This window comes from Canis lupus, chromosome 3 (genome assembly GCF_048164855.1).
Source record: "Canis lupus baileyi chromosome 3, mCanLup2.hap1, whole genome shotgun sequence".
Taxonomy (NCBI): Eukaryota; Metazoa; Chordata; class Mammalia; order Carnivora; family Canidae; genus Canis; species Canis lupus.
In genome coordinates this window covers 2,939,855-3,011,943 of record NC_132840.1, presented here as the reverse complement: position 1 = coordinate 3,011,943, position 72,089 = coordinate 2,939,855, and the positions used below count along the sequence as shown (strand labels likewise).

At 37.4% G+C, this 72,089-nt stretch overlaps 1 long non-coding RNA gene across 1 annotated transcript; it reads right to left on the bottom strand.

The window, feature by feature from the left end:
* Positions 1-41,423: 41,423 nt before the first annotated feature.
* On the bottom strand, positions 41,424-47,709 carry LOC140624401 (uncharacterized). Its single transcript, XR_012023879.1, has 2 exons — positions 47,574-47,709; positions 41,424-44,746 (listed from the first exon to the last, which is right to left on the bottom strand). It is a non-coding gene; the product is annotated as an uncharacterized lncRNA (long non-coding RNA).
* Positions 47,710-72,089: the final 24,380 nt, after the last annotated feature.

Sequence of the window (72,089 nt, the reverse complement as noted above, 5' to 3'; positions counted from 1 at the left end):
AAGACAGTTTGGCAGTTTCTTACAAAACTAATCATATTCTTACCCTATCATCCAGCAACCATGCTGGTATTTACCTAAAGGAATTGCAAACTTATATGCATACAAATACATGTACACAGATGCTTATAACAGCTTTATTCATAATAACCAAAACTTGGAAGTATCAAGATGTCCTCTAGTAGGTGAATGGATAAATAAAATATGTTACATCCAGGCAATGGACTACTACTATTCAGTGCTAAAATGAAATGAGCTATCAAGTCATGAAAAGACATGGAAGAAACTTAAATGCATATTGCTAAGTGAAAGAAGCCAATCTGGAAAGTCTACATGTTATATGATTCCAACTACATCACATTCTGGAAAAGGCAAAACTATGGAGACAGGAAAAAGATCAGTGGTTGCCAGGGTTTAGGGGGAAGGGGAATGGAAGGATGAATAAGTAGAGCACAGAGAACGTTCTCAGGGCAGTGAAAATAATCTGTATAATATTATAATGGTGGACACGTGTCATGGCATGTATGTCATGTTGTATATGTCCAAACCCATAGAATAGACATCATGAGGACTGAACCCTGGTAGAGTTTGGATGGATAATAACATGTTAAAAGTAGGTTTGTCAATGATAACAAAATTATAACTCTGGTGAGGGATGTTGATATCGGGGGAATCTGTGTGCATGTGGGGGCAGATTTCCAGTAAGATTGGAAATCCCTGTACCCTCTGCTCAGTTTTTGCTGTAAAGCTAAAACTGCTTTGAAAAACTCCTAAAACGCACAGACACACACACAAACCCACTACGTTTCTTTTTACCGTCAGTCACTCTCTTTGATATCTTTGGCCGTAAGTAGAAGCTCTCATCTTTTTGTTTTCTTACTCATCTTTTTCTTTGAAGGCAGTAATTCCAAGCTTTGGAAGGACAACAGGAATCCAAACTTGAATTCTTAGAAAGTAAAAAAAAAAAAAAAAAAAAATGCTGTCACAATTCTCTTGGAAGAAAGGAGACATAGAAGTTACTTCCTTTCTTCTTTTCTACTTTCTTTCCTTCCTTCCTCTTTCCTCTTTCTTACTTTCTCCTCACTCTCTCCTTTCCTCTCTCTCCTTTGGTTTCTTTTTATCTGTTCTGACTTGTTTTATAGTTCAGAAAAAAAAAAAAAAAACTTTAACATAATCTCTAAAAATCTAAAATGTACATGACTTACTGATAGGAGTAATGATGAGAACGGTGTCCACATCATGAGCTGTTGGAGCAAATGACCTATATGTCTCCCCAGTCCTGAGATTTTTGTCGTTGTTGTTAAATATTTATTTGTTTATTTATTTGGGTGAGGGGGAGTGAGAGAGAAGCAGACTCCTCCCCAAGTAGAGAGGCACATGCTTAATCGACTGAGCCACCCAACCACCCATCCTTTTTTTTTTTTTTTCCCCCAATTCTGGGATTTTAAAGATCTCCTGACTCCCAGCCCCGACTCTCTCCCCTGTAGCTTACTGCGTCTTTGTATGAGACAGGGAAGTTAAAATCTGTTCTAGGTCCTATTTGGACCCTTCAATAAAGCAGGTTGGACTAGAAAGAGAGACAACTGTGCAACTATTCCAAAAATGTGATGTCATATTCCTTAAATAGGAAGGAAACAGACATAGTATTCAGATGGAAATGATCAAATATAACCAAAAAAAAAAAAAAGTCTTTGGGTTTTTAAGTTTTGTGGCTGAAAGTCAAGCTGTGTCTCTAAAATGAAATGGCTTCAAATGTAGTGGACAACACCGTTAACTTAACCTCCTAAAATGAAAACCAGGGTCTTCTGATCAAGGGCATTATTCTTTTATTCAGAAAGTCACCATGGGAACAATCAGTAAGCAAAATAAAATGCTATCAGAAGTTTAGAACTGTGATTTGAGAAGCAATAAAGTCCTGTCAGTGCTGTGCTGATGAGGGAGATAAGACAGAAAAATCTTCTAAGCTAACTTAAATTATGACAGATAAGACAAGATACAGCTTGCATATAGAAATGATAAATATACTGGTCAGTGGCATTTGAAGATAGCAATTGATAATAATTTGGTTCCTGTAACAGTGAAACATAATTCATGTATGCTCAATTTATTCAAATCCTCTTGGCTAAGGAAGATGTAATTTGTAATATACTAGACTTAGTGTGAAACCTGACTTTTGAAGATTATTTTATATTATTTTCATATGTATTTAGGCAACAGTCTGTGTTGGATGACCTTACTTTGGGGGTCAAATGAGTGGCCTTCAATCTTGTGGTTAGAAATCCAATCTTCTCCTGGCTCTGTGGTTGACTGGATCTGAGGAGGTCATTTGACTCCAACAAAAGTCACCACATAGGGACCTATACAAGCCAAAATGCAAACGTGTCCAGTCAATTTTTATTCAAGTACCAGTCATTGAGCACCCATCCCATCCTTTATAACGTAGCATTCGATACTCTTCATATGCGGTGTCTTTGCCAATCATGTAAGTCTCACCTCAGGAAAAATATGTGCGAAGCGAGATTATCAAAGTTGGTTGGTGAGCATAAAATTTGCATGCAAAAATAGTTACGCAATGTTAATGTTAGAGAACATGATAACCTGAAGTTTTCATTCTCTAAACAGTCACAGTTTCACGGGGCAAACCAGTGACTGCGCTTGCAGCTCCTTCTATCATGTTCATTTGCCATCTCCCCAAGGCGGTCCTTTGTATATCTTTTAGTCTAATGGTGCAAGTCAGAGACATGTGAATAATGCCTTCAGTTTGACAGTTTTGCCATAACATCCAGTGATTAGGTTGTTCCTTTTTTTTTTTTTTTTTACTGAATTTTTCTAGATGAAAGATGGACTGAAAAATGATAGTCTGATAGTCCTGAGAAATTAATTTCTCCTCCATTCTGACAGGCTCTGTGCCTGGGTACTCGACTGGGTTTCTGCCTCTAACAGGAAGAATAGAGGCATTTGTATAACAATGTGGGCCTTTGAGATGCCTATTCCAGCTGCATTTCAGAGAAAGCTTGCCCCAGCTGTAGATTGAATGCCTCAATCAAAGCTACAGCTGGGGTCCTCTCAGGAAGAATGGAGTCTTTCTGGAAAAAGGAAGACCAGAAGGAAGGTGCTCCACAGGACCAACAAATAGTCTTACATTTTGTTAAAAGGGAGACCAAATAGCCAGGAACCTACCAAAAGGCACTGAAGAAAACTGGTATTAAGGTACAGTTCATTTTCACATGAATTATAGAAGCATTCTGTTAACACCCAAAGAAATAACAGAAATGCCTGTTGGCAATTTGCTTTGAAACAAAGGGGAATTCTCATTTTTCATAAATCTGTGTATTTATAGAAAAATAATCAGTAGGTTCATGCATTTTGATGAAATTATGGTCTCTTTGGTAGGTTTAATTCCAGGTGTATATATCTGTGTTTGCTTATGAGATAATAGAAATTAGATTCAAATCAGAACATAAAACAGGAATAAAACTTAGCCATATATGAAAAAAAATTAATGAAGAAAATATATGACAAAATATGGATTCAGAAATATACACCAAGTATTCATTTTCATTAAATGCAGGAATGATGGGACATCAAATACCTTCACCCGAAAACCTGAATTTAAATGCTTAGTAAAAACAAAATTTATTCTCAATTGTGATGAGCACAGAGAGTGAGTTCTCTTACTCTGCAAACATTTAAGCGTTAATTTCTGAATTGCTACTCTGAGAGAAGGGTCAGGTTCATGACGTCATAGATAAAGTAGCAAAAACTCTGAGTTGAGTGAACTAATTTTCTATTTGTAGCTATTAGAAAAGTGTTTCCCAAATTTTAATGTGCATGGGATTATATGAGAATCTTCTTTGTTTATCGGGCCTGAGGTAGGACCTGAGTTAGTACATGTCTGACAAGTACCCAGCTGAGGTTGGTGGCACTGATCCACAACCCGCACTCCGGATCGTGAGGAAGTAGAGGACTACATTCTCCTTTACATTATAATATAAAAATAGAATGATTCAACTTTTCAGAAATAAATCTGTAAAATATTAAGAAAAGATACATGTAAAGCTATCGACTTCAAATCATATGCTTAGAAGGAAAGTTATTTTTGAAGACATAAGCTGTATTGACATTGATCAAAGTCAAATTTGAAGTTAGTTTTTGATTTACAGTTATATTAGAATTTGTAGCTACTAAGGATTATTTTCTCTCCAAATTTAAAAAAAAAAAAAAAAGGTATCCACTGGTGTGTCAGTATATAATCAGCGTTCTTAAAATATCAAGCTAATTAAATTAGTGTCACTGAGGATTTTTATGTATTATTTATATACCCGAGGCTTTGTAAAGACTACATCCTTGTTGTATGGGTCATACCTAAATTTTTCAAAAGTAAAATCAAGTAAAACCTTCCCTTACAGTCCCTGGCAGTCAGTATCATCTCTATTCTGCTTCTCTAATTCTATATGCATGGTTTAACTAGTTCTCTAGTTCTCCCTAGCTTTCTATCTCCCTGAATTCTTTTTATATTACTTTTGACAAGACTTTCTCATTGACCAAACTCTACCCAGGCATCCCTGAACACTTTTTCATTTATGCCTGACTTTTTAACTTTGTGTGTTTCTCCCCATTGTTCAATTCTAGGCAAATGCCCCCCACCCCCACCACTTTGATATCTGATCAGGTTCCTTTACCTCCACCCCCCCCCCCCCCCCCCGCCCCAGGTAATGTCTGATCAACTTTAATAATCTTCCATCCACTAACTCCCAGCCTGTTTTTTTTTTCACTATAAATTCCCACTTGCCATGCTGCGTTCAGAGTTGTATCTAATTTCCCTCTCCCATCTCAAGACCCCATTGCAGTGGTCCCTGTATCTATTGCCATGTCCGCCTTGAATAAAGTCTTCCTTACCATTTTTAGCAAGTGTCACAAATAGATATTTTTTTCTTTAACATTCTTTCTTACTAGATAATAAACTCTTTATGGCAGACTATGTGGAGAGGTTAAGAAGGGGTCTGTTGTCCTAGGTTTGCATTCTGTATGTATCCTGGCGTTGTATCTAGTCTTGGAAATGTATGATCTTGCACAATACTTGGTGACCTGGATGCTGATACTGATGAAGTTTTGGAATATAGGTGAGGTTTGGGGGGGTGAGGTCCAGAGCTGACGACCAAGAAAGAATTCTTGAGATGTCTTTGGAGCAAAATGGTGGTTTTATGAAAGCAAGGGACAGGCCCCGTGGGCAGGAAGAGCTGCTGCCCCAGGCCTGTGAGCAGTGGCTGATTCTGGGAGTGATACCTGGGAGTTGGGAGGGGTTTGAGGATAGTATACTCCCTAAGGAATTTTGGAAGCAAGGTTTCCAGGTCCCTGAGGGGGCCAGCGATCGTTGGGAAAAAGTCATTCATTACTGTCTAATAAAACCTGAGTCAGGAGACCCTTCAGAAAAAAAAAAAAAAAAAAAAAAAAAAAAAAAGGAGACCCTTCAGATGTATATCCGAGGGCCTTGTTCTTGGGGGATGATTGCCAATGCGTACCTTGGAGGGTTTAGAGATAAAGGAATTTCTAAAGGAGTTTTTATATGTTAAAGTAGACTTACAGGCTCCTGGGGGTCGGGCAGAGACTGCCTTCTGCCCTTAGCAAAGTATAAGCATGGAGGTATTTGAGTCTGTAGAGGATTGTCCCTCTGCCTGTTTCAAGGACTTATCGATGTGCTTTGTCCTCAGCTGACCCTCTGTTCCCCCATCAATACTATACTTTTAGTGAATTCTGCAATTATTGGAAAGGGCACATAAGCTCAGATTTTCACCACACAAAGCCATATGCTCACTAATCAATGAGAAGATAGAATAGAGGAAAACAGTACAAATATTTCTTTACTGTTCCCCTCCAATGGTTTGCGATGCCAGTTTTACTTCCATTGGAGGCCAGAAATCTTTCCTGGCATATTTAGACCATTTACATTTAATTTAAATTTTGATATTTTAGGCTTAACTATGCTTCTTTTTTTATTTCTGTTTGTTCTCTTGTGTTTTTTTTTATTTATTTTTTCTTTTTCTTGCCTTTCTGTAGATCACTCAGAATTTTTTTAAATGTTTTTATTTTTCTATAGTGTTTATGAGTTTATCTCTTTGTATAGCCTTTTTAGTGATTACTGAAGATATCTGTGTGTATATACATATATATGTACACATGCATTTATACATTTTCCGTTTTATATATATACATATACATGTGTATAATTATATGTATATATAAAATAACATGCATAAACTTTATTTATATTTCTTAATTCTCTAGTGTTTGTAACATAATTATCTTGAATATTTTTTACTTACATTTCAAACTACATCAGACAGTATTATAACTCTTGTTTCAATCATGAGGCCTAATGTAGAAAACTCAAGAGGAGGATAATTTTGGTATATATAGAATGGTGGGTTGAAAGTTCTTTCAGCATTAGGGGATCCCTGGGTGGCTTAGCAGTTTGGCGCCTGCCTTTGGCCCGGGGCGTGATCCTGGGGACCCGGGGTCAAGTCCGGTGTTAGGCTCCCTGCATGGAGCCTGCTTCTCCCTCTGCCTGTATCTCTGCCTCTCTCTCTCTCTATCACGAATAAATAAATAAAATTTAAAAAAAAAAATTCTTTCAGCATTAAAGAAATGTGCCACTTTCTTCTGGTCTTTCTTTCTCTTTCTCTCTCTTTCTTTCTTTTTTTTTTTTTAAGATTTTATTATTTTATTTATTTATTTGAGAGAAAGCAAGGAGAGAGAGAGAGCATGAGCAGGGTTAGGGGCAGAGAGAGAAGCAGATTCCCCACTGATCAGGGAGCTAGATATGAGGGTTGATCCTGGGACTCCAGGATCATGACCTGAGCTGAAGGCAGTTGCTTCACCGACTGAGCCACCCAGGTGCCCCAGGCCTCCATTGTTTCTGATGATAAATCAGTTGTCATTCAAATTGTTTTCCCCTTTAGTATTTTTCTGCTTTCATATTTTTTCTTTTTCTTTAGTTTTCAAAAAACTGATGACAATACTCTTGGTGTGGAGTTTTGGAGGTGTATTCAGCTTAGGGTTTGTTTGGTGTCTTTTTTTTTTCCCCCGGTGTCTTGAATCTATGGATTTGTGTCCATCAGAAAATTTCAGAAGTTTCCAGACATTTTTTTTTTTTTTGAGTACTTTTTTAGCTTCATCCTATTTATTGTTTCTTTCTGGAACTCTTGAGAACATGAATGTCAGATCTCTTGTATTGTTAAAAGGCCTTAAGTCTCTGCAATTTTTTATTTTCTTTTTAATCTGATTTCTCTTTGTTCTTTCAGATTAGTTGTTGTGTCTTCCATTTCACCAAATCTTCCCCTGTCCCTTTAATTCTGATGTTGAGTTAATTCACTGTGCTTTGAAATTATTTTATTGTTTTTGTTTGTTTGTTTTTCAGTTATCGAATTTCCATTTAATTCTTCTATATGTTTTGTGTAGGTTTTTTGTTTTCTGAGATAGTCTATTTCTCTGGTGAGACATTGCATTTATTTATTTGTTTATTTATCTATCTATTTATTTATTTATTTATTTATTTATTAGCTTTTTGAGTGATGTAATTACTTATTGAAGTACTTCTATTGCTAGATAATTTTAGTTCTTATTGATGTTGACCTCTAAAGATTATCTTTTCATTTAGATTGAGACATTTTTGGTTCATTGGAATAATTAATAGTATTTTGGAATATTACGGAATAATTTGGAATTGGAATAATTTTGGAATAATTAATGATTTTCTATTGAAACACTTACTTCTGGGGCCTTAAATTATCAGACACTGAATCTCATTTAAACCTTTTCTTTTAGCTGGTTTTGTCTGATGCCACTATGGCATGGGAGGAGGATACAGACAGGTAGAAGTAGAAAACCAGGTTTCCTCCTTAGCCTCCTCTGTTGGTACCACAGAAGGGAAGTGATTCCATGTACTTATGTCAAATCACAGGAAAAAAAAAATAATTGACCATGCTTAAATCATATGTATAACACTGTGGTGGGGTAACTGGGAACTCCAAATAGACATATGGAATTTGTGAGACATGCACATGACAACATGGGTATTACATGGAAGGGAACCTGGGAGTACACACTATTCCCTCATGTCATCAAACTTTTAAAAAAATCCCTGAATGCCCCCAAAAATAAAAGTTTGCATGATAATAGATACAGGGTATGATTATTCCTCTTTTGTGTCCTGACCATTCTTATAATATCCAGCAGAAATCTTTCCAGTTTATCTTTCTCTAAAAGCAATGGATTGTTTTCTTTTGGCCCCATGAATCTCATTTATTGCATTTATCAGCTCTTGTATCCAAACATTTGGAAGAAATATTAAAAGAAAAGGAGTATATGAGTGGCTGTGTGTGTGTATGTGTGTCTCTGTGTGTGATTGTGTAAATGTGCACACACACATACACTCATGTGCAGGATACGCACAGTTAAGAAAGTTGATCTGGTGAGCATGTATTATGTCAAAAAAAATATATATATATATATATATTTTTTTTAATTTATGATAGTCACACACAGAGAGAGAGAGAGGCAGAGACACAGGCAGAGGGAGAAGCAGGCTCCATGCACCGGGAGCCCGATGTGGGTTTCCATCCCGGGTCTCCAGGATCGCGCCCTAGGCCAAAGGAAGGCGCTAAACCACTGCGCCACCCAGGGATCCCTATGTCAAATATATTTTAAGTGCTATGGCTAACTAGTTTTCTACATATCTTTCATGACATGTAGTTGAGAATTCAGTTGGCTTCTTATCTTTTAAACAAATCTAGCCCCTGTCTCTAAAATGCCCTATCTAGTCACTTTCCCAAATCCTTAGCCCTTTCAAAATTTAGAACAGATTATAGTTATCGCAATTAAATTTGATAATAAGCTAAATATACCTTATCATTTTGTCTACCTGAAAGTTTAGCAGCATGAACCTTTTATTTTATTTATTTGGTAATAACTTATTTCAATATTTTTATATAACTAGACTTTATTATAAGTAGTCTCCTCTAAAGTCAAATATTTTTAAAAAAATACTTTATTTACTTACTTGAGAGAGAGAACATAAGTGGGGAATGGGGGAAAGAAGCAGAGGGAGAGGGAAAAGGAAACTCTCCACTGAGCAGGGAGCCCAACTTGGGGTTCTAACCCAGGACCCCGAGATCATGACCTGAGTTGAAGGCAGACGCTTAATTGACTGAGCCACCCAGATGCCCCTAAAGTCAGCTACTTAAAGCCAATTCAGATTTAACTCACATTCCTAAAGGACCTTTCAGGACACTATGCTCAGTGCTTTCACATAGGAAAACATCATTGTCATGTCTCATAGCATCCTTAAAACTATGTCTATTACCTTCCTGTTTAGTTTCTTCTTTATTTATACCCCTTTCCAAACCATTAACAAAAACCATTGACTCTGTTTTGACACTTACTTATATCAAATGTTTTCTTCCCTCACTATAGCTAATGCCATAGTTGACTTAACTCAAATGCATATAAGATCTGGAGAGTTTTACTGCTTTGAGAGAGTTAGTGGACAGTCACAAAAGACCATTACTCTCTTGATCTTATCAAGGGGACAAATAGATAAATGAACACTCATACTTTTTACAAAGCTATCTAAAAAGAATGGATTCAAAGAACTCTTAATAAGATAAATTCCAGGGAGGGAAGGGCCATTCATAGAACTTTGCAGCAAGAAATGCTAAACTAAGGACTTTACTTGAAAGGAAACTGATACCAGGTATAAACTCAGTTTCCCCAAGAGAGAATGAAGAAGAGTGGACATTTTAAATATGTGGATAAATATAAAAGATTATGTCTTTTTCTTTTCTTATTTTGCCTTAAGAAAAATTACTTGATTTGTGTAAAAATAAATGCATTGTATTTTGGAGTTTATAACATATATAAAACAGATATATATGAGTAATGCTAGCATAAAGGATATAGGATATGTAATAATATCATCATAAGTTTCTTCATACACGAAATAATACAATTTAACTCACATTATACTATGATAACTTAGGGAGGTACATTTTGTAATTCCTACAGCAAAGTGCTAAAAACAATAACTGATAAATCTAAGAAAAGAAAACGTTTTTTGATGAAAAGTCAAAATTGGAGAGAAATTGGAAATTTTTTTAAAAATGTCAAATGTTGGCCATTATGTCAATGATTGAGACTTATGCATTTCTGCTGGGAATATAGAGTAGTACTATAACTTAGAAAACTGTTAGGGAATTTCTTGTGAAGTTAAACATACTGTTATGTGATGGCCTGGCATTCTGAATCCAAGAATTGAACAGGCTTGTCCAGAAAACTTATTCATAAATGTTCATAAAAGACTTAGCTCAAAATTAGAAAAACTCCAAATTCTCATGTGTAGGTTAATGAATTTTTTAAAAGTTGTGATATGTTTTATTTAAGGGACTACTATTCAACAATAAAAACAAACAAAACACACAGATAAATCTGAAAAGATCATCTTGAGCGTGAGAAGCTAGACACAAATGTATACATATAGTATGATTCCTGTGTATTTTAACAACAGAGTTAATCTAGGCTAATTTATGTCCATAAGGACCAGAAGAGTGACTGCCTCCTAGTGGGGGTGGCAGGAGAGTATGTGGGTCAATTGAAAAGGATATATGTGAAGGAATATTCTTGGATGATAGAAAAGTTATATATCTTTACCTCCTAATTTGAGGTTTAATTACATGGGTAAACATCTGTCAAAACTCATATCTAACTGTACTCTTAAGATTTATGTATTTTGGGCAGCCCAGGTGGCTCAGGGGTTGAGCATCTGCCTTCTTCCCAGGGCCTGATCCTGGAGACCTGGGATCGAGTCCCACGTCAGGCTCCCTGCATGGAGCCTGCTTCTTCCTCTGCCTGTGTCTCTGCATCTCTGTGTGTGTGTGTGTCATGAATTAAAAAAAAATGTTTTAAAAAAAGATTTATGAATTTTTGTTAGGTACAGATTATAATTATATAGAATATATAGAAATGAATATATATCTATGTATTTTTTTTAATTAAGTAGTTGAAAATAAGAAATGTTTCCCTGACTCTCAGTCCCATCTCAATTCATTCCCCACTTCAATCACCGTACTCTAGAATCACTCCTTCAGGACTTTTCTGCATGCTAGTCTTTCTTTTGGATACTCTTAGGGCAGCTGTTCACATGGCTGGCTCTTCCTCATTCTTCAACTTTCAGATTAATTTTCACTACTCCATAGAGTTCTTTTTTAATCACTAGAAAAAAAAATTAGCTTTATAGAATTTTATGTGAATTTTTCAATGATTCCATTACATTTTGAAAGTATATATGTACACATACATGTGCACATTTGTGCACATATTGTGTAATTTTTAATTTAGTCCTGCAGTGACCATTCCGTTTCGTTCTCCATCAAAAGAGCATGCTCCTTGTGCAGTGCCTGTCACTTCTGAAAGATTCAGGTAAGCCTTAATAGCTGAGAGGACTACACTCATGGACTTAGAATAACTTACTCTAAACTATAGGCAGTGGAAACCTACCCCCTAATATTTTAGATCTCCAGATGAGGATGTTGGGTGGAGACTTTTACTTAATTGGGAATTTTGGATAGCACAGGTCTGTGTATTCCTCTTACACTGAAGGTGTTGAAAGATAAATAAATTTGTATATCCACATAAAGACCTGTAGAGAAATATTCATAATAACTTTATTCACAATAACCCAAAACTGGAAGAAACAAACAAATAAACAAAAACAAAAACAACTAGAAGGCCATAAATAGGTAAGTGAATAAACCGTGAAATAGCCATACAGGGGAATGCTACTCAACAATAAAAAGCTAATGAGCTTTTTCTAAAATATTTTATTTTCAAGTATCTCTACACCCATGTGGGGCTCGAACGCACAACCCCTAGATCAGGAGTCACATGCTCTAACTGACTGAGCCAACCAGGTGTCTCAAAGCTAAGGAGCTTTTAACATAGTGAAGAATATGAATGGATCACAAATAATGTCATGGTAAACAAAATAAGTCAAATATGATAGAAAAGTAGTGCAAGTTACCATTTATATGAAACTTTAGAAAAGACCAATCTAGTTTTTTTTAAATTTATTTATTCATGAGAGACACAGAGAGAGAGGGGCAGAGACACAGATAGTGGGAGAAGCAGACTCCTCACAGGGAGCCCCATGTGGGACTTGATCCTTGGACCGGGATCAGGCCCTGAGGCAAAAGTAGATGCTCAACTGCTGAGCCACCCAGGAGTCCCAAGACTAATCTAATTTAAAATGAAAAGAAAAAAAAAAAAAAATCAGTGGTTGCTTGGGCCAGAGGTGACTAGTATTGATGTGGAAGGGGCACGAGGGACACTGATGTAGTGATGGTCATGTGCTATAGCATGATTTTGATAGTTACATATTGTATACTTTTGTCAAAACTCCTAAAACTCTTACTATACTTAAATTGAATGGACTTTATTATATGTAAATTATATCTTATTAAAGTTGATTTTTTAAAAAATGAGAAGATTGGACTCTATGATCTCTAGATAGCTTTCAACTCCATCATTTGGTTCTATTGCACACAGCAATAATGTGTGAGAAAGCACTTAAAGAGCTTAAAAAATTCTGAATACATATTAAGGATAATTATTAGCAATCATGGTGGTATTCATTCAGTAGTTTTGAAATGAATGCATTTATTAAAGGGAACAAAACATACTTTCCCAAAGTTCAAGCCTCTGTTTAACTTCGGACTGATTAAGAAGAAAGATATATTTATATGTGATGGTGTGTGAGAATTTGTGCATAATCTTGTTTGTTATGGCAGACCCTGGGAATCTAGGGTGTTGATAAAATGTACAACATTGGTGACTTTATGCAAATGTGAATGAATCAGAGTCATCTTTTGCAATTTCTCTTAACATTCAAATCGTTTTCCTAATTAGATAAGAAAAGTGTTTGACAAACTGTATTTGGGTTTTCATCAAATCCGCAATGTTTGAAGAACAGATCAAGAGGTTTGATGAAAATAAAAAGCAGCTGGATTTGCCCTTCCCTGCCACACACATGGAGTTTGTTGGGAATAGCTCATAAATCCTTACTGCTCACTGGTTCTGAGAACAGATGGCTCTTGGAGGCCATATTGATGGCCAAAAACTCATCGCATCTTCCACTCTTCATTTAGATGAATGGTGTAGTGGTATTTCTATCCCAAAAAGGTGCAAATTAAAATGGAAAGGCTTTTTTTTTTTTTTTTTAATTGAATCTTGATGAGAATCGGAGCAACTCAAAGACTCTAAGATTTCCAATTCCCCCTTTGGAGACACTTGATTTTAATCTCAAATTTTAAATTCTTAATCTGAAACTAGACATGTTGGCCCCCATCTGTCATCTGACCTTCCAAACATCTATCACCAACCATATCACAGATGCTAGAGAAAAAAAAAATGAGAGAGGAACTAGCTCTATTGAGTGCAAGATCATTTATATGCATTATTACATCTTTTTTTACATAAAGATGGAAATGCTTTGGCAATCGTGAGTGTATGCAGGCTTTAAGATAAGTTTCAGATTAATTTAAAACTAGTTCTGAAAATTTACTTTGCTTTAAAAATAACCAAGACAATCTGGCTAAAGAGAATGTAAATGGACTTTGGAATCTAAATGACCTAGGTTCAATTCATGATTCTACTCTTACTACTTTGTTTTTAACCATGGGGAAAGCCCTTACCATTTGAAACATCAATATTTTTATCTTTATAGTGGGGAGAATATTTCTTAGTGTCATAAAAATTTAATGAGCAGGTATATATGCAAATGCCTAAAAATGAACGTGGCGTAAAACTGACATCTATTAATTCTTTGTATCCTATTGTTTAAGAGCTTGGCACTAATCAAATTGGCCAGCAAAGTAACAAGTTATAATAGTAATAGGTGGTTTGAAATCCTAGTTAAGTTGGCTACTTTCACAATTGCACAGGGAAAAACGAGTATGATTTCAGAAGTTCTGTGAGACAAAAGTCTTGGTTGGGTTCAAGAGGCAGGTGAGTGGGTAATGCTAAAATGATAACTGGAGGTAAGGCTGTGAAGAACTCTGTGTATCACATTAAGATTTAGACTTTATGTATAATGAGATCAGTCTTATTAATCTTTACAGTGGCCTTATGAATTATATAGAGAAGATAGTACTCTCTTGGGCGGATGTTCTCAAAACCAAACATATACAGTCACTTATATCTCTTCTGTAATTTGAGGACAATAAAGATACAAACTCTACTACCATTAATTCCAGCTTTGGTGTGATCCAAATGTTTCTCTAAAATTCAGTGGTTAATACCATTAACTTTGAAGTTGGATACACAGGTTCAAAATTCAACATTTATGTAGTTTATAAACTTGAAGAAGTTGCTTATCTCTGTTAAGCTTTTTTATTTTTTTTAAAGATTTTATTTATTTATTCATGAGAGACACACAGAGAGAGAGAGAGGCAGAGACACAGGCAGAGGGAGAATCAGGCTCCATGCAGGGTGCCCGACGTGGGACTCGATTCCAGGTCTCCAGGATCAGGCCCTGTGCTGAAGGCGGCACTAAACCACTGAGCCACCTGGGCTGCCCCTGTTAAGCTTTTTTAAATCATTATTTTTGCATTTACCTGCTATCATTGATGTGAATTTCAACTGTTTATTAAAGCGTCTAGAACCAAGCAAACTCTTGTGGGTTTTTTTTTGTTTTGTTTTTGTTTTGTTTTTATTAACCGCTTTACAAAGTATCATTATCTTGAAAAGTGGTTTTTGAAAGCAGCCTTTGAGTCTGATGGCTTGAATTCAAATTTTAGGACTTAGACTTGGTTAAGTTAGCTCATCCAAGCCTTAGCTTTTTCCATTAAAAAAACAGGGAGGAGTAGCAGCAGTTTTCACTGGATCGTTGAGTTAATGAACTGAGCGATTTCATTTAAAATGCTTGTTTCCTGTGCCTAGAAACGAGTAAGTGTTCACTTCTCATGACGCCATCCTTCTCTCCCTCTAAAGAGTCACGTACTTTCTCTATTATGCAATGTTCTCTTAAAGGCCGTCTGTGAGCACATGTTGTTCCTAGGTCTGAAACCCTTTTGATTCCACGCTTTGCTTGTTTAATTCAATTCCTAATTCTTCAAATTTCAGTTTAAAAATAAATATATTACTAACAAATATTGTCTACAAACTTGCAGAAGAGATGCAGCTCTCAGTATTCCCCTGTCTCACGTCTCATCACTTGTTTGTAGCTTCCAGCGGGGCAAATATTTTATTCAAAGTTATCCTTCCTGTGTCCTCAATGCCTGGGCAATAGTGCCTGGTCCATGTAAACACAGTGCAATTTTATTGTTTGGGTATATAAATATAAAGAAAATAGCCCAAATCATCCCATCATACACTTTAAATATATTACAATTTTACCTCCGTAAAACTGAAAAAAGGAAAAATAGTGAAAAATAAGTACGTATTGATAAAGCAATTTGGAATTAAACATAATAGGCAGGCAAAAATGCAATCAGAAATAGATGTGAGACTTTGAAAGATTTAGTGGCCTGTGTCTTAGAGAAATTATCAGCTTCTCTAATACGTAGTTTATGTATGATTTCTAATACTAAAATTGAAGGCATTCTCCTCAATCAGCGGATATTGGTTGATTCATCCATCCACCCATGTACCCAGCTAACAAAACTTTGGTTTCCTATAAATGTGCCGGGGGCTGAAATGAACTTTAGAGCTACAGAGAAAGATGAGAAAAAGTCAATTTTGTTTTGTTTGGTTTGGTTTTGAAAGATGAGCTGAAATTTTAACCTACTTAATGATCGCAGGATACTAGAAGGCCCCAGACTCTTCCATGGAAATATTGTGGGTAGTAGAACCAATGAAAGAATTCCTCCATTCTTATTTGCTATTTTTTTAAAATTCTTGAGTATCGTCTTAAAACTATGATAATCTGATGCCTGTCTCTTCCATAAAATATCAATATTGTCTTAATATAGAATGTTTTCAATTAAATTCCCATCAACAAGCTGTTGTTCTCAGATAGTGAAACTGTTTTCAGGTAGTGTTCTCAGATAGACAGCTTTTTCTCCTGTTTCCTCAAGTTCTCTGACATGAGAGACAATGACCACATTCTGAGAAGAGAGTTTCTTGCTGCACCGTAACTGTCAAACTCTCAGCTCATGGTTTTGTGCACTTCTATATCCAGCTGTCTACTTCAGTAGATTGTTATTTAACTTTAATTTAGTTCAATTTGCCAAGCAGTTATTGGGTGCTTGTATTAAGCAGACACTATTTCGGGGGAAATAGTAAAATGAAAGAGACACAGGTTTTGCCTTAAGTGAATTTACAGCATAGTGGTGGAGATAAATATAGACACAAATAAATAAATGATCTGAGCTGATCTTTGCTGTTTGATAGAAATGTCAAATGTGTCCAACACAAGAACACTGGCATAGATGTTCTTTTTTTTTTTCTCATGGCTTATAAGCTTCCACAAATACCTAAAAGAGTAATAAACATATGATAGCAGACATACAAATTAATAAAGCAAACTGTTCATGTATGAGGAAGTTTTAAAGTCCAAAACTCTATCTTTCCAAATTATAATTTTTATTAATTTCTTTTATATCTTTTTGCTTTACACAACTTCCCTAGTATCGTATAGCACTTAAGAATTGGAAGGATTACTTATTCCTCACTGGTTTTCAAATATAGGTGCTTTTGAAAATAGAGGTCAAGGAAATTGCCTTTAATCTATTTCCAAATAATAAAGGACCCAAAATAAAAATTCTGATCTTAACGGAATATTTGTAGTGTCAGAAGCTGACTGCCTGACATGATGATTTTGTAACGCATTACAAAATATAGTATTTCATCCTTCTTTGCCATAAATGTTCTCTGTTATATCAATCATGAACTGCCATGTAACAGGCTTCCCTAAACATTTCTTCTCATGAGGCTTTGAGTTCAGCTGAAACAGCCAGGGGGCCCAACCTTTCCTAGTCTCACTTAAATGTCTGTGCATCTATTAAAGCTACACATGCATCTGGGGGCTGGCTAATTGCTATGCTTCCCACATCTGTCATTTTCTTTCCCAGGCCAGCAGGTCAGCCTTTGGTATCTTCTTCTTATGGTGGTGTCAATGTCCTCAGAGTACAAGCAAGAGCTAAAGTGGGGCCATTTCGAACCTTTGCTGTGTCACCTCTATTAACATCTCATTGGCCACAGCATATCACATGGCCAAGCCCAGAGCTAGATGGGGCTGCAGAGTATAAATCAAAGTGACTGCATATAGGAAGTAGTGAAAAATTGGAATATTTTTACAATCTGCCACACTTTTCTCCGGGTAAACTCACTGACAGACAATTTCAGGTGGCCACAGTCCTGAAATAGCAATTCAGTATAACTTACAATGGATAAAATTGAATAAAATAATAAAATGGAAACAGAATAATATAAATTATTTTAGATTTAGGAGAGTCTCACATTTTTAATACATCTCTCTTCTCATTCTATAGATAAGTCACCCACTGAAGTTGTAAACTTTGCTAAATATTGTAGAAGGATGGGCAAGTCTAAAACTAGAAATGTTTGATGATGAATCATGCATCCACTCATTCGTTCTTTCATTCAACTATAATTATCCACTTTTTTTCTCAACACCAGTGTTAGAACTTTTTAATTCCACTTTTATAATAAAGCACAAACAAACATAAGCAAAATCAAGCATCATCTTTCCAAATGTGACTAACTCATGCATTATTAAAAAAATATGACTTCTAAGATGCATTCAAAGAAAAACTGTATGTCTCCTGTACTTTAATATTTGGTCCTCAATGCTTTTGGTACTCATATAGACCTTGAAATTAGTCCCTTCGCTATGCTAACTGGCTTTCTGCCTCTTCTCCTTTTGCAGTTCCTCCCATACAAGCATTTATTGCTTCCCTTGTTTATTCCAGAAACTGTGCTATAGTGCTGGGGAATAAAGAGTGAATAAAAAAGGACCTATCCCCTCACCCCCTGCTGTTTGGAGTTTATGATCCAGTGGGTAGAAAAGATAACAATGAACAATTAATTGTAAATTGTAAATACTCTACACAGGAAAAAAAAGAGCATGGATGTAGAAAGGAAAGAACTACTTTGGAAGGGTACTCCTAGGAGGTAATAATTAATTTCACAAATAGGGGAAAAGAAAGAAAGGACGAGAATGTGGAGTGGAGTAGAAGGGCCACTCTAGGCCAAAGAAACATCAAGCATAAAGACTCTGTGCAAGGAAGGACATGATCTGTTTAAGTAACAGGAAGAAGACAAACGTGACTAGACTCTGATGACTAAGCAAAATACAGAGCTTATATGTGATACAAGATGACTTTTTCCTTAGGTTTATTTGTTTATTTTTAAGTACTCCCTACACCCAACATGGAGTTTGAGCTCACAGCCCTAAGATCAAGAGTTCCATATCCTTCCAATTGAGTCAGCCAGACACTCCATGACTCTTTTTATTTTTTAATTGAACTATAGTTGACATAAATGTTATGTTAGTTTCACCTGTACCGCATAATGATTTGACAATTATATACATTCCAGAAAGCTCGCCATGATAAGTGTAGTTACCATCTGTCACCTACATATATACAAAATTATTGCAATATTATTGAATATATCCCTTTGCTGTATTTTTCATCCCTGTGACTTATTTATTTTATAACTGGAAGTTTGTACCTCTTAAACCCCTTCACCTATTTTCCCTATTCTCCCACCCCATTTCCTCTGGCAAGCACAGTTTGTTCTACTGTATTGATATTTCTGTTTCTTTTGTCCATTTGTTTGTTTTGGTTTTAGATTCCACATATAAGTGAAACCATATGGTATTTGTCTTTTCATGTCTGATTTATTTCACTTAACATAATACCCTCTAGGCCTATCTGTGTTGTTGCAATTAACAAGATTTCATTTTTAATGGGTGAGTAATATTCCATTGTGTGTGTGTGCACCTGCATGCATGCATGGATCACATCGCATCTTTATTTATTCATCTATTGATGGATGCTTAGATTCTTCCATTTCTTGACTATTGTAAATAATGCTGCAATGAACATAGGGGAGCATGTATTTTTTAATATTAGTGTTTTTATATTCTTGAGGTGAATAGTACCTTAGTGAACATAGGGGTACATATGTTTTTTCATATTAGTATTTTTGTATTCTTGAGGTAAATACCCAGAAATGGAATTACTGGGTCATATGATATTTCTATCTTTAATCTTTTGAGGAAATTCTATACTCTTTTCTATAGTGGCTACACCTCTTTACATTCCTACCAGGAGTGCACAAGGGATCCCTTTTTTCCACATCCTCACTTGTTATATCTTGTCCTTTTTAAACTAGCCCTTCTGACTGGTGTGAGGTGATATCTTATTGTGGTTTTCATTTGCATTTCTCTGATAACTAGTGAAGTTGGACATCTTTTCATGTGTTTCGGTTATCTTTATATCTTATTTGGAAAAATGCCTATTCCCATGTTTAATTGAATTATTTGTTGTTTTGGTGTTGAGTTGTATAATTTTCTTATATATTCTGAATATTAACCCCTTAAAAGATATATCTTTTGCAAATATCATCTCCCATTCAGTAGACTGTCTTTTCATTTTATTGATGGTTTCCTTTGCTGTGCAAAACAAAATGAGTTTCGACAGAGAGACAGGGACCAATGCAAAACGTGTTCACTTATTTTTGTCCTAATTCCAGTGCTTCTGAGCTTGTTTTTGTTTTGTTCCAGTCAGGAATAAGAACCTATCTCACTTGCAGTCATTACTTAGGTTTATTTTACTACTCCTCTCTTCCCCCCCAAAAGTAAGCACTTGGCCGCACTCTACATTAGCATTTCTCTCCATGCTAAAGAGAAAATAGCTTAATTATCTATTTCCATGTAACAAATTATCCTAAAGCTTAGTGACTTACCCAACAATATTTATTTCCTCAGTTTCTACAGTTAGGAATTGTAAACTGTAGCATAGTTGGGCATAGCCAGGCCCACTGATTTAAGGTTCTCCCAGATTGCCGTCAAGGTGTGGATAGAGATGCAGTCATCTCAATGTTAACTGGGGAAAGATTTGCTTCCATGTTTGTCGACATGATCATTGGAAGGATTCAGAGACTGTTAAACTGAGAGTTTTGATTTTGTAGACTACTGGTTGGATATTATCATGGGCCTCTCCATAGAACAGCTCACAATATAACAGCATGCTACATCAGAGCTAGCAAGACAGAGTGGGTGAACCAGATGGGAGACAAAATCTTTTATAACTTAATTTTGGAAGTGACAGCCTATCACTTTAGATATATTCTGTTTATTAAAAGCAAGCCACTAGATTTTGCCCACATACAAAAGGAAAGGATTACATAAGAGCATGAATACCAGAAGGTAGGAATAACTGGGAACCATTTTAGAAGCTGTCTACCATAGAAAATTTTTCAAATGCTTCTAATATTAGATATCTGTCACAGTTTATTTAAAATAAACTAAAACAAGTTAAAAGTACTTTGAAATTACAGAGACCATTATGAGTAACATGAACCAGGATTTTATTTGTGTTGACCCATATATAGCCACTCCAGAAGGATAATGGAAAGTATATTTGCCATCTCTGGATATTCAGGTTTCAAGAGGCTTATATTATATGAAAAATAATCTACGGCACATAACAGGCTAAATTTTCCCTAGAGTTCTATATATCATAAAGTCACGCATTGATCGAACTAGAAAGAAACAGGATAATATTTAGGAAGAATGCTTGTATTCCATACATGAGAAAAACAAATGGATATATTCAGAGAGAATTTTAAAATTTGAGGCAGAATTAATCCTAGAACCCATCCATGTCTCTATAAATTCCATTGGCTTTTTCTTTCTGACATATTGTAACATTTTATTATGCTTTAAAGACCAAAATGGACACTGAAATCACAGAATTTATTTTATTTGATGCAAACCTATGAAAGACTAGGCAAATATATAATTTCAAGTTCTATGAATAAACAGACTATTTCATTTGCTAATGTTGTTTATTCTGATCTTCTTGATAGAAATTACCTTTAGTCAGAATATATTCACATTATTTATTCTAAGAAATGCATTGAAGTAAAATGAAAATTTGCAGACCCTTAAGCTGGAATAATGAACTAATTTGGCCTATGCATAGAAAAACTATGCCACAAATTCTCAAGGTTATTCTCATAGACTTCAACATTTTATTATTTAGACCGAAGATTTCTACATGAAGGACTACTGATAAATCTGTACCAAACCCAGGCATGTACACAGACACATGTGCATGCACATATGCAAACGTGTGTAGCAAAAATCACCACAATTCTAGATTGCTTTGTTCTAACAGAGATGTCATACTCAAATGGATAGTTTTCATTGCTTGGAAGAGATACTTGACATTCATTTCTCCAATGTTTAACGTGGTATTTGTATAGAGTGAAGACTAGGGAAGCCAGATTATGTAAAATGTGCTAAGGAAAGCATGGATTTGTTAGCACATCCATCCCAGTAACCACTTTCTGAAGCAACTTCACGTGATTTTTGGTGAATGATGGCCATATTATCCTTTAAAGCAGGTAGGGATCTCCTTATCATCATTGAGCAATGGATTCGGAGTGACAATTCAATATATGGTGTTATATTTTATTTAAAATTCACAAATGGCTTTGAAATTTTTACTTTACCCTCTCTACTAGTACCTGTCAGCTTCTATTACAGCTGATGTCTAAAGGACATATTGGATTTCTCAGTAAAAAAATAACAATGTGCTACAACTAGTTTTGATGAGGTCACCAGATATCAGACAAATATGTACTTTTTTTTTTTTTAGTTCTTAAGGTCAAATTCAAAAGGTCTGTCTTGCTGTTTGATATTAATGACACCTTTATCTTAAACCTTTTATGAGCTCTCAATTTATAGTCTTTTCTTAGCTTTTTATTTTTATTTTTTAAAAATTCTTCTCAAACCTCCAAAACTTGGACACATCCAATTCTGGCCAAATTTAATAAATACTACACTGAGTTTTGGCAAAATAGGGATAGTTTATCATGATGAGGGTTCTTATATGAAACAGAAAGCACTCTCAAGAGAAATAACCAAGGGGCACGTGGGTCGCTCAATAGGTTAAGCCTCCAACTCTTGGTTTCAGCTCAGGTCATGGTCTCAGGGTCTTGAGATCAAGACCTCCTCTGGGCTCCCCTCTCAGTACAGAGTTGGCTCAAGATTCTCCTTCTCCTTCTTCCTGCCCCTCCCCCCATTCATATGTTTTCTCTCTCTCCCTGTGTCTCTGTCTCAAATAAATAAATAAAATCTTTAAAAATGAGAGAGAACCAAGACACTTGAATGAAAGGAGTATATGCAGAGGCATAGACAGAGGTTTTTTTTTTTTTTTTTTGATTTTGTTTATAAAGATTTTATTTATTTACTTGTCAGAGAGAGAAAGAGAGAGCACAAGCAGGGAGAGTGACAGGCAGAAGGAGAGGGAGAAGCAGGGCCTTCACTGAGCAGGGAGCCCAATGAAGCGAGACTAGATCCCAGGATCCCGGGATCATGACCGGAGCCGAAAGCCGTTGCTTAACCAACCGAGCCACCCAGGTGTCCCAGGCATAGACAGAATTAATGAAAGCCAATAAGATGGTGAAAACTATATAGACAAGCAATAAGAGGTGTCTCTTAGTATATCTCGACATGAAGGAACAAGGGGAGGGATGAGTTATACATTGAATTGCGTCTCTCCAAAAAAATATATGTTTGGAGTCCTAACCCCCATTACATCAGAATGTGACCTCATTTGGGAATAGGATCATTGCAGATGTAAGTAGTTAAGATGAGGTCAGACGAGAGTAGGGTGAGATCCTAATTCAATGTGACTGAGCTTTTTACAATCAGATGGTCATGTGAAGGCAGAGAGACATGGAGGCAGAGACAGAGGGAGAGCAGCATATGGTGATGGGGGCAGTTTGGTGTGGTGCATCTGCAGGCCAAGTTCAGTGATAAGAGCAATGTATCTATAAGCCACGGAATAACATCGGGCTATCAGAAGCTGGGAGAAGCCAGCAGTCTTTCAGGTTGCAGAGATAGCATAGCCCTCCTGGCATCTTGATTTCACACTTCCAGCTTCCAGAACTGTGAGATAATAAATTTCTGTGTTAAGTAACCTAAATGACAATATATTGTTATGGCAACCCTAGGAAACGGATACAGTTTGGTTATTGTAACTCAGTTGCAGTAACTCTGTGAGGGAGGGAGGCTTTTGACAGGAGCAATGGTCTTTCATATTGGAACACATGGCCCTCAGGGGCAAGAGGAGGGGGAATAAATACTCTGACCTATCTCTTCACCACTTTTACATCACCTGTCAGTGGCTCCCATTGGCCGAATCTCACAGGAAGCCAAGGACAAGAATATCTAGTCAATATAATCTAACAGGTCAGCCTTCCAGCATTCAAAGATGAATAGAGAAGGATAGAAGAAGTTCTGAAAGAAGTCAGGTTAAGCATATGAAGAGTAGATGGCTCCTAAATGAAGCAAATTCATCAATAGACCAAAAACAAACAAAACTCCTTGAATATTTTAGCTTTTTTTTTCACATATGCATTGCTTCTCTTAAACTGTGTGTGTTAAGATAAACAATATATCATTCTCCGATACTGGGATGCAAACAGAAACATGGCGATTGAGGTCCTTGTCATCACGAAACTTATGGTCTAGTGAGAAGCAAATTAAAAAATATATATGCAAATATTTATATGTTAATTAAAATTATTTTCAATGCTACAAAAAAAAGAGTTCAGAAAAGATGAAGATTTGTGGATAGTCCTGTAAATTTAAGAGTCTATGACCCTATTACAATAGGTTTCTTCAATCTGACTTTATTTGAGAGAGAAAGAATAATTAAGTAAGAGCACAAATTTTGAGTGACAAGAGCATAGAATTTAAGTCACATAGACATGGATTTGAATAAAGGCCTCACTACTTACTTGCTTTGTGACTTTTCCCAACCATTTAACCTCATTTATTTTTCTTCTGAAAAGGTGGAGAAATCCCTACATCAGAATTCAGTTGAAAACCAGATACAAAATCATAAATGTTAAAAGTTCAGCACAATTGCTGTTTTATAGTAAGTGTTTAACAAATGGCAGAAGAGAAGCGACCATTTAGTGTATTTCCCAGAAAATTTGGTTGCATTGCAGTCTAGAGTCCATGGCCCCGGCCCAACGCTAAAGGTAACCTTCAGAGGAAGGAATCAGGAAATACAATAAGAGAAAAGAAATATCTTTCAGAAGTTAAGGCTCATGAGAAATTCAAATTATTATAATTTTTTTCTGATTCTTTGTGTGTAGAACAGAAAAGGAAGTGAGGAAGTGAGTGAGGAAGACTTGATTTTTAAATCTGCATTTATAGCTTCCACCTAAGTGAGCTTGAGCCATCGTGAACTTCTGTGAGCCTCGGTGTCCTCGAGTGTCGGACGTGGTCAAGCACTCCTGGGGGAAATATCCTGCTGGAACACTGACGTTTTGAGCCATGGTAGTGAGGGGATAAGTGAAGCCTCGTATGAGAAAGTAACTCTTGTCCCTGTTAAATAAACAAGGAGTCTGTTTTCCCCTCTCAGCTAAAGTGGAAGCTCATCTTGGGGCAGCGAGAATGCAACCAAACACCCTGGTGGGGGAATATGGCACCTGGCTCTCATGGCTCAGCTCAGCAGTCTGTGTTCTCCTTTTCTTTCTGCAACCCAGGATCATCTTAGGAAGCACAGAGACATTTCCCTTCTTCTGAGCAAGCATGACTGACGACATTCATCAATTCTGTGGAGGAAATTATAAGTTCATTTGAGAGCCACGCAGTAATATGTGGTAGTTGGCGGTGCATTATTATGTCGAGTGTAGAAAATAGAGAGAAAAGGATCTCACAAGTGCAGTTGCTCTCAACTTTTCTTGCATTGGCTCATAACTCTGACCTGCATTTAGTATCCCAACAATTATTCCTTCAAAAACTCTTGACTTCAAGGTTTTTGTTAGTGGGCAAATTTTAGCAGCTCTTTCAGATATACTGATTGTGAAAGGCCTGTTTTCTGTCTACCTATGCCCCTGTTAAAAATGCACCGAGTAAGTGCCAGCTGATGTTAGTTGACTTCTGGATCCGATGAAGGAAAATATAAGAACCTACATAGGAGGGATGCCTGGGTGGCTCGGTGGTTGAGTGTCTGCCTTCAGCTAGGGGCGTGATCCCAGGATCTGGCGTTGAGTCCCACACTGGGCTTCTCAAAGGAAGCCTGCATCTCCCTCTGCCTATGTCTCTGCCCCCCCAACTCTGTCTCTCATGAATAAATACATTTAAAAAATATTTAAAAATAAAAAGAATCTACATAGGAAATAAGAAATATGTATATGTTTTTAGCTTTTGTCAAAAGCTGTCCCCCTTCCATCTAGTTTGGAGAATTAATTGAAGGCCCCCTCGTGGATAATACATGACAAAGTCAATAGTCAAGAAAAAAGTTCACAACAAGAATGTGGTGTAATAAAAATAAAGCCAATTACATAACTACAAAAAAGGGTATAAATATGTCAATTTGAACAGTAACCAGTGTAAGTAATGCACAGCTTCAATAACCTAATACAAATAAGACCAAAATCGATACTGCTGAAATCAACATATATTATAAAAATAATCAGATTTTATTACTGACTCTAATAACTGCTATATATTTATTTGGAATTTTAGTGCACTGTGTTTAATAAAATATCGGACTTCATGAACTTTATGAAGCATTCCATCATGTTAATATTATATCCCTTTCATATAATTTGAAATAATTACCAAATATATCCAAACTACATTTATGTGAATACATCCATCAGCTTTGTGGGTCTGAAAGCTTTGCCACATTTTCTGCCACATTTGAAATGTTAGCTTCCTTATTTAGTTTGTTAATTCATTGGAAAAACATCGTAGGACGTGGAAGGTGAAACAGACGGTTTTTCCTGTTCTTCTGATAACTGCATTCTATCCAGTCCGTTTACTTACAAAGCACTCCGCGTAGTCATTTTTCTTTTTCTTGACCACTAATCCACTTTAGGGCAGATTCTTCTCTCCAGACAACTGAATCACTTCAGTAATCTCCTAGCTTCATTTTCTGGGTTCAGGAACTAGGTACTAAAATCCAGTCTTCATATGGTCACCAGATTTGTCTTTGACTATGTCACTCCATTTTCAAACACCATAAAAAAAAAAAAAAAAATCTCACTACCTGGAAAATGGAATCTAATCCCATTAGAATGTAATCAAGAACATAATTTGATACTGATCTCTATTAAGGTGCTTATAATCACCTTACCAAACCCTTGGTTAAGGGGAAACACGTATGGTAAGACTGTCCAGTGTTGTGTCAAAACCCTACCTGAGAGTTGCAAATATACTCGTTTCATTCATAAAATGTGGAGGATGACTTCTATTTTTATGTATTGTCTTATTAAGGAGATAAACATGATAAGTATCTAATAAAAGTTAGTTTCTCTTCTTTTTATCTTCAGGCTCCTATTCATGGTATTTTATGTAGTTTAGTGTCTTCCTGTATTCCTTCCTGCTATAATTTTACCCACTATTTAAGTCTCAGATCTAGTTCTTTCTACTCAAAAGAGAATATCCTGACATTAATGCTCTGAATTCATTATTTATATTTTTTTCTACAATTTTGTTTATACTGTTACTACCCAAATATGCTTATGTAGCAGTAATTCTTAAGGAGGTGATTTACTTATCTTTAACACAGCTTTGTGTTGCTTCATGTGTCATAAAGAAGTATTACTTGGGTATTTAAGAAACATATGTAAAGATATATGTATTAATAAATATAAATAAGATAGATATATTTGGAAAATTAACTAATTTCTCTGAGTCTTAGTTTTCTTATCATGAGAAGGGTATCAAAGACTACATTGTAAGGCTAAGCTCAAGGATGATAAAATAGAACATGCTTTGTGTAGTGGCAGTCTCTGTGCTTGGTTTATAGTAAGTATTCAGCAAACATCAGTTCTCTCTTTCGCCTCTCTTCATAACACAACTATCGTTTTTTTTAAACTTTAAATCTGTATTGATTCACTATTTCTTCAGTTACCAATTGTGTGGCAAATGTTGTCTTAAACAAAACATCTACAAATGATACCACAGAGACATTTAACCCCCGTTGTTGACAGGACTGCTCATTGAATTCAGTGTTATAGGTGACATTTATTTTTTCACTTTCTGTTAAAGAATTTCTGTCAACACAGGGATATTAGAAAGTGATGGATTTTAAACTTTCCCTCACAGAAATCTGGGTTATGTGCTGCACATTTGTCATTCACAAGCTGTTAGTGCTCAGAGTCTTCAGTGGTGGAATAAAGTCCGTGGGATCTGCTACTAAATTATTTCTGATAATATGAAAGGCAAAATGGGGAATGGAAGAAGGTTTAAAACATTTGAAGTGGTCTCTGGATGCAACTAAAAATAAATGCATTATCCAGTGACAAATTTTTAAATATGACTTGATAGGATGGGCCTATATTCATCATATTGATTTTAACTTGCAGAGGAATGATCAAAAAGATATACAGGAATACCATCAAATAAAATTTAACAAGTTATTTATGAAGTAGTGTTTTATAGAAAAATAAGTGACTGTGCATTTTAACAAATTGGTAAATATATATAGCCTATTTGTAACATCCTCAGAACCAAAGTTTTATTCTGAGTGGAGATTCCTATTAAATTTTGATATTCTTTGTCATCAAGGTGTGTGTGTGTGTGTGTGTGTGTGTGTGTGTGTGTAAAATGATGGTTTACAAAATGATATCACAAAAATTTGGACTTGTCTTCATTCTTAACAATATATGCATTTTTCTTCTCAATAAATACTATCATAAATAAAATAAGAAAAACAGAAACCAAAATTCTTGGATAGATCACAACACATGTTTGAACTTTATTTCAATTATGCTCACTGTAAGTAATTTTCTTCCATTTGACTCTAGAAAACCATATTCCAAATACAATTTCTAATAATTTCAGATCCAAGTTTCATGTGTGTGCTTGGGGAGAAAGGATGTGGTATGGTCAGTTATATCGATTATAGGGCTTATCAGGCATGGGCCACATCCACTAAGGTCCTTAAGAGATTGATTAATGCATCATACCTCTATCATTATATTGGTTTAACTCACTCTGAAATTAAAACATGTCTCCTTAAATCCACAGCTTGCTTCTTTTTTTATTTTTTATGTTCAAGACTAAGGAACAAATTTGTGATATAATTTGTCAAAAGCCTAAGTTCTTCTGATTTCTGAGGATTACAGTAGGAAAAAAAAAGTTAATCCATATCCCATCAGAGATTCTGGCTTAGGACAATTCAGGTGATGTCTTTTTATTCAATCAAAGGACCTACACAAGTACAAGATTGAGGCCAAAGAGAATAGGTGTGTATGAAGAAATGATACTAAGAAGTCAAAACATATGTGTATTGAAGTTAGAGTTTTTTTTTTTTAATTTTTATAATTTTTATTTATGATAGTCACAGAGAGAGAGAGAGAGAGAGGCAGAGACATAGGCAGAGGGAGAAGCAGGCCCCATGCACCGGGAGCCTGACGTGGGATTCGATCCTGGGTCTCCAGGATCGCGCCCTGGGCTAAAGGCAGGCGCCAAACCACTGTGCCACCCAGGGATCCCTGAAGTTAGAGTTTTTATACAAAAGCAATGACATGGATAGAGTAGTTATGCTTCCTGGAATATGAAGTAGACATATTTTTTCCCTGTTTTTTCCACTAAATACAATTAAAAACTCTGGACATTATATATATAATATATATATATATGTAATTATATTATATTATATTATATTATATTATATTATATTATATTATATTATATATATAACAGAATAACACAGTGTAAGATGAAGAGAAGAAGGCAGACCAGTTAGGGACCTGAGGACCCAAGTAATGACATGGTTATAAATTCCCTAGATTTTAATTTGCTGTTTGCTTTATGTTTCCAAGTTATGGAACTGAAGAAGCCAGTCATCTAAAATATGGAGATGACAAAAACAAATAAAAATCCTGTTCACTCTAGACAAAAGAACAGGAGAGTCAGAGCTTGGAAAGAAAGGAAACTTTTAGAAAACAACTGCTCTAATCTAACCAAAGAGTGCAGGAAACTCTGTAGCCCTAATCTCTACCCACTCCAGAAAAGAACAAGTAGAGAGCTAAACTTTCATCGCCTCCAAGGTGTAATGAAGTGTTACCATCTGTTCACCTTTGAAAGTGATAGCAGAAGTGCCCAAGTAAGAAATTAAGACTTTTGACCTTGCTGGGCAGTCATAAGGAATTCAAAGAAATGGAAAAAAAAAAGTGAAAATAAATTTAAAACAAATATAGAAAGTTTCAGCAAAGGAATAGAAAATATAAAATAAACTAAATGGAAAATGTAAAACAAGTGCAATAATCAGAACAAAGTAAACAAAAACTCTGAGGTTGGGCTCAAAAGCTGAATGGAGGGGAAAGGACAAAATTGCAGATAAAAATAGAAATTACCCAATATAAACAACAGAAAGGCTGTGGATATCTTACTATATGCTAAAGCGGATTTTAGAGCAAAGATCATTGTCAGGGCAGACAGTGACATTATGTAATGACAAGGGGGTCACTCTACCAAGAAGACATAACAATTCTACATGTGTATGCACCAAACAATAGAGCCTCGAAATAAGTGAAACAAAGACTGATCGGTCTGAAAGAAAAAATAGGCAAGTCCATAATTGTAAGCTGACACTTCCTTTTTTTTTAAGATTTTATTTATTTATTTATTTATTTATTTATTTATTTATTTATTTATTCATTCATTCATTCATTCATTCATTCCTGAGAGACAAAGTGAGAGTGGCAGAGACACAGGCTGAGGGAAAAGCAGGCTCCATACAGGGAGCCCGATGTGGGACTCGATTCTGGGTCTCCAGGATCACGCCCTGAGCTAAAGACAGACCTCAACTCCTGAGCCACCCAGGCGACCTGAGCCTGAGATTTTAGTAGGCCTAACTCAGCAATTAATGAAAGAACTAGACAGAAAAGTAACACAGTTGTAAAACAAATCAATACCATCAACCTGCAGGATCTGATTGACATTTATAGAGCACACCACCCAATAACAGCAGAACACACATTCTTTTCAAGTTCCCAGAGAATGCATATCAAACCATAAAATAAATCACAAATTTAAAAGAACAGAAATCCTACAGAGAATGTTAGTTTAAAAAAAAAATAACAGATTTTATTTACTTATTTGAGAAAGAGAAAGTATGTGAACAAGCACAAGAGGAAGAGAGAGAGAGCACAAGCAGGAGCAGAGGGAGAAGCAGACTCCCTGCTGAGCAGAAAGCCCACCTGGGACTTGATCCCAGGACAATGAGATCCACTCAATGGACTGAGCCACCCAGGTGCCCCATCACAGAAAATGTTTTTGAATCACAATAGAATCAGATTAGAAGTCGATAACAAAAATAACAGAAAAATATCCAAACATTTGGAAACTAAATAACAATTTTTCAAACTATTCCTGGGTAAAAGGGGAGTAAAGAAAATAAAAACACATACAAGTAAATTTTAAAATTGGGCTGAATAAACATGGAAATACAATATATAAAATGTGTGTGGCACAGCTAAAGCATTGAGAGGGGAATTTATAGTTTTAAACTCGTACACTAAAAAGAGGAGAAATTAGGGCACCTGTGTGGTCCAGTGGTTGAGTGTCTGCCTTTGGCTCAGGTCACGATCCCGGGGTCCTGGGATCCCCGCAGGGAGCCTGATTCTCCCTCTGCCTGTGTCTCTGCCTCTCTCTGTGTCTGTTATGAATAAATAAATAAAATCTTAAAAAATAGATAAAGGAAGGAAGGAAGGAAGGAAGGAAGGAAGGAAGGAAGGAAGGAAGGAAGGAAGGAAGGAAGGAAGGAAGGAAGACTCTCAAATGAATAGTCTGGCTCACACCTTAAGATCAAACAAAATGAAGAGCAAATAAAACCAAAAGCAAATAGAGCACTATGCTCTTTTGTATTTACCCAAATGAATTGAAAACTTCTGTCCACAGAAAGCCTGTATACATATATTTATAGCTGCTTTATTCATAATTACCCCAAACTGTGAGTAGTCAAGTTATTCTTAAATGGGTGATCAGATAAAGATACTGTGGCACATCCAGATAATGGAATGTTATTCGATAATAAAAAGAAATGAGTTCTCAAACCATGATGACATGAAGAAACCTTAAATAAACATTGATAAGTAAAAAATAAACTTGTATAAAATACCATAATGTATGATTCTAACTACAGGACATTTTGGAAAAGGCAAAACCATAGGCAACGAAAAGATCATTGGTTTCTGGGGTTTGGTGGAAATGAGGGATAAATAGGTGGAGCACAGGTGGACTTTTAGGGGGATGAGGAATCCTATATTAATGGATAATATCATTTTATATTTAAATACGTAGGTAGAAGGTGAGCTAGAGACAGAGACCTGATAGAAGGCACAACACGAAGAATGAATCCCTATGTAAGCCCTTCAGTTAATAATACTGTGTTGACATGGGCTCATCAGTTTTACCTACTGTATCACACTCATGTAAGAGATCAGTAATGGGGTCAAGTGTGTGGAAGTTTACCAGACAGTACTTTTTGTACTGTTCACTCAACTTTCCTGTTACATCTTTGTACCATCTGCTTATCTTTTCTGTAAACCCCTCCAAATATTAAATATTTTTAATTAAAGTAATTTGCAAGCCACATTAGCTGACGTTGCATTCCTGAGAAGCAATGAATCAAAGGTAGTCGAGTTGCAGGGCAAATCCTCCACCGTAGTAAGAGCTGGACTGCAGTACGGAACAATCAATGGTAGCCAAGGGAGGGGGGTAGAAGGCGGAGCAGGATTTCTAAGTCACGATATTGAGTATTGAATATTTGTCAGGGGTTCTCTGTTACTTTGCTAATTTGTAGTAAGAAGAGATAGCACACATGGAGATGGCCTCCTTGTTTCAGATATTAACTAAAAATTAACTTATCTGACTAGCTCATAAACAATGAGCTGCACATAAGCAATTAATTTAAGGACTTGGAGAAAAAAGATCATAGATGCTAGAGGTCCAATTTAGCAGAGAGAAGACCTGGATGCTAAAAACTTGGAGTCCAGAATCAACTTCACCTATGAGGCCTCTTAAGTCATTTAAAGTTTTAGGATTTTAGAAAGTTAAAGCTTTATAAAGAATTCACATTTTGCAAAGGTTTCACCACAAAAGATCTTTTTCATTCCCTTTTTACAAACTCATTTTTATTTTTGTCCAGCACATGAACTGTATTTTATTTTATTTTATTTTATTTTATTTTATTTTATTTTATTTTATTATCATTTTATTTTGCATGAACTCTATTTTAAATCAATATCCATTTTTCTCCACTCTTAGTTTTTTTTCAAAAATATGTGCATATATCATTCAGAACATGTAATTGCCATGAGATAGATAACCAGAATTTCCATATTGCATTGATCTAATTTCTTCCCCCAAAGTTGAAAGATGCTGTTTTATTTAACCCAGGTAACTATATTGAAGTTCTCCTCTAGGCTTTTAGAAATACTGACAATTTGTCCTGGGAATTACATTTCCTTTATTGGATTTTTATGAAGATTAATGAGCAGTTGGTAACTTCATAAACAGTTTAACATAGTCATTGAAACCAATAGAAATTTTAAATGTCAAGAATTTTTTTAACATCGTCATCGTCACTACCACCACCAGAGTCCTCCTCTCCCCCCTCCTCCTCCTCTTCATTTGTTATTTTCCCCTAGCTCTGTTTCATACACACAGAGCCATAGAACAAGCCTCACAGAACTAGACATATTGCTTTGTCTCTGTTGGGACCAGATCACGTCTCCGACATTTAGTCAACATCCTCGTTTTTGTTGTTGTTTTAAGGTTTATGTATGTGTTCGAGAATGAGGGCAGAGGGAGATGGAGAGAGAGAATCCCAAGCAGACTCCACGCTGAGTGCAGAGCCCAAGGTGGGGTTCCATCTCGTGACCCCAAGATCACGACCTGAGCTGAAACCAAGGGTCGGCCTCTTAACCAACTGTGCCACCCAGGCACCTCCGTTCAGTTAATGTTTACTCCTTTAACACTAAGCTAAGAGTCACCATCTTTGAATAATGTCATTAGGCACCTTCTGTATACTCCTAGAACACTCCAGGTTTTTCATTCTCATACCTTGGGATGGATGACTCCATTCAAGAAATATGTGTGAGAACCACCAAGCTTGTGCTGGGCACCCAGGCGGCAGGGATCCCCTAATGACCATATATATGCTTTAAAGAGTTCATGGTCCAACAGTAATATCTCAGGCACCTGAATACTTTGTTGGTCCCGGAATGATCTGTTCTTGCAACCAGAATTAGAACATTACTTTCTGTCTCTGTGCTTCACTGTCTTCCATCTGCGTTTACCATTTAGTAGATGCCCAGAAAGCCTGGTTTATTGACAGAGGAATGGAAGACACGCTACTGCCTTTACTTTATAAACACACCTTCCCTTAATGGAAGTAAAAAGAAAGTGGTTTCTCATACTCAGAGTGTGTCAGAACACTTGATGCCTCTCCCATAGATAACCTGTTCCAGAAAGTAATATCCTGGGGGTCATCCTATGCTGAATGTGTGTCTTCAAGTCCTCACCATAGAGTCGTCTGCCATTTGTCTCTATTTCCTCTATTTTTGCTATTAAAAGTACCACCTCTGGAGCAGACTTGAGATTAGCAGGGGCTCCTTGTCCAACCTCTGATTGTGAAATGCAGCTTTTGTTTCCAGCCTCGCCTTGTCTGATTTCCTCCGGTGCTTTTTTTTCCTCTTGGCTTTTTAAATTAAAGTGCTAGTCCCTAGGGTTGTATCTCCTGCCTGAAGCTGTCATCCTGTCCAAAGATAACAACACTCTATTTACCATCACAAAAAATGAGAAAATAACATGAGAATGAGAGCATGTTTGACCCATTAGTGATAGTGTCTTTTCATTATAAAATAATAAACTGCTTAACTGATAGATTGTGCCAGAGATTTTACAGTTTATAGACGCATCTCAGCTCTAGTTCATTTTGCCAACGTTTCAAGAATAAAAGGATATTTTAATCAACACAAAGAGACTAACTCTTGGTTAAACGGAAGTTTGATACCGACCACAAAAAAGTCTGTGTATATGGTTGGATCTATATTTTTAGAGAGGAATGGTTTAAAAAACAAACAAAACAGATGACAAAAATGCATCAGTTATTTTTTAACTGTTTGCCAAAGCTCTAATATGTTAAACGAAAGGGTGTATTTTATGAACTGTGACAATATATAGAAACTATTTGCAATTGTAGACTCTCAGGGGGTAAAAAACTAAATGAATACCTAATCATGGGCAATAAAATTCTACCAATTACATTTCTTTTCTTTTTTTTTTAATTGGATGCAAAAGTGTGCTAGGTATATTTAGAATTATTTTAATTGCAAACAAAGTGCCAAAGACATTTTTACATGTAGTCGTTTGATATCTACATGCTTCTTTTGTTTAATTTCACATTCCAAATATTTCTGAATGCATAACAAGCCACATTGCCAACTGCCAGGCTTAGAAGATAGAGCTATCATCTCTATGATACATTAGGATAATGATGTCTGAGAATGTATACTACAATTGGGATGATAGAAACAGAGAGAGATACTACTAACAGGGCTGATCCCGAAGAAAGAAAACTTACAAATAACCTGACGGATATTTTGTCTTTCATACGCCAGATAAATACTTGGGAAAGGATACCTTTATTTGTCTCTGAAACCACTCTTGTCTCTGCATTGTGTCTCATCTCTAATCTGGGTTGGTATTGGGTTTACTTAGTAAAGGTCATAATTTTAAGTATATTTAGTGGCACCGTAACAATATAATTGAATGCTTAACAATAGTTACAGTAAAGAATGCTTAGGATTTAGGATGACAAAACCATGACACTTTATTTATTTATTCATTCATTCATTCATGAGAGACCCACATAGAGAGAGAGAGAGAGAGAGAGAGAGGTGCAGAGACACAGGCAGAGGGAGAAAGAAGCAGGCTCCATGCAGGGAGCCTGCATAGGACTCGATCCCGGGTCTCCAGGACCACGCCCTGAACCGAAGGCAGGTGCTCAACTGCTGAGCCACCTGGGCTGCCCAAAACCATGACACTTTTGAGAGTGAAAAGTTTTAGTACTGATGAGCATTAATAACTATTCAGGGATAAAGATAAAAACTTGGAATGTTCCAGGCAAGGGTGAATGGTAATGCTAGGCTATTATGATAGCTAACAGAAGAAAAGGGGTCTCTAAAATTAGTAATAAATTAACATTACCAGAAACTATGAAGCATTATGTAATCTATGCTTCTTTAATGGGCACGATTTCAATCATTCATCCCAATATCTAATATTAGGCAAAAGCACCTGGAAAGTGTTATCATTGGCTAAAGATTGAACTTAACAAAAGAATAAGCGCAGAAAATGACCCTGTCCATGAATGGTAAGGGGTATGTGTATGCATGCGTGTGTGTCTGTGTGTCCCATGACCCCTGAGTTGGGGAAAAATAGAAGAACATTATTGTTCCAACCCTATTTCAATAGAAAATTAAGAAATATAGAAACTTACAGCCCTTTTTTCTTACTGCTACCAAAATAGCACCAGACTTGAAGACGTTAGACTTTCTAAGCAGACAAAATTAAACCTGGCAACAGCATGGCCACCACCACTACCATCTTCAACAATAGCTATCTGTGCCACAGTTCAGTATGTTCACACTGTGTTGGTGATTGCAGTAGTTCGCCACATTAATCAAGACAATTCTGTGTCCCTTAGAATCTTGTCATTTCATAAGACAATTCTGTTGAAAGTGACAAGCAGAAAGAGTCTGTGAGTCACGACATCAGTGCTGCTATCCCATGGAGATTGGTGACTCGGTTTTCAGTTTCAGCTTTATTCCATGGTATTTGGGTGTGAAACATCCTCATGTTGAGCCCGGTGAGTTTCCATACATCTTTGATGGTGTAAATACCATATTATGGGTGGGATTTATGGCCAGGGTAGTAATTAGCCATTCTCTATTCCCCTCCCCTCCCAATATCCAAAAACTTCATGCACACTCATACAAGGAAAACAGTGTAGCATCGTAACTTCAAGAAATCAGGATGGCAACGTAGAAGAATACCTGGGTTGTTGAACACCTGGGCTGAACCAGCAGTTGTGGATTGGAATGTTTGCTAAGTGTTTGTCTGACATCTGTGTGTGTGTCTACTCTCTTACCAGCCAGCAACTAATCAGAGCAAACTTTAGGCAGTACGACCTTATTCATGACCCGATTCTTGCACACCCTGGAATACTTTGAAATTGTATTTGTCTTTATATTTTGACGCTGTTATCATTGGGATTCTGCGACACCATTCTGCGCTCTTAAATAGTGTTGGTAATAATGGCTGATGTTACAAATGGAAGCAACCTGAATACAGTGCAGGGTGTGATAGTGTTTATATCATGTGTTTTGATTTAGCTTTGATATGTGTAGAGTTCAAAGCAACATTCTAACACTACCTGTCTTCCAAAAATAAGAATCAAGTTGGAGGTGATATTTGAAAGACCTACTTTGGGTCATTATGTGGGAAGATATTTATTTTCTTGCTTTCTCACTTTCTTGGCTCAGTTTCAGTCAGTAGGGAGTCGGTCTGTCTCTTTTTCTTCCCTGCCCTATAATGTTCAGTGAAACTGGTATGATATCTAGGGTTTTAAAAAATAATTTTCTATATTTGTCTTTTAGACTAAATATGGATATTGCCTTAGGATGAAGAGCTGATTGGTGACATAACCACATAGAACTCTAACTCCAGACAAAGCCACCCGCTGTGTGGATACCCAATTCATCAGAGCTTATTGCTTTTATTTTGCAGAGTAATAGCCCAGATTATAATTTTTGCCTTGCCCCCTGAAATGCATGGCCTTAAAAGTTACATGGACCTATGTCTGGTTCTAGCTATGCTACTTTATGCGATAATTGTTCCCTTAATGCTTAATATGTGTCATTCATTTAAGGTGGGTATTTGTTTTATCATATGTAGTAAGGCATCGTTCCTGCCTTCAGTGGTGTTGTTGTCAGTGGGTTAAATTAAGAAATGAAGATATTATTATTATTATATTTTATAAATTCTAAGATCAACATACAAGGTATTACGAAGATGTAGAGGTTAGACACCTATGTCATACTGAATGGTGCTGGCTATGGATGGCTATCCTAAGAAGTATTATTTAAATTCTATTTCTAAGGATAAATAAAAAGAACCCATTAGGAGAAAGAATTGGAAGAAACTCATTCTAGGCACAGGGAATGCTGCTTTCTACCCAAATGACCTTAGGCATGTATCCTAATTTCCTTTGGCTTCATTCACATGTGGAATGGAACATCTAACTCATACTATTTTACTTACATTTGAGTAGAGTATAAAGTTCCTGTTTCTGTGTATGAAATCTGGGATTGAATCAAAGAATGCCAGATGCGTTCAATCTCTTTCTCTCTCTCTTGTTTTGTTTTGTTAGTTTTTTTTTTTGCAATAAATTGTTTTTGCATTATGTCTTACCATTGACCATTGCTAATCCCTAAACATATACTTTAGACTCTTAAATCCTATGTGGGCATATTTTCCCCAGGAGAAGAGAGAGACATTTAAAGGTAGATTTAAGGAACTTTAACTGGGAATTAACTAAGAGTAATAGATGTAAGCCAAATGTCTATCACAATTTCATTGCTGAGATTTAGAATTTAATATGCTTGAAAATTTCTCAAAGATGTCAAATAGCCAACGTTTTCAGAGACAAATCCATTTTTTTTACTTCTTTCTACATTCAATGAAATCTATGGCCTTATACTTTTCTTACATCATAATTTAGATGTCAATCTTTACTACTCTAAAATAGTGGCCCTGGAGTTTTAGCTCTACTTAAGACCAGCTTCCAAATATAATAAAAAATAGCTATGAAATCAGAAACCTCTTAGTAATTCTACTGGCTCACGGCAGGACCACTTGAAAAGTCACTCAATATAGGAAAGAAATAAAATGTGCAAGGTTCAGAAGGCAGTGCCAAAAATGAAGTTGAAATGGTTGGAAATATTGTTTTATACCACTTCATCCTTAACCCTTTTGTGACATTTCAATGAAAAGTTGTATTTTAAGCTCCAAGTAATATTACATAGAATATTGCAACCAACTTTCAGAATATTTCTCTTAAGTGAGAGACTTTTCTATTAATTTGTGACCATGAGCTAGAATGGAATCACTTGCCCCCACAGTGATTAATTAGATATAACATGGCTCTTCTCATTTTGAATCTTGAACTTTGCAGGGTGATCTAGTTTCATCTTCTTATTTTAATCACAAGATGTGGTGATATGTTACATCCATCAAGTCAATGCTATGTCCAGCACTAGACTGGACATATACTTCATTTTCAGAAGGTTATCATAATGAAAATGGGGAGAAGATGGAGACCATGAGTCAGGGGAAGTGAACACTTACCAACCCCCACCCTTCACCCCCCAGTAGTTAGAGGCAGACTCTAAATAAGAATGAATCAAAGTCCAGTACCTTTTCCTTCATAATTCAAGAATTTTAACATAATTAAATAGGTAATGTCAATTAGGGTGATATTAAATGAAGAATGTACCTATTTTATGATACATTTTATAAGAATTATAAGAATATACATTAATTAATTGATTGCTTTTCAAGGTGACTATGTGGAACAAATAATCATTTGTTTGTTAGCATTAAAATAATATGCTTTCCTATTTCTGGTGAAAAATATATCTAAAATGTATATCAATTCCATGCTTTCTTACGCTTTACAAGAGCAGAATAAAGACTTGGTTAGTGGCCTTGGGCAAATCACTAATTTCTGTCCATTTAATCTTAAAACTGCATAGAACAGAAATGCCTATTTTCTTGGAATTTTGCTGCCATTAGATGAAAGATAAATACTACTAATAAAGTTATTTTAAAATATTTCATTCATAGTTATGACAACTAATTATGTTATCCTGTAGTAAGTTCAAAACCTGAGAATCTAACAGGCATGATGACCAGTTTTTCCCTACACTATTTAACTCTATATGAAGAAGTAGACATTGAATTTACTTGTGATTCCTTTAAAAAAAAGTTTTTGTTTTTTTTTGACAGGAAGTCTTTGTTAGCTTACTTATTCGTTTGTTTTGGATTGGTTTTGTTCTGTCTCCTTCTTTTTTTTTTTTTTTTTTTTTTTGTCTCCTTCTTTATGACCAGTTTGTGTCATATCTTGTCTTGCTCTTGAGCCCAGTGTTTCTGTTTTTGAAATCTTTTTCCCTTTTTCTAACATCATAATAATTGAAAATCAAGAAATCTGTTCACATGTTTCTGAAATAGGACTAAATAGCTCCTAAGTAAAATCCTAGATGTCTTTCTTTTTCGTAATTGATGAAATTTGTTGTATCTATAGCTGTTTAGGTAAATCACAGATCTTGATTTGGGATTTTTTTTTAATGATCCTTCAACATATAAAATTGGCCAGTAGAGTTCAGTACTAGAGATTATGAAGTGAATAATTCATAGTTCTTATCTCAGAAAGCTCACAGTCTAGTGAGAGAGGAAGGCAATTATGTTTAGTTGGTAAGGACAACAATAGAGTAAGCATTCAAGTATCTGGGTTCTCAGAGGAGGAATATCTAACACCTAAAGAGATTACAGGGAATGATTTAGTAGAGGCAATATCTAAGCTGATAACTAATGGAAGAAAAGGGACTAATCAAAAGGAGAAAGAGAAATGGCTTTGTAGGTGGGTAGAGCAACATGAAAACACAGTTCTTTCTGTACAATATGCTGTTTAATGTGTGTAGAGGGCACAGTGCAAAAAAAGACCTTTTGGGGCAGTGGCTAGATAACTTAACTAGGTCCATATCCTGAAGGACTTTGTAAAAGTGCAGTGCAAAATTTACTCTTTTCCTAAGGAAAATCTCCCAGGTACATCATTTTCAGGTAAGTGCAGAGTTCTTGTTTTTCCTCTGCCCCTTTTTTCAGTCTGCATTGTTGAGTAAGCTCATGTTGATCTGTCATTAATAAAGTAAAAATCGGGAACATAGATGAGGCTGAAGTCAGTGTGTGTATGTGTATGTGTATAAGTGAGAGATGTGAAAACATACTCCACGGGGGCAGTGGAAGTATAGGGGGGAGTCAGTAGACAGCATGTTGAGTGTCGCAAAGAAGGCCCAAAACATTACATTAATCCGCAAGAGATAGAATTCATCACGGCTTGGGACAGAAAACAGATGCATTTAGTCCATGAGCTTGAGAACTTCGTAGGCAGAGTACTTGCCTATTGTTTTTATTTTGGAATGCTCCACCCCTTTTTTGGCAAAAGAATTTATGATCATGCTATATTACATGTCCTCCATATTAGCATCACTGAATGATGTCACTACCAGTCACTGTCTTGATGAATTAATATATGTCTAGAGTCACTGTTAACTGTGGAAGGTTGAATTTTCAATAGTTCTCTGGTGCTCTTTGATAGTTCCCACAAAGACTCTTCATCCAGGGGCAGGAGATAGAATTCATGGGTAAAGGGACAAGGGTGGGACGATATATCCTCAAACAGAGGGCCTTAAGCATAGGCTGTCACTACAGCCATTATGGAGGGCTATCCTGGCAGATACAGGTGAGCAGTTACTTCAAGCATCCATGGTATACAAGGATGGCAAATAAAACAAAAATGGGAGAACTTGGTGTGGGAAAGCTCTCCAATCAACTGTCAAGTGTTTTCAAGTATTTTAGACTAAGAGAAAAATAAGGCACTTTTTTTTTCCCTCTTATAATACTGCTTTTGCACACAAGACGTTTTCCAACAAAATAATCATGTATCCCTATATTCACGTTGTAGTTTGGTTGCTAAATTGTGATTGACGCTTTTGGCAGGGGATTGGAGATTACATTTTAAGCCATACTGGTTTTGAAATATAATAGAGATAGGATCCTAAGATAATGCAGTTTAACTAATGGATTTATCGGTACTGTAGATATACTTTTTAAAGAGAGAAAATAAAATCTGTAGCTATTAATACCAGCTACATTGAAGTTACGGCAGGATGAGAATCAATTTTGTGAACTCTAAGTGGTTCAGATTGTTGTTGGAACATTGTTAAAGTTTATTAAATATGCAGTTTTATGTACAGCATGATACATTAGGTGATGTACTTTCAAATAAAAACATAAAAAAATATTGACACTTACATCAGTATTTATTTTAGAAATTGCTTTTAAAAGATATGCACACACACTCACGTATACATGACATAATGCCTCTCCTTAAAGATTCACTCAGGACACGAGGGATAAATATATGACATGTTAAGTAATAATACTTAAATAATGCATTGCAAATTCTTATTAGATAGGTTGCCAAAAATAAGTGATATATAAAGTAGTGTCACATACAACGACATCATCTCAACACAGAAGAGAAATTTAATATAAATTGCTTCAACATGATATACAGATTTAAATATTTATAGGCTTCATCTAACTGTGAACGTGTCCTTAGAGATTTCCAGAGGATTTTCACATTCTTTGTAATTGTCTATTAATTTATTAATCTTTCCACTGGATTTAGCTCCTGAGGGCAGTGATTGTATCTTAACACCTCTTAGTATTCCAAACTCCTAACCCTGTGCTTAACATACAAAAGGCTCTGAACAGATGATTTGATAAGTGAATGAATGACAGGGAAGTGGAGTGAGGTGGACCATATTATAGAAATTATCAGTTGCCTTTGTCTTGCAAAATGAGACATCAAGTAAGGAGAGAGGCCTGGAGTAATGGGCTTGCTTTGCAGTCCTCTCTCAAAAAGAAGTGAGAAGGGCATTTCAGGTCAGGAAACCAATGTGAAGAAAGCATAACTCTGAAAAAGACTGATGTAAGTATTATGGATGAAAGAAGGACCGAGATTATAGTTGCCCAGACTATCTGGTTAAACATGGAATGATCTGGAGCCCTGGGATAGCTCAGATCCTTGTTCCAGAGTGTAGAGAATCCGCATCTTCTCCGTACATCAAAGGTTGGCAGGTGGTGTGAGTGTTGCTGATTCCAATGTGGCATCAGGAAACCAATTTCAAGGTTATGGATGGAGACCATCATGGTCCTGACAATCCTTGGGTTGGCATATGTTGAGCTGAAGCATCAATCATCTCCAGGAGAGCCAAAGGCAACCTGGTAACGTAGTTTGTTAACAAACAAACAAACAAACAAAGCATTATCTTAAGACTGGGGGAGATTTGATTTCTAGATTTGATTCTGCCTTTAGCAAGGTGTGTGTGTGTGACTCAGTTTCCTTGCTTGTAGAAAGGAAGGCGGCAGGTCCCACTATCCCTTTTAGATATATCACAATCGCTCCCTGATTCTGTGGACTGAGATGATCCCTGTGTCCTGGGAGAGGAGAGAAGTGAAAAGTCTGCAAGAGGACTTGTCGGTCTACTCTCCCCCAGAGGCACTTTCATATCATCGAACTATAGAAAGAAACAAGTGGCACGTGAAGTGTGGTAAACTGGTTAGTAGCATCGATTTTGGAGAAAAAGGAAGCTGGGTTCTGGGTGCAAACGCTGCATATGCTCCTGGTAGCTTCCGGGTCGTGAAATGAGAATAGACGTACCTCTCCGGGCTGAGTGTTACGTGGGTCCCTGATGCAGAGTGCCCATCAGCGGGGGAGCCACAGCGAGGGTGCCTACATCCCTGTCCACCTTCTTCGACCCTGCGATGACCACTTTCCTTTCATTCCTCATCTCCCTAGCCATTTCCTGACTGTTTCAGGATGGAAAAATTTGATTTTGATCCTAATTTTGATCCTCTTAAAATACGGAAGGACAAAATTGCAAAGTGTGTGGGGTAGAGACAGAAGAGTTATTTTCTTGCTGGAAGCAGTTATATTAAGAACTCAGAAAAGGGACTGATTACTTGGAATGCAAAATTTGGGATTCCCTCTTATGCTTTTGTCTCTCAAAGAACTATTAAGAGGGAATAGGGCAGGAAAAATGATGATTTTCTGATTATGTTGTAAAATAACAGCAACCAAAACCAAATCCCTGAAGCTCAGACACAAACTCTTAAGAGCACAACCATCCCTTACTCTGTTGTTACTGAGACGTATGATCCACCCTTTGCGGCCTCTTTCACTCGCCTCTGCTCAAAGTTATCACGATGTCCTCTCCTACGTAACCAAACCCCAAGCCATTTCTCATGAAAAACTAGTACAAGATTCAGACGCTTCCCCATGGCTGAAAAGTCTTTGCCAAATGCCTGTGGCTTCTGCTCGGCCCCATCTGTCCCTCCAGCCTCACTAATCTCCGAAGCTCTTCCTCCAATGCCTTAAGCCAGATCTCATTTCAGGTCTGTTTGGTTACTCGGCCTCAGTAGGGAAGCTTCCCGTCAGACCTCAGCTTGAAGGCTCCTGTCCATCACTCAGGTAGCCCCAAAGCCTTCCTGCTACCTCCCGATTCTCTTCTCCAAAGCATCCCCACAGTCTGTTCTTCATGTTCATGAACCTGTTCCTTCCACTTTCTGCAGATGATTCGGCTTACTGATTCCTTGGTTGGTTTGTTGACTAGTTTCCTTTCTGTCTTCCCCAGCAGATGGTGAGCTCTCTGAAGATAAGAGCCTTGTCGACTTGGATCACTGCTACGTTATCTAGAACAGTGCTGGGCACACGGTATGTATCCAATTAATTTTTGCTCAACAGATACATGGATGGGTGGATGGGATTTGATTTTAGCACTGTCCCACATTGTTCCAGAAGTAAAGAACTCATCCCTGTTCAGCCTAGCCTCACGCCCACTTGGGTACATCTGGAAACAGAGTGGATTAATCCCTTTGCTTAAAAGTAGTTCTTTCCACCTGTCTGCAAAATAGCATCATTTGTGGACTTTTTAGAGCATAGATGCCAGTGCTCCAACCACTAGTTAAATCAGAATCTCTATGGGTTGGGCTTGAGCATTGATAAACACAAATAAACACAATAAATCCCCTGGGTCTTGCTAACATGCAAATAGATTTGACAAAGTGCTAGCATCCCTTACTCATCCCAAAGAGAGCTGTAAAGTAAACTGCTTCTCGGAGTCCATGAAATGATGTTTGGAAATAAAGTTTTAAAGTTTGCAATTGGTGCTATATGGGAACCTACAAGGAATAACAGACTGGAAAAGACACTATTCTATTCTTTTTTTTTTTTTTTTTTTTGGAAAGACACTATTCTTAACTAAAACAAGACGCAGATTTTCTGATAGTTATCCCGTCCTTGATTTTGGTGCGCCATTCATGAACTGTCCTGGTTTTTTATAGCTGGTTATTGTCCGTTTGTTCTGCTTCCAACTTTCATGAAGGGCTGCTTGGGTGGGGTTCCTTTACTAAGCACTGGTACAATAGTGAGAGGTCCTTGGATGGCGGTGTCATTGCAACTATAACATATTTCAGGCAGATAAACGTTGATACGATTTGACTGTGGGTTGTGTGACATTGTTGAGAGAGTCTAGGTGTTTGAAGTACCTGCAGCAGAAACTAATGAAACAATAAAGTGCAATTGAATGTAAGAAGCCCATTTATGCAGAGATTGAAAGATATGCTTTTATTATCTCAATATCAGCCCTCCCTTAAGGTTCCCAAGTGCATGAATCCTGTTCTACATGAATGTATATGCATTGCGCTATATCGACTTTTGAAGACAGAATCAGTTACATTTACATTTTAATCAATCCAGATGCAATGGGCCACTGTAATTACCAAACATTTGGAATCCAAATTTTGCTGATTAGAATTCTAAAATGACGATTTATTAGAAGAGCATAACGATTCCAAATGATTTCCTCAGGAGAATCCTCCCATTATTAATTATTAGCAAAAGCTGCTCCCTGAGAGCTCCCCAAAGGAGGTTGGAAAGAAAAAAAAAATCAAAAACTGCATAAAGAGGCAGAGAAAGATATATTGATGTAATTGTAGCTAATGTGCTATGCATCATGACCAAAGACTGCTTTTTATATCTCTTATTAAAAAAGAGAAGTGCTAATTTAATTTTAAATATCTGCGAGAAAAATTAGAAAGCAGAAAACTGCAAACAGATACTGCTGGGCGTGAAACTTTGCCTCTTTAGTGACATGAACCTGTTTAGAGTCTGGCTCTTTCCATGCCCCTGCCGTGACTTTTCCCCAATGGTTCTCCAACCATGCTACTTAAAATTAGATAGATCTGATTAATTTGTCTCCTCCCTGCTCTGAAAAGACACACTGCATAGGAGCTTTGATCTGATCACACAGGGAGGTCTCCTCATGGTCCAGCCATACTAGGTTGGAATCAGAGCAAAGGCTCATATGATTATATGTGTCATTGTTAATTGCGCACTAATGCCAGTGTTCATTAGGAACAAAGGAACATGTGGCACTGCAGCCAGAGCTTAATTTTCTCATTAGCTGTATAACATTAAGTGGTACCTATGATACGAAAATCACTGCGTAACTTCATGGAAAGGAGCATATTGTGTTTTTATGTGGTGATGTTCTTTGAAAAGGGTGGAAAAAAATAACTATAAACCCATCTGGTATTATTAAGTAGTCATTTCAATATAATTGGCTTGGGATCACGCCTTTTGTAAGAAAGACACCTGCAGTAGACGTGATTCAAGTCATAGTTAGTGATTTCCTTTTCCTTCCACTGATGATCATCAGCTGGTTTTCTAGACATTTGAGTTTGTCACATATATGAGCCTCCCCCACCTCCAGCTCATCCCCAAAGCTTTTTTTTTTTTTTTAATATTTTATTTATTTATTCATGAGGGATGCAGAGAGAGAGGCAGAGACACAGGCAGAGGGAGAGGCAGGTTCCATGCAGGGAGCCTGACATGGGATTCAATCCCAGGACCCCAGGATCATGACCTGAGCCGAAGGCGGATGCTCAACCACTGAGCCACCCAGGTGCCCAAAGCTTTTGTGACAGATTCCTAAGTCTATCTCTTCCAACTGTACCTATCCCTGCCACTTACCCTTATTCTTAATACTAATGGTCGCAAGGAACTATCAGCTGCTTTGAAGCATTGCACAGCAAGCCTATGATTTGGCAAATGTGAAGGAAGTGCTCTTCCCGATGACAGCAGTGAATGACTCAAGCTCCTAAGTATAGGCATGTGCCTGGCCTATCAGGTGAAATCCATCTCCCCTGGAACAACTAGAGCAAGACTGTGCTGAGCTCTCTGTAAGATGCTTTTATGTTGAATGATCTAGTTTGAGTTATAAAGATGAAAACAAATATCACATCCAGTTCTGATCTCAGCTGGAAGTCTCAGCAATGAAATGAATAGGTTCTGGGGTAGAGTGGTGGGAGGAAGTGGGATGTAACGATCCACTGCTCTGGAGGGACAAAAATGTCAAGAAAGATTTTGTTCATGAAAATTAGATATCTTTAAAATTGTCTTGGAGGGGTGCCTGAGTGGCTCGGTTGGTTGAGCATCAGAATCTCCATTTCAGCTCTGGTCAGGATCCCGGGGTCATGAGGTCAAGCCCTGCATTGGGCTCCACACTCAGTGGGGAGTCAGCTGGGTTTTCTCTCTCCCCCTGCTTGTTATCTCTCTCTCTACAGCAAGTAAATAAATGTCAAAAAATAAAATAAAATTGAATTGGAAGGGCTGAATATTAAAAATGAGAAAAGAAAAGATTTCTTGTAACTCAGCTTGAATTATGATTAGAAGTAAATAACCTTTCTACAAGGACAAATCAGGCTGGCTGAAGCTCGGGGTGAGTTTGGGAGTGAATGGGGTGAAGTATGATAAGTCAAGAAAAGAGGTGGGAATGGGTGACCAATTCATCCTTTAATTGTTGTATTCCTACACTCTGAAGATATTTAAAACAAGTTTTTGTGCCCACAGTAGAGGCTGCGGAAGTTAATACAAGGAACACTGGTCTTTTGACAAAATACCTGTGTAAATTGTGATACTGTATTAAAACTAGTTTTTTAAAGTTCTGCATAAAGTTGAGTATCAAGTATATGTGTTCATTTTAGCAATGGTAATAAATTATTTAATCTCAAAATTACCTAAGGGGAATAGAAAGGTGTCAAAATAGTTTTAGGACTTAGGACTGTTTGCCTGCCCTCATCCCCCAAAAGAAGGAGAAGAAATATATGTAGAAAAATAGCAGGTGGCCTGCAGATGACTAATTTCTGGCTTATCTGAAGCAATGGAGGTAAGAAAAGATAAGGTGGAGTCATCGTAATTAGAGAAGAGAAGGGAATAGGAAAAGGAAAGAGGAGAGGAGGTGAGAGGAGATGAGGAGAGATGAGAAGAGACATGAGGAGACGAAAGGAAAGGAGAGGAGAGGACAGTCCAGGTTCTCCAGCTTACCCTGAAGTAGAGTCGCTCACCACGTGCACTGTCCTACCAAACCTTTCTTTATATCTCCAGCCCCACGCGTTCAAGTGGTGCTGTTTCGGGCTCCGTGCACCCTGCCAATGAGTTCAGTCCACCATATTGAAGGGAGAACTGGGCGATTCTGACTCTACGTATGAGTTTAGATCTCAGAGAAGCAGTGTGGGCTGCAGTCATCAGTGGGTGTGCAGATGCTATTTGATGAGTAAGAGCTGTAAAGAGAGAAACTGAAGGGGCGGATGTGAAAGGGGGACATTAAGTGATGTATGTGAGGAGATGATCTGGAAAGGAACCAGGGATGGAGAAGGTGGGGATCCAGGAGGAAGACCAGAAACACGTAGTATACAAAAGGCCGAAACTAATAGTCACCTCTATCAGAGACTGTTGAGAGGCTAAATACGTTGAGGATTGAAAAATACTAACTATATTTTGTCATATGGTATATTGTGGATTTCTTATTTTTGTGGCTTAGCTTACCTCTGGGGGGGGGGGGGAATCGACTGTTTTCAAGATGGAAAAAGGGAATAAAAATGTAAGACTTCCATACAGTTAACACAATTTCAACATCAATATAATTTCATCATCCTGAGTAATTTTTTGAAACACTGAACTATGATATTTAAATATGTTCCTGTTTGATATTAAGTCAATAATGACATAACAGTTATTATTGTTATTTGCCAGATTTTATTTGGCATAAAATGGATTTTGAGAGGATTTTCACCTACTGAGGATATCCTAGGTGCTGGGCTTTGTGTATGTGCTGCTCAGTATGGGCATAGAAGCTGCTGGCTAACAGCGAGGCATCTGGGGGTGAATGGCCCTGAACCCTGACTTTACCCAACACTAACCATGTTACCTTATGGTGTTCTCTAAAGAACGAGAAAGACAGGAAGGTCTGGTAATGTAGACAAAAAGGGAGCAAGAGGTAATAAAGCGCCTACCTCCTAGAGTTTCTGGAAGGATTGAGTAGATATTACATGGAAAATACTTTAAACAGTTCTTGACGCCCAGTAAACGTTCAATATACGCCAACTCTTACCATTGTGATTATTCAGTTATTTTAACAATTCTGTAATTAAAGGAAAGTCCTTCCTCTTCACATTCTGTAAAGAAGACCCTAGATTTTAGAGAGAAAACAATATTCATGTAAAGTAAACGTGTTTGGGTGATGGTGGCAGGACTGCAATCCTAATCTCTTCGACTCTGAAACCCTTGCTTCTCCCAACACACTGGACACTTCCAAGGTCTGTTCTGAGGAGCACGGCTGGTCAGAGAGTGAAGCCAAGGGGTCCTCTGTGTGTGGGATTCAGGAGGAGCGCGATGGGAGAGTTCAAGAGAGCTGAGATAAGAGCCTCTTGCTTCACTTACTGGAGGCTTGGCTTGGGTTTCCTGGGAGAAGCACTCTGCCACCGAGAATGATAGTCACAGTGTGGGGCGTCTGGAGGGTTCCACAATCAAGCCTCTGACTTTGGCTCAGGTCATGATCTCAGGGTCCTGGGATGAACCCCGTGTCAAACCCAGCTCAGTGGAAGTTTGCTTCTCCCTCTGCTTCTGCCTCTGCCCCTCCCCCTGCTTCTGTGGTGTGTTTTCTCTCTCTCTCTCTCTCTCTCTCAAATGAAAGAAAAATAAAATATATTTTTAAAAGGATAATAATAACAGCGTGACTTGGGAAACACACTAAACTCTAATCCCGAAGCCCTTCCCTGTCTCCCACCATCATAATCTAGAATCCAATTTGAACATATTGACAGTTGACCAACCAGCTGATGAATCGTATCAAGGTCCTTAGACCCTATACAATCCCATATTCTCTGGGCTACTTTAGGACTTCTCGTAAGGGAGAAGGCAATTCTCAGCTCTTAAGGATCCTGTTGTTATGTATATGCTACGTCCTAGTTTAGACCCTGGAGGTTTAAACACAGCAAACCTTTTTGAAAATTTTGCCAAATAGTAGCTTTCCTTCATTTATATCAGAGAACGATTTGCCACTCTGGAAATGATCTTGAGTTGTTTTTGCAAAGCTTCTGAGAAGAAAGAGCCAGCCTAGATAGATCCTTTTAGTTTCAGTCCTTATTCTTAGGAAATTAGAAACTATGATACAGAATTGTATGCTGCTCCTTTGCTCTCTTGAGCATAATATTCCTCTCATAATTAGCCTCTTTGTGATATATTTTCTTTCCCAGATCCCCTGCTGCCCAATGGTACAGTCATTTCAACCATGTCTTTGCCAGATTAGAAGATTTAAGTAACTTACCCCAAAAATCAAGGGGCTAATCTGTGAGAGCCATGGCACTCAAAACCAGATCTTTCATATGTTAAGGCCATGTTAAGGCTATTAACTTCTACACTGTTCCAGCACTTCTCTCCGGGCGTTCTCTGCTTTCCTGCTATTACACTGCATGTAGTTCAAACACTGGAAAGTCCAGGAGGTTTATGTACTTCTTAATTTGAGGTATATTAAGTATTGAGAGTATTTGTGTAGGTTCATGCAAGTTTTCCTATATTTTAAGTGTCTCTGTCCATAAATCCCATGGATTTATGGGATGTTTATCCTTTGGGTGACGTGACTGGGAACAAAAGCTACAATGAGAAAGCCACGTATGTCCAGCTCTGTGCTGCCACTTTGCGTGCATTAAGATTCCATTACATCCTTGTTAAAAACAAGCAAACAAACAACAAAAGTAGAATCTCAATACGTATCTATTGTATCTTCCTCAAGTTCTAGAACCCACCAAAAAAGCACTTTAGGAAGACAAGTAAAGAGGCCGTCACAAAATATCATGATGGAGGTGATGGAAATATTTACAAATCTTCTTTGAAATAGGAGAAAAAGGAGTAACTGTTTGGGTATTCAGAAGGCTCTTTGGGGAAGGTGACATTCGAAACAGGTCTTAAATTGTGAGCAAGTATTTTCCAGCAGAGGATAAAAGTGAGGGGATTCCAGATGGGAGGGACAGCAAATGCAAAACCAAGGAAGTCGGCGTTGGCGTATTTTGCTGGGAGCCCATGAGCAGTTCTGGAAGGAGAGCATAGTGTGCCTGGGGAGTAGAGGTTATGTCAGAAGATGACCCTGAAAGCATAGCTTTGGAACCAGATTTTGAAGAGCCTCACGTGCCGAGCTAAAATGTTTACTCCGTTCTGTAGGAAGTAGACAACCATTCTAGGATTTCAAGGATGAGCCTGCCATGATTAGAATGATTTGAAAAGATAAATCTGGCTCTCTGTGGAGGAAAGACCAGAACAGAAAGAGACAAGAAGGAAGTGAAAAATGATCAAGTTCTCCTCTTGAGAGCAAAGTGCCATATTTATTGGGTGAAAGGTTGATTTATCTCTATGAGCCCTATCTTGTAGCTCTCAAGACTCCTTATGCGAGTGTAAGGGTGAGTGCTGCTTTGAAAATGAAAGGCTTTTAGCCAGCTCCTTATGTGCCTTAATGAAATAAAACCTAATTTATAAGAACAAACAATCTTTAAAATACTTGAAAATGCCAGCACTTTGATGAGCCTGATGGATAAATTCCTAAGTAATGTAGAGGAAACAAGAATTATTAATATCCATCGAGGGGATCTACAAGCATGCTGTTTCATCCCTTTAAGGACGGCTCTGGGGGGAGAGGCTAATTTCACACCAAGGCAATTATCTATTCAGTAAGATGGATCAGGCTACTTCTAAGTTAGTGGCCAAAGATGGGAAAAAGAGTATCAGGAACAGACTTCACATTCACGTATTAGAAGATCGTTTATCAAATAGACAGCCTCGATTCTGAAAAAGAAGGAAACTTTAAGAATCCCACGTGCTGTCTGGATATATGAACATATTTTTATTGTGGACCAAGAAGAATGAGGGGTAGAGCACCTCCCTAAGACTGATTGTTTGTCTGGATTACGGTCTCCTGTCTCTTTAGGCTTTGCATGAAGCTCTATTAGCTTTCCCCTTCTAGTCCTGTTTGTCTACTGCAATGGAATTTTTGCTCTGCTCAACTAAAATGTCACTAAAATCACCCAATGGCATATTGATAACTTTCAAATGTCACATTTCATATATGGCATGACAGATCCCAGGTCCTTAGTGTTGACTCCTTTGGCTGTTCCCTCCATCTGCTCTCTCCATCTTAAGCTCATGACATCTCTGGCTTGGACCTCCCAGACTACCTCTTCTATTTATTCCCACCCTTTCCAATGGCTCTGCTTCGTCCTGAAGAAAAGTGAGGACTTCAAAACTTGAATCTAGCTGTTTGAAATGGTTGGATATCTTATCATTATTGTTTTTTGATTTATTTAAAATTTTAAAAAGATTTTACCTACTTATTCATGAGAGACGCAGAGAGAGAGGCAGAGACACAGGCAGAGGATAAGCAGGCTCCCTGCAGAGAGCCTGATGTGGGACTGATCCCAGGACCCTGGGGTCATGCCCTGGGCCAAAGGCAGATGCTCAACCGCTGAGCCTCCCAGGTGTCCCTTATCGTTATTCACATAATAAAGACAAAACCTCTTACCTTAGGCTTCCTTATCCTTCATATATGTCTCTCTGGTCTCATTTCAGATCACTTTATCTCTTCTCTGTATTCCAGTTTCAGAGATCCTCTTCTCTTTTCTTTTCTTTTCTTTTCTTTTCTTTTCTTTTCTTTTCTTTTCTTTTCTTTTCTTTTCTTTTCTTCTTTCTTTTTTTAACTATACTACTTCTGTCACAGGGACTTTGTCCATCATATTTTTTTGTCTTAAATATTCTTTCCTTTCTTATTTTCCTAGATAAGTCCTTGAGATATCAGACGAAATGTTATTTTTTTCATTAGAAGCCCTGTATAATATCCTGAAGTTAAATTTCTCTTTTACAGATTATGCTGACCATATATGTCTCTTCTTAGATACAGGTTGTAATTTCTTGAAGTTTTATTATCTGGGAAATGTCTGTTTTCCCCACTAGACTATATGTCTCGTAGAGGTGACAAAGGGGAGTACATATTTCCACTCTCATTATTTACCTACCCAAAAGCTAGCACAGTGTCTGGCATAAATTAAATACTCATTAAATCATCTTTGAGCATTTTCTAATGAATAAAATAATGAGTGCTAGGCTATTGAAGTCTGGACTTCATTCTAGCTTTACAAGTTATCAATTGTGTGACTTTGATTAAGTAAGTGGATTTCTCTGATTTTCACCATCCCTAGATGTAAAATGGGAATATATCACACTCTGTAGTAGAAAGGACTATTAGAGAATCAGAGGAAACAAACCAAGAGTGGCAGAAAAAAAACAGCAAGCTAGCACCTGCAAGGAAGTAGTTCCTTAAGATCACAGCTTGGGCTCCCGGAAGCAGATGATGCAGCTTGGGGCACAGGATGTTTCTTACAAATCATTCCATGTGAAAGGAAGGCAAAGCAAGCAGGATTGGCCAGAGGGAGAAGTTGAATTATAAAGTAAGCCCAGCAAACGCTCAGCCAAACCAGTGCTGTCCTGCAAGGCAATTACCCACAAATTAAAATGGCTTGACTTTTATACCCTGTTCCGCTCAGTCCTTTCCTTGGAGGAAAGTCTGTCCAGGGCAAAGCCACATCTACACTCATGCCCAGTGCTTTTGTTCATGGGGGCCGCCCGTCCATCCATCAATCACCCTTTTATGAAATGCCCAAATGGGCTCTCAGGGCCTCTGCATTTTACAAAGTTTCAGAGTGAGCAGTCAAGATATTGGCATTAAACCATTCCTGATCAATGACACAAGCACACAGGAGACACAGAAGGAAATGACAGATGCTGAGAAGAGGGAATTAGAGAGAAAAGTGTCAATTAATCTCAGGCTGGAGATCACACAGCATCGTGTAGAGTAAATGGGTTTGTTTTTGAAGACACTGGGAAGGAAACTTGAATTTACCACTTCAAGTGATTATTTACATTTACCGAGCACTTTTTACTTGTCTTTGTTTTTAGAAATTTGAATAACATGTAAATGAACTTGTTTAAAAGGAAGAAAAAAATAACATAACCCATGAGGATATAAATTAATTTTACTCTAAGGTTATTTATGCAATAAACATAAAGTTGGTTAAAAGATCTATAAAGCTATTAAATAACTATAAATTTACAAGTTTATCACTAAACACACAAAAAAATGTACATCGATAAAAATCACAGTAAACAAGCACGGATTTTGCTTGGCAGGTGATATTGTTTTGCTGAAATAAAGTCCCTGCTTGCCATGTGATTGCCATGGCACAGCTTGTCTTACAATTGTAACATCAGTTCTGCTGTGCAGAAGGGGGGAATCAAACCTGTGATCATTTTTCTCTATTCAAATTAATATAAAACTGTTGTTCCTACTGTGTGGATTGAGGTAATTTGACCTTCATTTGGCATGTATACATCACTCATGCAGTAGAATGGCCACAATTCTTTCATTACTTCCCAACAATGGAAATGGTGCTCTTTGTGACTGACTTTTTTTCAAAGTTCTTAATTTATCAATCCTCTTGTGAAAAATCTGTACAATCTCTACAGATAAAGTCACTGCAAAATCTTTACTCCTGTTGTCAGATCTCCAGCTTACTTTTTGCCACTACTTACATTGGCTTTTGCTGTCCCTCAGACTGTCTTCATTCTGTTCTCGCGTTCTTTTCACTTTTTCTTGAGTCTTCTTTTTTTTTTTTTTTTTTTCCCCTCATATAGGCCATGTCTTCTGAGTCTATGTTTGGGTTCATTTTTCTTTGCATGATCCAAAGAATCATAAATCATGCCAAAGCGAGTTGTCTTGCTACCCAAAATGGGTTCTGAATCCAAATACAAAGATGACATCTATCTGGTGTGGTCTTATACATTTTGGCTAGTTTTTCCCAAATTTCAGCTTAGGTACTGTTGCCTTTCTGCAGTAAAGAACATCAATGACCATTTGCTTCTGCTATAGCCGTCGACTGGTCATGAACTTCCTGGTTGGGATAGTTATTGTGTCATTCGTTATGGTGGCCAAGCTTTAAGAAGCCAGTGAGGAAAAGCTGTTACTGACAATTTTGTAAGTCGGAATGCAACTAGTATGAATCCTGAAATCTTTTGAAAATATTTTTGTGTATAAACTGGTCATCCAGATTATCCCTAATATAGCGACTTTAATGTTTTCTAAATTATTTTTAAAAATGAAAAACTTGAATTTTTTGGAATATTTAGATTTTATGGTATCTATTGCTGACAGTTTCCAATATCCATTTTCCCTTTTGTTTTTAGTTATAGAATCATGCCATCCCCGCTTGGAAAATCGTTGCCCATATAATAGGGCATATTCCTCAATATTTCTTTCTTTCTTTCTTTCTTTCTTTTCTTTCTTTCTTTCTTTCTTTCTTTCTTTCTTTCTTTCTTTCTTTTCTTTCTTCTTTCTCTTTCTTTCTTTCTTTCTTTCTTTCTTTCTTTCTTTCTTTCTTTCTTTCTTTCTTCTTTTTAGATTTTATTTATTTATTCATGAGAGACACACAGAGAGAGAGAGAGGCAGAGACACAGGCAGAGGGAGAAGCAGGCTCCATGCAGGGAGCCCAATGTGGGACTTAATCTCAGGTCTTCAGGATCATGTCCTGGGCAGAAGCTGGAGCTAAACCGCTGAGCTACCCAGGCTGCCCTTCCTCAATATTTCTTGAAGCTAGATGAGGACATGTGCCACCAAGAGAGACATCACTGAAAGTTTTTCGTTGTTGTTGTTTTAAGATTTATCTATTTATTTAAGAGAGGGAGAGAGAGAGATGTGCCAGAGGGGGTAGAAGAAAAGGGAGAGAATCTTGAGCAGACTGCATGGTGAGCATGGAGCCTGACTTGGAGCTTGATCTAATGACCCTGAGATCACATGAGTTGGACACTCAACTGACTATGCCTTCAGGTGCCCCATCACTGGAAGTTTTGTGAGGTATTGCAATCAAGGATATTAGAGAAGATGGTGCATCAGAGTGCCTGGGTGGCTCAGTCGGCTGAGTGTCAGACTCTTGATTTTGGCTCAGGTCATGACCTCAGGGTCCTGCGATCAAGCCCTATATTAGGCTCCCTGCTCAGTGGGGAGTCTGTTCTCCTATTTTCCCTTTCCCTCTCCCCCTCTCAGTTCATGCTCTCATTCTCTCTCTTTAGATGATAGATAGATAGATGATAGATAGATAGATAGATAGATAGATAGATAGATAATAGATGATAGAAAAGATCATGTGTCCTTCTTTGCCTTTTTTGCCGTACTCTGACACATCTAGTCTGGATCTACTGGCTCAAGTTGCAAAAATTTTTTGGGGTTGTAAGGGCAAGAAGACTACAGTAGGGATGCTGGAAGAGAAAGCCATTTTCTCATAATGTGTTTGATCATGGAGTTGCCATTCAAGTCTTGGCTTCGATTTACACAAAAGATAAATACAATTTTATTTTGAAGTTCAGTAAGATTAATGATTCTGATGTAAAATTATAGACTTATTCAACTTTTACCATATTATCCAAAAAATTTCTCAAAATGTGCATTCTCTTTACTTATTTACATGGGATATAGACAAGAATCGATACTATCAAGTCAGTATCAAAAGCCAGTCTCCACTATCTATTAGCTGTGTAACCTTAAAGAAGCTATTTAAGCTCTCAAAGCAGTGATCTTCTGATCTGCATAATGAGGATAGAAATACAATGGAGCTGTGACTAAATACCATCATGCACATAGCTCAGTTACCAGACCAGCTGGCATAAATTAAGTAAATCATGACTTGACATCGATGATGATGGTGATGATCTCTGCATAAACAGGTGCAATTACCTCTCATGACACTTGAGTCCCAACCAAAGATGGACAAAATGTGAAAGAAACAGAGATGACAATCTTTCTGAAGATTCCTAAAGAAATGCTTGAAAAACTTTATACGTAACTCAAGTATAAGCTGTGTGTGTACCTTATTCTTAAACTAAAATCTTTCCACTTGAGCAAGAGAGGATGCAGAAGTCTTTCAGTCTTTGATTTTCCACATATAATGTACCTTGAGAGCATGTATGTGTATGAAGCCATTCAACATATTTGTGGCTATTGCCCTGGCATATCCTAACAAGCATATGATCCCCTCACAGTGTGCCTTGCAGAATTTAGCATATGGTCACCAACATTTCTGAGTTGTCCAGAGTGCAATTCAATATGAATCTCTGTTAAAATACCACTGGTGAAACATTACATGGCATAATATTACATCTAATGGAATTAATTTTTTTTTTGATTGTATGGCTTTGCGTCTGTCCTTAATCACCAGATGAGGGTTTTTTTCCCTCAAAAAAATAAAAAAATTAAAAATAAATAGATAAATAAAAATAAAACAACAACAAAAGCAAAAACAAACAAAAACAAAAAACTGCCCAGTATTCCTGATGACATAGTAAGTTTAAGAAGACAAAAACAAACAAACTTCCAACAGGCTTCATTAGGCTTTCAATACACATCTGAATGGGAAAACATGCTACAAACATTATTAAATTTCAGCATTGTGCTAGTATGTTATCAAATGAATATCACAGCATGAGCTTACTCAAGGTATTTACAACTAAACATGCAGAGATCAGTGATTACCACAAAATACGAGTGTGACAAACTAATCATATGCCTTGGGTAGCCCACAGTCCCAGTGGGATGAAGCCCAAATGCAGTCAAACTTCAGCTTGGGGACTGACCGAGGCAAATAGTCTAGATATGCTGACCTTTAGCTGAATAGCTGGCTCCAGCGAGGTTAGATTCTAGAGAAAAGTGAGAATCAAGAAAGGACTGTGTTTTAAACTGCTTTAATGAATATGCTTATGGTTGGTATGTGTGTGTGTGTTAGATTTCTGGCATTGGCCTAGAATTCCCTACACACAAAGGAATTTAGCAATTTAGTATTTAGGAGTTGGAGAGAAGATACAGCATTTAATGCTGCTTCTTTCAAAAGAAAATGCCTTTCGGAAAATAGAGATGGGTTTTGTCTTTTTTTTTTTTTTTTTTTTTTTGAGATGGGTTTAGTCTTATGAGAAAGAGAACAAATTGTATCTTGAAACCAAGGCATTGAGTTGTCAAAAGGGGTCTTGCGAGATCTTTCATTGTTCAGTTGACTAAGGAGAAAACCAAAGGCTACAGAGTTCAGGCCACAACGATCAATTCATTTTAAAGTAATATAATCACTTTTTCTTACAAAATATATTTAATCCCGTTGTGAGCCAAGTAAAATCAAAAGTTGTTTTGTTGTTATATTGCCTAATTACCTGTTCTTCTTTTGCTTCTTGTGTTTCTAAAACACATACTTATACACATAAGGGAAATAATCAATAATAAAAAAATAAGCCTTATCCTCTGGTGTAGTCAAAAAGACTTGATGAAACACAGCAGTATTTTAAAAGTCTCCTGCCAGTTTCTGTTGTTGTTAAAAGGCTTGAAGAAAATGGTATTTAATCCCCCCAACCCCTACCCCCTACCAGGAAAGGAGTTTAAATGATTCAGGCAGTTATGTGCTGAGTTCCTTTTTGGCTAGGTCTCTTTTCTTTGCACTTGCAAAGCTGTAGAGACTATTAGGCTGTTTTTTGTCCTTTTGTTTTGTAGTTTTGTGTTTGAGGCTTATCAACAATAGTAATCCAAATTTTGGATTTTACCACTTCAAGAGATCATTTGATGTAATACATGGAGAAAAGGAGATTTGGCATATGCGGATGCTTGGATCAGTGGAGATGAGCATCCACTCATTCAAAATCCCAAGCATGGAGAATAAGACCTCTGCAAATTCCTAGAGATGTGTCAAATCGATTGGTTGGTTTTCATATTTGTTACGTCACTCTTTCACAAGCATGGCTTACATATTACTGGAAGATCTTATAAAAAATGCTGATTCAGATTCAACGGTACGAACGGTGGACCTGAGGTTCTGCATCTCTAGCACTTTTTGAGGTAGTATCAATGCTGCCTGTCCACAGACCACACTTTGATAATGTGGCTTTAGGTGACCCCTGCCAGTGAGAATTCAAGAATCAGTTTACATCCTAGAGATTGTACCTGCGCTCCTATTATTCACTATTTTATTTAACCACCAAATACTTATTGGGCTGCTCCCACAAACCAAGAACAGTCCAGCAGCAGGAGAGTAGTCGGGAACACAATCCCTGTCCTCCCAACACTGAGAATCTTTAGAGACCAGGGAGGGAGAAAACAAGCAAGTGTGACATCAGAATGATGCCCGTCTTCCCAGCTATGCCAACATTCCAACCTGGAACCTGTGAACATATAGTTATATGGTAGAGGGCAGTTAAGGTCATAAATGGCAATAAATGTGTTGATCAGCTGACCTTAAGACTGGGAGACCACCCTGGATTATCACAAGGGCCTTTAAATGTGGAATAAGGAGGCAGGAGTTCCAGAGTCAAAACTGTGATGTGTGAACATCTCAACCAGACATTCCTGGCTTTGAAAATGAAAGGAGGCCATGAGCCAAGGAATACAGGCAGCCTTGAGAAGCTGGGAAAAGTAAGGAAACAGATTTTCCCCTAGAGACTCCAGAAAAGAATTCTAGTCCTGCAAACACGTTGATTTTAGTATGAAACCCATGTCAGATTTCTGACCTACAGAATTTTAAGATAATAAATTTGTATTTTTAAGCCATAAAGCTTGGCAATTTGTTACAGCAGCTATAGAAAACTAATACATCAAGCAAATAACCAATTAAATAACATGTTCTTTGAGGATAAGCATTATAAGGAAAAAACCAGTTAAGCAGCATAGGGGAGAAGGAAGTTTGAGGGTCACAATTTTATATAGGGCTCTCTAGAAAGTCATTATAAATAATACATGCTTTGATGATAAATAGAATGAGGGGAAAGATTTAATCAGCATAAGACAGATAAAAAATGGGTGTGTGTAGGGGATGGCTTTCAATTTATATTGGATTTTTGGGGAAGCCGTCTTTAACAGATGACATTTCCGCTAATACCTCAAGGGACTGGGGAGAGCCATGCAGATTGCTGGGAAAGGTGCTATCCAAACATAGATAAAAGTAAATATTAAGACCTTGAGGAGAAAGCAGGCTCTACCCGTTTGAAAGATTAAGTAACTAGCAGGTTGACCAAGCAGGCAGGGTGGAATTAGCTAAGGGAAGACGGTACAAGATGAGATTAAAGAGGTTGAGTTAGGACACGTGGCCTGAAGCCATTTTAATAAGGCCGTGCGTGAGCTGTGCAATGTGGAGAAACATCAGAGAGTTTTTTTTTAGGGAGCAATACATTCTAAACTGAGATTAAATAGGATTACTTTGGATAGTCAGTTGAAAATAAATAGCAAGGGGTTAAATTTGGGAAAAAAATCAGTTAAAGGATCATTGCACTAGGTGAGAGATCATAGTGGTGAAGTAAGCGGTGGGGGAGCGCTCAGATTCAGGAACTAACTCAAAGTTAAATACGAGGACTTGGGATGGAGAGAGATTTTCCTGGAACTTTCTAAGATTGAGAGTAAGCCAATGAGAGTTGCCTGACAGATCTGAAACATGACAGAGGACCAGGTTTGGGGACACGGTCAATCATTAGTCGTGTTTAATATGCCAAGTTTGAAATGGCTATGAAACAGCTAAATGAAGATATTCAAGAGACAATTGGATATATCCTTTTGGATTTCAGAGGAGATACGCTGGCTCTGGAGAAGGAAATTTGTCTATCGTTACTATAGTTTTGTTTTGTTTTTAAATGCAAGACTGGGGAGATCAGCTAGCTGAAGAGAATTAATACAGCCCCAGAAGGGAAGGGAAGGGTTAGCAGGGAGAGGAGAAGGAAGGGGAGGTGTCTGAGGACACAGGTATTATAATAAGAAAATGCTATTTTTGCTAACACTGTAACATTTTCTTCCACTGCAGTCAGGAACACTAATTTTTTTTTTTAAGATTTTATTTATTTATTTAAGGAGCAAGTGGGGGAGGGGCAGAGGGCCAGGGAGAGAGAGAATCTCAAGCAGAGTGCAAGCTGAGCACAGAGCCCTATGCGGGACTTGATTTCAAAACCCTGAGATCTTGACTTGAGCTGAAATCAAGAGTCAGATTCTCAACCGATGGAGCCCCCCAGGTGCCCCTGGAACACTACATTTGTCCAGTCTCCCTTGTAGTTAATATAGAGCACTTGACTAAATTTGGTCAATGACATGTGACTGGAAGTGTTTTATGCCATTCACCAGCTGAGACGTAAAACTCCAGTGTGATCTTCCAGACTTCTCTCCTTCCATGTTGACCACATTCGGGCTCATTGGACCATGATGTGCACTGCTTTCATCTCATGAAACTTTTCTGTCTTGAAATAAGTGTATTCACAATCTCCTTCACCTATTTTACTCATGGCCCTAACCCATCTCCCTCTGGTAATTATCAGTTTGTTCTCTCTAGTTAAGAGTCTGGCTTTTGGTTTCTTCCTTTCTTTTTTTTCTTTGTTTTGTTTCTTAAACTCTACACATGAGTGATGTTGTATGGTATTTGTCTTTCTCTGATGGACTTATTTCACTTAGCATTATACTCTCTAGGTGTATTTGTTGCAAATGGCAAGATTTCATTCTTGTTTTTCTGGATGAGTAGTATCCCATTGCACACACACACACCACCTCTTCTTTACTCATTCATCTATCAAAGGACACTTGGGTTGCTTCCATAATTAGGCTATAGTTAATAACGCTGCATAAACAGGAGTGTATATATTCTTTTCAAATCTATACTTTAGTATTCTTGGGATAAATAGAATTACTAGACCATATGTTAATTCCATTTTTAATTTTTTGAGGAACCTCTATGCTATTTTCCACAGTGGCTGGACTGGTTTCCATTCCCACAAGGAAAGCACAAGGGGGGATCCCTGGGTGGCGCAGCGGTTTGGCGCCTGCCTTTGGCCCAGGGCGCGATCCTGGAGACCCGGGATCGAGTCCCACGTTGGGCTCCCGGTGCATGGAGCCTGCTTCTCCCTCTGCCTCCTCTGCCTGTGTCTCTGCCTCTCTCTCTCTCTCTCTCTCTCTCTCTCTCTCTGTGACTATCATGAATAAATAAAAATTAAAAAAAAAAAGGAAAGCACAAGTGTTCCTTTTTCTTCACATAGCTACTGAAATTTCTAATTGTACAGTTTATTTCCTTGCAGAGCTATTGTTGATTTTGTCAACATCTACAGAAGTTATTACTCATGTGAACTTCATCATATCTAAAAAAGGCGAAATAATTATTAAGAATCTCTGGGAAAGCACAATTTTCTTCTGTCTCAGGAATCTACATTCCTGTAAGTGGAGTGGCTTTATCAGCTTCATAGGCCTTGGTTTATTACTCTGATAATACTTAATATTCTGATATCCTTAAAGTTTTGCCAAAAGGAAGGGAAAATATAGAATCCAAGGAAGATTCACCAGGTACCTTATTTTCCAAGAGTGGAGGTTTTGTTTGGAAGTTTTTCTCCTTTAGAAACTAGAGTAACATAAGAAAGTAGAACAACAAAGATTTTGGAAGGTGATCCAGTTTATTTCAAGGCCACTGTCCTATTTTGAAAAGAGGGGTTATTGTGCCTTTATTCTCAATCCTTAAATATGGCTACATGGATATTCATGACAAACCACCCTCTCATATCTTTACATTTCAGCACTTTAGCATGTCTTCCATGATTCTGTCTTCTTATTTTCTTTGTGAGTTGGGACTGTCTTCCCATGTAGCCATCTTTGAATCCAAAGATGACAACTCATCACATTTGCTTCTCTACTGCAATACCAATCATGCACTCAATTCCTCTTATTTAATATGCTCCCTCATTCTTCACAGGTTCTTGAAGTCCTCAAACTCTGCCTCAAGTTTTTATAGTCAGGAGCACACCCTCTGTCACTGATCACAGACTTACTTAGTTTTTTTTTTTTTTTTTTTTTCTGATTCTATTAGCCCTCTGTACTTGACTTCCCAAATCACTTTTCCTCCCAAGTTTGCCATAATTCCTTTTCTTCCCAGGCATGTATGGCTTTTCATTGATCTTGGTTTGGTTTTGTTCTTTGCACCTGATGCTCTGCCCATGATTTGTTTCTCCCTCTCTTATAGTTTGGTAGTAGGACTCAGCCCAGTTCTTCCTCCACACCTATCTCATTACACTCTCCCTATGAAGAGCATTGCAACTCAATTTGCTTTCATGCCAGGTGTAACTCCTAGGTACTATTTGTTGACAAGTAGAAATAAAATATTTATTCATTAATCACGCATATATTGAGCTCATGTTTTTTTGTCAAGCACCCATATTTTAATGGCAGCAGATTCCCTACTTATCTTTAGTTGCACATTCCCCACTCAACTCTCAAAACCTCACATCAACTTCAGATCAACATGAATTTCCCAAAAATATGCCTTTTCATTTATGTATTGTATCCAATAATACATAAGATGTGTCAATGTGAATGAATGCACCTGAGCTCATTAGTATATTTCCTATTGGTCTAAACTTGACACTAAAACTTAGAAATGTCTTGTTTATGATATTACCTGGTTTTGACACAAGCCTTATTATGTGTTCAATACAGTTATGGATGTACAAATTATGGGGGCTTATGAAAAATCAATTTATACAAATTGACTCTACACTGTAGAAAACCCTCTTTTTCACTACATGAGTTATTCCATAATGCATATGCATGTACAAAGACATCTAAAGTTTTTTTTTTTCCAACCCCACTTTTCAAGGCACTCAACCATTACACTCAAAGACAGCTAAGCTCCTGGATTCTTAGGTCTACACAGGTATCGTATTTGTAACATTAATATGCAGACAGGAGATGATTAAATGCAGGCATGATAAAATGTGACACCCCATAATAAATGAGAATGAAAAAATGAATTTGTAACCATAAATCATGTATTAAAATTTATGTCACAGACTTACATTGATGAAGACAATGTAGAAATAAGAAAATATGAGATAGACCTATTTAAAAAATTATAATGAAAGACATTTAAATTTTATGATTTTTTTCAACTCTTTATCTTAGGGAGAAAATTTGACTTCTTGCCCCTGACCATAGAATACTTGAACTTTGTGGTTTAGAATAAGACATTGGACAGTTACCAGTTTCATTATAATGCAAATTTTTAACTTTAGCATTTTAAATATGAGTGCTCTTATGCATCCAAGACAATGTGCTACTACCATCTTTGCAAAAAGAAATAAAAAAGATATATTTAAAGGCATAAAATTATTGAAGTTTAGTGTTACTGCATACTTTAAAAAGAATTTGACTATACTATTGTATCCCCTGTTGTGTACAGTTTTACAATAGTCATATAACTTTTAATCATAGAATTTTACCTTTCAACTTAAAGAGCAGAACCTCAGAAACTAAATGATATGTTCTTTGATTAGAAAACTTAAATGCAAAACTGAAAATTTCTAGGAATCCATAATATAGCCATAAACCTCATTTAGAAAGCTACAACATCCAGAGCATAATTATAAAATAACAGGACTTAATATTTCAACAAACCAGCCATAACTTGAGTTTCAGATGGATGCTGTTTCTTCAAAAGTATCCCATTTGGTAGAATGGAAAATTATTCCAGTACTATTAAAACAACTTTGGAAGTCAGTTATACCTGCAATACTTGGATTGTGTTACATTTCAGGAAAAAATGATTGCCTTGTAATTTGGGGAAAGTAAAGAAGTCACTCCTACCATCCATTAATACCTTGCTACATTGTCATTTCTCTATATTTCCTACATCCAAGGGCTGTCTTGTACAATGGAGTAAATTTGGGGTCCATCCAAGGAGCTTTCTTAATATAGGATGATTTTCTGAAATTGCATTGATTGCCTCCTGCTATGAGAAGAATTGTGTCCCACCAAAATAGCTATGTTGGAATCCTAGTACCCAGAAGTACTTCAGAATGTGACCTTATTTGGAGATAAGGTATTTACAGGAGTAACTGAATTAAAGTAAAATCATTAAGATAGTCTCTAATTCAATATGACTTATGTTTTTATTAAGAGGCATTTTGTCTACAAGGACACAAGGACAGACACATTGAGAAGGAAGGTGTGAAAATACAGAGAGAGGACAGCCATTGATTTTGGACTTCTAGCTTCCAGAACTGAGACAATACATTTCTGTTGCTTCAGCCAACCACATGTGGTACTTTGCTATGACAGGGCTAGCAAACTAGTACTCCCACCGTCATGCAATTATAAACTCTTTAGTCTATATTTTGCTAAAATAGTCACAAGGTTCCATGACATCTCTTTGTTTAGTTGAGATCACTCTGCGTTATTAAAGCCCCTTGGAATGACCTCAAGTTTGCCCAGTCGGTCCAATACCACTGGCTAGGAAAGAGTAGATACTCAGGAAATATCTGTTAGACCCAAATGTCAAGTACGTGCCCTGCCCTGGAAAGTCAAATGAATTCTATGAAACACACGGTGTAAACTGCAGTTTACTCTTACCAACTCTCCAGAGATTTAGGGGCTAAGGAAAAGGGGAATGGGGTCAGTTGTAATTCGCCCTTTATTCCTGAGTTCTTGCTTCTGCAGATCAGATATATAGCTTGTCTTGTCTCCATAGTTAGATCTTAATTGTGGTTGGCATTTCCAACAACATAATCCCTTTACCTAGAATATTCCTCATGATATTACCAGATAAGGCAGTCTTAGAGTTTAAGGCAAAAGAAAAGAATTATGACACCCAACATAGCATAAAGAGCCTCAACTGCTAAGCCGCCAAAGCATCCCTGCCCCTCCCATTTAAAGAACAGAAATAGATTTTAGGTTCCCATCATCGTCTTTGCCCCCCACCCCCCAATTTCTCTGTGGTTCTGTGGCTTTTCTGTATTTTTCCCTGTGTCCATCCTGTTGTGGACTGAATTTTGTCCCCTCTCCCAGACTGGTACACTGAAGCCCTAACCCCCAATCTGATGGTATTTGGAGATGGGGCTTTGGTGAGATAATTGGGTTTAGATGAGGTCATGGTGGTGGGCCTTCATGATGAGGTTAGTGCCCTTTTAAGGAGAGACATCAGAGAACTTGTTCTCTCTCTTTCTCTCTCCTTGTGCGCACCCAAATAAGACAAGTCCCACACAGAGAGATGGCAGCTGTCCACAGCCAGGGAGAGAATTCTTACCTAAACCTGACCATACTGCTGCTCTGATCTTGGATGTTCAGCCTCTAAAACTATGAGGAAGAAAATACTTATTTTTTTTTTATTTTTATTTTTTTTTAGAAAATACTTGTTTAGAAAATCCCAGCCTATTGTGTTTTGCTGAGGAAGCTCAAAGTGACTGAGAGAACTCTCTTCTGGGTTTATTGGAAATTCGGTTCCCTTTACTTCATTTTGCTAAGAAACTTAGTTCTGGGGGCATCTGGGTAGCTCAGTCGGTTGAGCATCGGTGTCTTAACCTCAGCTAAGGTCTTAATCTCAGGGTCATGAATTCAAGCCCTTAGTTGGGCTCCATGCTGGGCACGGAGCCTACTTACTATGCAGACTTAAAAAAAGAAAAAGACAGAAAGAAATCTTGCCATTTACAAAGATGTGGATAGAACTGGAGGATATTATGCTAAGTGAAGTAAGTCAATCAGAGAAATACAATTATCACATGATCTCACTCATATGTGGAATTTGAGAAACAAAACAGAGGATCATAGGGGAAGAGAGGAAAAAATAAAACAAGATGAAATTAGAGAGGGAGACAAACTTTGAGACTTAATCATAGGAAACAAACTGAGGGTCACTGGAGGGGGTGAGGGGACGGGGTAACTGGGTGATGGGCATTAAGGAGGGCATGTGATATAATGAGCACTGAGTATTATATAAGACTGATGGATCACTGACCTCTACTTTGAAACAAATAATGTATTATATGTTAGTTAATTAATTGGATTTAAATAAAATAAAAAAAAGGTAAGAGTGAAAACAAACTTAGTCTTGGAGTCATCATTGTACCTGCTTATGCAAATCCAAAAGGCCAAATAAGGAGTTCTACTAAGCAGTGGTCATCTATTTTTGGAGTTATCTCTTAGCCAAGGTAAGGTATAGGGAAGGTAACTTAGGAGCATCATTTTATATATAAATTGTGCTACTTTGCTTCAAAGTCAGGATTGACCAAGTTAATTTGAGTTTTCAATAGAAACTCTATATATTTGTTCAACAGCTACCCTGAAGAAATGAATTAGCAAGTGAATAGTAATAATGATTTAAAACTGCAGGTAAATGATAATAGATAGACCCGTATTCAAATTTGAAACATGCTGTTTATCCGCTTTGTAATTTTTGGAGTAACTTTCATCAACCATTTTTTCTCTTTTGTAAAATTAGGTTAAACATGTTCCACTCAAAGTATTGCTGAGAATTTAATAAGCTATCACACTTACTGCTGTTGTCTGACTAGTTATAGATGCTCAAAATCAAACAAAACATAATTATTACTTGTCACGAAAAGTCTAATCTTCACCTTCTTCATTTATATTTACTTTTAGTGCTAATGATGTAAAATCACATAAATGTGCATATGCATGCACACACAAATATGCACACATGTATGTATATAATACACATGCATGTGTATATCTGCATAAGTAATACACACACATGCACACACGCATATCTATATATACACACTATTTTCTGTCACTGTTTTTATTTTTATGTAGGACAAAAGGAAGAGAGGTGAAGTAAAAAATTAAAATACTTCAGCAACATGGGCTCACGCTTCAGACTTGTATGAAGGTATGGGTGGGCGGGCATACGTGCATGGGGAGGTTCATGAAGTTAAAAAAAAAGAAAGGAAGAAAAGAAGATGACATCCTTGCTCTACTGTGTTTACATCTATGCTTTCAAAAAACATGATGCTAAAGCTGATATTAGTTGAGCAAAACAATGTTATTTCAGCTACTCTGAAAGCTAGTTGACAATAAGTAGTCCCTTGAGGCAAGATTCTTCCCAGCAGCATTGTTCACTACGATATTTGCTCAAAACTGAGAAGTGATTTGTAAGATCTGTCCCTCCAGGAAAAAAGTGATATTGATGCCATGTAGCTAATACAGAATCAAAAACAAACAAAAAACCCTAAACCCTCAAACCAGCAAATTGATGAACATATCACCGCTTTCCATTTTTCCTTTGAGTGAAAGATTCATTTTGTAGCATATGAAGTAATTCCCAGTTGAGATAGAAAAAAAAAAAAAAGAGTAGAATTTCCTAGAAAGAGGTGTGTAGTCTTTGTGCACACTTATTATCATTTCAGCCTTTTGAGCTCTCTTGGGTTTAATCAAATATAGAAGTCCATTAAGCACCTGTGCCAAGTCTTGTGTCAGACAACGCAGGAGTCGTGCCAACAGTGCTTTCTGGACATCTCCTGTGTACAGTTTTCCCTGCTCTCCAAAGGCAGGGTATTCCCGTGAAACCCCTCATAAGCTAAAATAGTGTAAAGTGAACAAGCGACTACCATTAATTTATAGGTAACATTTTTTTTTTTTTTTAGCATTCCTAGACCCAAAAAATAGCCTCTCTTAGACTTTCCTGATATCTCAGGACGCATCTTCCTAAGGGATGCACAAAATCAATCAACATAAAAGCGCAGATGCTCACAGACATGGTTCAAAGGAATAGCAGTCTGACCCTGAGATGGTAAGAGGCTGAGTGTGATTCCTGGGTGAGGAGCTGGGAGGCGCTCTCCCTGCTGGAGGTGCCCACCGCAGTCCCAACACTGAACACTGTTCGCCTTTGCCTTTCGTCCTAAGGCTGGAAATCCCCTTGGGGAGTCTTCTGGCTAGCAAAAGCAGGCCTTTGGCAAAGTGAAGTGGGACAACTCAAACTCTCGAAAAGTGGAGGGTACCGATCCCATAGGCTCAGGCACCTTGTTACTGTTGTCATTTGCATTCCTGCATTCCAGAAGAGAAACCAAGGGTCAGATCATTTAATTGATGTCCCCATGGGAAGACCTCTCATAAGGTAGAGACCTGCAGCTTCCTGAGTTACTCTGAGGGTCCTGTGGAAAATAATTGCACGCATGTCCTACTTAATTTTTTTTTTTTAACTCGCCAGTTATTTTCCTTTTTCTTTCTTTTTCTACTTAAACATAAAGGAATTGACTGTTTAATTGCATAATTTGGAATGCAATTGATAGCAATAACCAAGGGTCAAGCCATGATTTGATTAGGAGCATTTTCAAAGTAACAGTAAGTTTTTCTTAAAATGATTTAAACCAAAAGTGATTTGTGTGTGATTTAACAAGAAGTCTGTTGGTAGATGACTGCTGACAGCAGCTGAGTGGTTTATTGACGTACAGGCTGGCAATTCTGACTCTCTTGGACTTCCCTTGTGTTTGTGCTTCACATAGTCATAATATGACTGTTATGGTTGATGTTCTAAGCTAAAAACAGTGAGGGGATGTTTTAGGAAAAGAAGATGGTTTTCCATAAACCCTCACGGATTTCTCTTTACATATCATTGGCCAAGACTGTGTCCTGTGGCTTCTCTCATATTTATGAGGGAAAATGGAAAGTTAACCTTAGTATTTCACTTTCTTGAACTCTTTCTCTTTTCAAGAAAGAAGATAGTAATGGTGAGTGATTAGGCAACTGAACATGTCTATTATGATGGTAGGATTTTGTACAAGAACTTGGATTTGGCCCAAGTTTACAGAATAAGTAGTCAAATTTGCAGTGACAACCAAAAAACATGATAGAACTTTTTTTTTTTGAAGATTTTATTTATTTATCCATGAGAGACACACAGAGAGAGTCAGAGAGATAGGCAGAGGGAGAAGCAGGCTCCATGCAGGGAGTCCGATGAGGGACTCGATCCTGGGACTCTGGGATCATGCCCTGGGCCAAAGGCAGATGCTCAACCGCTGAGCCACCCAGGCGTCTCCATGAGAGAACTTTGAAGAAGGAAATCATTTGTAATGTCAGAATCATATAGTGAAAGCTGTATTTTAAAAGCTAGGCTTGAGGTGCCTGGTTGGCTCAGTTGGTTGAGTGGCCAACTTGATCTGAGTCATGAGTTCAAGCCCAAAATGAGCTCCATACCTGACATGGAGTCTACTTAAACCAACCAACTAACCAAATAAATAAAGAAAAGCTTGTGTGAGTCTCTACAGGTATAAAGTCGTATAGAAAACACAAAACCCCCCATGTGCCAATGCTCATCAATTGGTAGAAACTGCCTGGATCAATGCAGTCATGAGTGTCCTGAGGTCTCTTTAGGCTCAGAGAGAAAGGGCATTTTGATCCATTATTGATGGCAACCATTGGTGAGGGAGCGATGAGGGATGTTGGTATTATACGTATATAATTGGGGGGTTTTACCTCTATTTAACTGGGAGTCTATTGGCAACGCACTAGCTCAATACTTACAGCAATTGACCATCCAAACACCACCGCGAAAAATATAATGCGATGCACTACAACATAGCGCAATGCAATACAACTTAATACGACGCAACACGGTCATTTTGCTCTGGATTGATCTTCTTGATTTTGAAAATACTGAACATTTTCAGACACATATTCAAAGAAAGCTGCTCTCTTCCTGATTGTGGACATGACAAAGAAGGGGCTAGCAACTATGGCAGAGAAGACTTGTTATGTGTAGCCACATGAATGGTTTGGGAAAACATAACCCTGGCGCTCTAGGAAGAGGAGAGAAAGAAGAAGTTTACGCAGTAACTTGGGTAATTGCAAGTCTCAAATGCTTCTCCTCAAAACTCCACCTTAAAATTTGGAAAGATGCTACCTAACCAAGTGCTTCTATCTTTGTTCCTTGGCTATTGTTTCAGCCCCACAGTCCTGTTGCCTGACATTGTTTTTACCAGACCTGTTCGCTGAGGTTGTCCCTGGGCCTGTCCATATCGCTGCAGAGTGCCTCCTCCAAGGCAGGCCCCCTCCAGAACAGCCACAAAACCTGGGTTTCTTATGCTGCTGCTAGTTTCTTCGGTTTGAGGATATTTTTATTTAGCACCCAGGACGTCTTAGTCCATTCAGGCTGCTCTAACAGAGTATCATAGAGGACGTGGCTTGTAAGCAACAGAAATTTAGTCCTTATAGTTCTGGAGGCTGGGATGTGCAAGAGCAAGACATTAGCAGAAAAGGTGTCTGGTGAGGACCCACCTCCTCGTTCCTAGACGGCTATCTGCCTGCTGTGTCCTCGCATAACCGAAGGCACAGGGTTGGTCCCTGAGGTCTCCTTTATGTGAGCACTAGAATCCCATTCATGAAGCTCTGTCCTCGTGATAATCATCTCCTGAAGGTCCCACTTCCTAATGCAATCTCAGTGGGGGTTATGTTTCCGCATATGGATGTTGGGAGGATGCTCAGTCCCCAGCACAGGGTCTAGCAGCTCTGCGCCACACACATTAGAAGGCCTCACAGGACATACATACTCGAGGAGCAATTTCAGTCTAGACCTCTGAACCCAAAGCATGTTCTCTTTCGATCCGAAGTGAGATTTCAAGCCTACAATGTATGATGGACACACACACGCGCACACACATACACACAACTATTTATATCTGAGTTTTCATCTGAATTGTAAACTCTTTGATGACAAGAGAAGAATCCTGTTCATGTTTTTATGTCTCAAAATGCCTAACAACATGCTCAATAAATGAACAGTCTCAATAAATAATTCAGTTCTAACGTGTTCCAATGTGCAGTGTAAAAAATCCGTACTCTATCTGGTTACATGAGTATGTTCAGTTTGTAAAAATTCATGATACTATGTGCTCATGGGCTGTGCATATAAAGTGTGCCTGGTAAACATCGATCAATGATTTTAGAGGCATTCACATTCTGAAGTCATTTGCATATTAACAATAAGAGTATAACACACCACAAAAAAAGACCAATTTCAGGTTAAGAAACAAACTTCATATCTGCAATGACATGTGCAGAGAAAATGACATTAACTGTGGAGTTCTTAAAATAACAGGCTATGAAGCATAACCAAATCTGTAAAGTTGGGGGAAATTTACATTCTATAAAAACTGTTGAAGTTGTTTTTGCCATAAATATCTATGAATATCTTCAGTAAGACTGATATAAATGTGTCAATTTATCTATTTTGGATTTATATGCCATATACTGCCTCGGAGAACTTGAAACAGTTTACATTGTTAACAATGCATCTCTGAGAATCCTAACTGTCATTAGCTCGCTCATTAAATCAGCAGAATTCAAGTTTTTGACTATGACCCACAGTTAGAAAATATTCTCTATCTGAACCCAACGCACGCGCGTGCGCACACACACACACACACACACACTCTCCATAGCAACAAATGTTTTGTAAAAACAATAGTTGCCACCATGTTATATCCTTCTTATCCCTTCTATTTGTTTCACTTCTTTTCTCTTTTAATTCTTTTCTCCATTTTGTAAGAATGCTGGTCCAAGCCCTCAAAATTAATTTCATGGCTCACAGAAGCAAGAGTTAGCAAACATTGTTCTTTAAAGGGCCAGTGAGTAAATATTACTGGTTTTGCAAGCCATACTAATTTTTGTCAGAACTACTCAACTTTGCTGGAACTGCCCTC